The sequence below is a fragment of the Cannabis sativa genome, chromosome X, assembly GCF_029168945.1.
Source record: "Cannabis sativa cultivar Pink pepper isolate KNU-18-1 chromosome X, ASM2916894v1, whole genome shotgun sequence".
Lineage (NCBI taxonomy): Eukaryota > Viridiplantae > Streptophyta > Magnoliopsida > Rosales > Cannabaceae > Cannabis > Cannabis sativa.
In genome coordinates, this window is record NC_083610.1 from 60,622,734 (window position 1) to 60,694,822 (window position 72,089).

The following is a 72,089-nucleotide window of genomic DNA, read 5'->3' on the forward strand; positions in this document are numbered from 1 at the left end:
AAATACTTCTGTTTCTTTATTGATGTTGAATAAAATGGATTACATTGAAATGGAGTTTTATTTAGGGCATAAAACCCAACAAACTCCCACTTGCACTAATATAAAACTAATCAGTACATATCAATTAATCCTAAATTCTGACGGTGCTTTTCAAATGCAGTCACGGCCAAGACTTTGGTGAATGGATCAGCTAAGTTGTCTTCTGTGTCCACTTTCTCAACCAGTACATCCCCTCTTGCCACATATTCTCTGATGATGTGATACTTCCTTTCTATGTGTTTGCTTCTCTTGTGGCTTCGAGGTTCCTTACTATTGGCTATTGCTCCATTATTATCACAAAGTAGGACCAGAGGCTTTTCCATTCCAGGCACGACACCGATACTGGTGAAGAACTTTCTTAGCCAGACAAGCTCTTTAGCAGCTTCTGCTGCAGCTATGTATTCTGCTTCCATCGTCGAGTCCGATATCGCGGTTTGTTTTGCACTTCTCCAAACCACTGCTCCACCCCCAAGAGTAAACACCATCCCAGGTGTAGATTTCCTGTCTTCAAGACATGCCTGGAAATCTGAATCAGTATAGCCTATGGGATTTAAAGCACCACCCTTGTACACTAATACTAGATTTCTTGTACTCTTTAAGTATTTCAGAATATACTTAACTGCATTTCAATGTTCCTGTCCTGGATTAGACTGATACCTGCTCACGATTCCAACTGCATAGCAAATGTCAGGTCTAGTGCATAACATTGCATACATTAGACTTCCAACTGCAGAAGCATAAGGAATTTTTGCCATGTTCTCTATCTCTTGAGGATGAGTAGGAGACTGTTTCTTAGATAGACGAATACCATATCTAGAAGGCATATTCGCCCCATTGGTGTTGTTCATGGAGAATCTCTCTAAAACTTTGTCAATATAGGTTGTTTGAGAGAGAGCAAGAGATCTGTTCTTCCGGTTTCTGATAATCTGAATACCAAGAACATAGGCTGCTTCACCCAAATCTTTCATATCGAATTGAGTGTTAAGCCATTCCTTGATGTTAGTCATTTTCTTTATTGTTTCCAATAATCAAAATGTCGTCAACATAAAGGACCAGGAATACTACTACTTGGTCTTCCTTGAGTTGGTAAACACAAGGTTCATCTTCATTCTGAAGAAAGCCGTAGGTCTTGATGATTTCATCAAACCTTTTGTTCCATGAGCGAGAAGCTTGCTTTAGTCCATAGATAGACTTATTTAATTTGTAAACTTTCTTTTCCTGCCCTGGAAGAACATAGCCTTCTGGTTGCTCCATATTGATGGTTTCTTCAAGTACCTCATTAAGGAAGGCAGTCTTGACATCCATTTGTCAGATTTCATAATCGAAAGCAACAACTATGGAGAGAAGAATTCAGATGGATTTGAGCATGGCCACAGGACTAAAAGTTTCCTCATAGTCCACACCTTCTCTTTGGGTATAACCCTTGGCTACAAGTCTAGCTTTAAAAGTTTCGACTTCGCCTCCAACGCCTCTTTTCTTCTTGTAAACCCACTTACATCTGATTGGATGATAGTCATCAGGTGCGTCTACATATTTCCAGACTTTGTTCTTTTTCATGGAATCCATTTCTGAATCCATGCCGGCTGACCATCGTTTCCGTTGCGGACTAGCCATTGCCTGTTTATAGGTTAATGGGTTGTCTTCAATACCGTCACCAACGACCATATTGATTTCACCATCCAAGCCATAACGAGCTAGTTTTGTTGAAACCCTCCCACTACGACGAGGAGCGGTGATCTTCTAAACAGGAACTTTGGTAGTAGTTTTCTCAGTAGGTTCGACTGAGGGAGTGGGATTGTCCTCTTCTCGAGTGGAAGAGGACGGAACATTGGAAGGAGTTATATCTGAAAGCATCTCCTCTAAAACAACTTTACTTTTCGGTTTGTTGTCTTTAATATAGTTTTCTTTAAGAAAAGTAGCATTTGTAGAAACAAACACTTTGTTATCCTTGTGACTATAAAACAGTCCACCCCTAGTCTCTTTAGAATTTCCGACAAACATGCACACTTCAGTTCGTGATTCAAGTTTGCCTTCTTTCTTTCTGAAGACATGAGCAGGGCACCCCCAAATTCTATAGTGGCGTAAACTAGGTGTACGACCATTCCATAGTTCGACGGGTGTCTTAGGGACTGCTTTAGATGGAACAACATTTAAAATGTCATTTGCCATCTGTATAGCATATCCCCAGAAGGACGTAGACAAAGTTGAATAACTCAGCATAGACCTAACCATTTCCAAAAGAGTGCGATTTCTGCTTTCTGCAACTCCATTTTGTTGTGGAGTGCCTGGGGCAGTGTATTGGGATTCAATTCCAAGTTCAATTAAATGATCTTTGATTGCATATCCATATATTCTCCACCCCTATCAGTTCGCAAGATCTTTAATGTTTTACCAAATTGGTTTTGAGCCAAAGCATGAAATTCTTGAAACTTTTCAAACGTTTCAGATTTCTTTTGCATTTAGGTAAAGAAAACTATATCTAGAGTAATCATCAATGAAAGTGACAAAATACTCATAACCACCTCGGGCTTTTACATTCAGAGGTCCGCAAACATCGGAATGCACTAACCTTAGGGGTTGTTTGGCATGCTCTCCCTTTGCAGAGAAAGAACGTTTGGTCATTTTTCCTTCCAGACAGGACTCGCATACTGGCAATTCACCTAAGACGACATTTTTCAATGGACCGTCTTTGGTTAGCCTTTTGAGTCTATCAAAGCCTATATGACCTAAACGTAAATGCCATAGATAAGTTTGATCATCATTATCAATCTCTTTTTTTTTTAGGTTTCTAGGTTTAGCTACATTGAAAAGTTCACTATTTAGTGAGATTTGTGTATTTGGTCTTAAAACATAAAGCCCTTGTTCCATGGAAGCAACACATATTTGAAATCCATTACGAGAAATTGAACAATAAGAACTCGAAAAATTCAATATATAAGATTGTGTTTGCAAACATGAGACACTAATCAAGTTTCTACTAAAGTTTGGAATAAATAAAACATTTTCTAAAATTAAAAATCTTTGTTGAAACTTGATGCGGGCTTTTCCTCTAGCTTTGACCGACACTAACTCGCCATTACCAACTTTAAGCTTTAACTCTTCCAGAAGCAGATTTTCCCAAGTTTCAAGCAGCTGCAGTGAAGAACATACATGGTTAGCAGACCCAGAAGTAACAATCCAAGTGGATTTGTCGTTCTCTAAAACACATGATTCAAAGACAAAATCATTACCTTCGTTTGAATTGTTTAGAAGCCGGGGACATCGTTCTTCTTGATGTCCCTTTTCATTACAATTCGAACATAGAAGATTATGTCTGATAATTGTACTTGAAGAAGCAGCTTTGCTAGAGCCTTCATGCTTAATCCTTTTCCTCTGATTAAGATTTGCAAACCCAGGAGGTCCCATTGCAATCAGATTCCGTTCATGGGCTCGTAATTCTGCTTGAAGCTTGTCCATGTCGGAGGAGTTGAAATTGTTGATCATGTAAGAAGCAACAAATTCATTATACTCCAGAGGAAGACTATTAAGAATGAATTGTACCCATTGTTCTCTTGATAAATCAATTCCTAGTAGATTTGCCTTTTGGAACTTCAGATTCATCATCAACAGGTGTGAGTTTATGCAACTACCAAGATGCATTTTCACATTATAGAGTTCTTTTGCTAAGATATTAACTAGGAGTGGATCGGGATGAGGGTTATTCATATTGGCACTCCAACACATCAATAAAACATAATTAATGTTTTGGTTCATAAATTCATACACATGTTCAGAAAATAACAAATAATCACATATGTTATAAAAATACTAAATCTAACATAGTTTATTTTCCAAGGTTTTCAACAAACTGATACAGTGTCCCGTTTAGGCGAGAGTCAAAGCATCATCCATTGAATAGAGTTGTCAATTCATATAAAATGATAATCATTCTAGCAACCTTTTATTCGATCAAGATTGGAATTCAGCGTTGTCCAGTTTAGGCGAGAGTCAAGGCAATTCTATCTTATGAGCTTCCACCATTGTTTCATATTTTGTAAGTCAAATATAGTCGCCACCATTAGGGTGATCCATACTATATAAAACACTTACAAAGCTACTTATCTTTCGAGATTAAACGGTGCTAACTTGCTAATGAACGTTCCTCCATTAGGAAGGATTACTCACTAAAATAAAAGCTATGTAAAACCAACAATGGAGATCGAATGTCTCTTGATTAAAGCTCATTATTTTAAAATATGTATTTTATTTAATCATTTATTCCGTATGAAAAATAACAAATTAAAGTTGGTTTAAATAAAAAATCAACTTTAATTAAATTTTAATTATTATTTAAATTCGAAAAATAAATTCGAAATTTAAAATAGAATAAATTTGAAAAAATATCTTGTTTAAGTTGTTTAGAAGAATCTAAAAAATCAACTTAAATATCTTTCAAATTTGATTTAATTAAATATAAAATTAAGTTGTAACCACTTAATTTGAAAATATTCTATTTTAAGTTAATATTTGTAAAAAGAAAAACTTAAAAAAAATATCTAAAGAATCTTAATAACCAATTCCTAAAATTCCTCAACTTAATTTTGAAATTTGAAATTCAAAAGATATTTAGATTTAAGTTGATTAGTTAGAGATAACTAATTTTCAACTTAAATAGGAATATTTAATGAAAAATTTAAATTAAGCTTCAGAAAGAATCTAGTTGGTTATAATTCTAAATTTAATTAAATACAAGAAAATACATATAGTTTAGCTTAGAATATAATTCTTTAAACTATGGTTTTCTTAAATTAATTTAAAAAAAATGAAATTAATTATGTTGCTAATCAATTTTATTAGGTTAAACTAATTTAATTAACCTAGTACAGTTATCCAAATCAGGCAAATGGGCCTTCACAATTGGGGTAGTTCATGTGAGGGGGGCTGGGTTCAGTATGTCGTACCCACTACTATGGCTCCCAACTCTCACACAAGGCCCAAAAGAGAGGAATTTAACCTTAAAATGAATAACTGTTATTAATTGAATAGGCCCAAAAACTAAATGGGCCTAAATAAAATATATCAAAAACTATGATATTTTATTTAGGAACAACAATCTATATGCATCTATAACAAAATTAAACATATAGGCTCACACAGGCACACATTTGGATGGATCCTATCATGTTGCTAGGTCATACACAGATGAAAGAAGATTGTAAAATTTACCTGTTACAAATTATTTACTTGACCAATTGAACCATGAGTTAAAATCAGATCATTGTATCTGTCAACAAGTTAATCATGGCAATTTTGATCAAGCAATAATAGGTTTAATAAAACTTATATACAAGCTAAAACACATACTCCTACAACAAGATGAATTGGATAGTTGGATGTAGGAATTATTTAATTTTAAATAATTATTTTCGAAAAATATTTAAATATAAAAAAAATATTTCGGTTTTAAGAATAAAATAATAATAATAAAAAATTTTAAAGTAAACCTACAATTTTTGAAAAATTAGGTTTCAACTAACCTAAATATCATTTCAAAAAATAATTGCTAACCACCTTTTAAATTTTTAAAGTTATTTTATAAATTAAATATAAAATTAAAAAAATAAATATTTTTCAGATTTTATAATTTAATTTAAATAAAAATAACAAAATTTAAAAATTAGCAAACTATCTTATTTCTATTTAAAATTACATGATTATAGTAATCTTATTTTAAATTTAAATAAGGTCAAATATTTTTAACAAAAATTTAATTTAAAAAATATTTAATATCTGACCTTTAAATTTAAAAATAAGATAAAATAATAAAATTTAAAAATAAGATATTAAATCAAGCAAAAAGTTTGAATTATTTGGCATTAAAATAATAAAAATATCAGATGATAAAGCCTATAAAAGTGGCCGGCCATGGCTATGTGGATTTGGGCCTCACTTTTTCAATTTTGCAGTTTTATCATTTCTGCATCTCATTTTCTCAAAAACGCCAATTTTCAAATTCAACCATTTAAATGCCAATTCTAACTATTTAATAAATATAAATAATTATTAAATAATATTGTCATTTATCATATTTATTAATTGAACCATACAAAGTATCATAATTAACAAATATGCCCCTAAAACTCTTTCTTTACAATTTCGCCCTTACTTAGTGAAAAATTCACAAATAGACATAGTCTAATTTGAGAATTATAATTGATTAATCAAAACCAATTAAATGAGTCTTACAAGCAATATTGTCTCAACTAGTGGGGGGACCATGGGTCTATATAACCGAGCTTCCAATAAGCAGATCAAGAATTTATAACCTAAACTCACTGACTTATTAATTCTTCGTTGAATCCACGCATAGAACTTAGAATTGCACTCTCAGTATATAGAACGCTCTATATGTTCCACCATATAGACACGTCATTACTTATCCATTGTTATAATCCTAATTTGATCAATGATCCTCTATATGAATGATCTACACTGTAAAGGGATTAGATTACCGTAACACCCTACAATGTATTTGATCCTTAAAACACTTAACCCCGTATAAATGATATTTCAGCTATGTGAAATGAGTACTCCACAATTTATTTTCGTTTGGTCAAGCTCGAAGGAGATCATCCTTTACTTACTATTTGCCAGATAGAAGCTATAGATTCCATGTTTATGTTAGCGCTCCCACTCAATTGCACTACCGTGTTCCCAAAATGTACGTATCACCCTGACCCAAAAGTAGGCTTAACTAACAAATCAAAGAACACGAATAACACTCTTGAGATTGAGCCTAATCATAACAGGATTAAGATCATTTGATCTAGAATCAACTAGGCGATATTGACTTGAATAGATATTACAGTAAGTTTGATAAATCTATGTCAAAGTTCAATATCGGTCCCTTATGATGCATACTCCATGCACCCAACCTGAGCTTTATTTTAACCAATGCTCGAGAAAAAACATAGCATTTCTCCAAATGCAAGTAAACTCTGTTGTAGATTATCATATCAGTAAAAACCCTGTGTCTGATAAATCTAGGAATCTTTATTCACATAGTCATGTTTACTTTCCAATGTGTTGACAACACAATAAACAGGATCAAGTATGTGAAAAGGGTTTCAGATGAATTTATAAATCAAATAGACAAGCAATTGATAACATGAACCAAAACATACACAAATGAATGAAAAATACTTATGTTTCTTTATTGATGTTGAATAAAATGGATTACATTGAAATGGAGTTTTATTTAGGGCATAAAACCCAACATTGCCCCCAAGCGTGACAAGGGAAATTCTTGCACCAGATAGCTGATCTGTAGCTGACCCGTTTACATGTAGTTTCTAGGTTGGCTTATCTTCACTGTTACTTGGCTGAGGTGTGTGTACCGGCTTGGGGTTGCTTTCTGGTATGCTTTCTTCCTTGCCTGTGCATTCTACCACAAAGCCAGCTAAGGCTTGGCCTTTGATTGCTGTTCGGGGTTGGAAAGTAATTTTGTATTGGCCCAACTCCACCGCCAACTTGAGTAACCGTCTAGAGGCATCTGGCTTTTGTAATATTTGACGTAATGGTTGGTCAGTGTACACCCGAACAGGATGAGCTTGAAAATAATGCCTTAACTTTCTTGTTGCTAGAATAAGGCAGTAAGCGAGTTTCTCTATTAATGGGTATCGGCCCTCGACCTCAATGAGTCTTTTACTGATGTAATAGACTGGGTGTTGTATGCTGTTCTCTTCTCTGATTAGCATGGCACTTACATCATGTTCCGTGACAGCTAAGTATATTCCAAGTTCTTCTCCGTCCAAAGGTTTTGAGAGTACGGGAGGTTTTGAAAGTTGTGCTTTTAGCTCTTGGAAAGCTTTTTCACATTCCTCCGTCCACTCGAACTGCCTGTTTCCTTGCAAGATATTAAAGAATGGGACACACTTATCTGTTGATTTTGAAACAAATCTGCTGAGTGCAGCTATTCGACCAGTCAAACTTTGCACTTCCTTGGTTTTAGTTGGCGACTTCATATCCAGGAGGGCTCGAATCTTCTCTGGATTGGCTTCGATTCCTCGGGCATTGACGATGAAGCCCAGAAACTTTCCCTAGTTGACTCCAAAGGAACATTTTGAGGGATTTAGTTTCATATTGTACTTTCTGAGGACATTGAAGCATTCGTCCAGGTTGTCTATGTGCCCCCCAGCCTTCCTGGATTTGACGAGCATGTCATCCACATACACTTCCATATTTCACCCGATTTGGTCTTTAAACATTTTGTTTACCAATCTTTGGTATGTCGCTCCAGCGTTTTTTAGACCGAACGACATTACTTTGTAACAATATAGACCCATATCTGTCCGGAAACTTGTATGTTCTTGGTTTGGGGGATGTATTTTAATTTGATTGTAGCCCGAATAAGCGTCCATGAAGCTTAATATTTCATGCCCTGCTATTGCATCCACGAGCTGATCGATCATTGGAAGTGGAAAACAGTCTTTCGGGCATGCTTTGTTGAGGTTTGTGAAATCAATACAGACTCACCATTTCTTGTTCGACCTGGGCACCAATACAGGATTTGCGACCCAAGCTGGGTAGAAAGCTTCAATTATGAAATTATTTGTTGCGTAGCTTTTCTACTTCTTCCTTTAGGGTTAGTGCTTGCTCTTTGTCTAATAGCCTTCACTTTTGTTGAACTGGCCAGAAATTGGGATCAATATTCAGAACGTGTGAAATTATAGAAGGATCAATTCCGACCATATCAGCATGTCACCAGGCAAAAACGTCTAGGTTTGCTCTCAGAAATTTTATCAATTCTAATTTTACTTCGAGCAACAAACCCTTTCCGATCTTCAGCTTTCTGATCGAGATATCTGGATCAATCTCGATCTCTTGTAACTCTTCCACAAGTCCAACATTGCTGCTTGGGTCCCCAAGTCGAGGATCCACATCTTCATCCCCCGCCTTGCGAAGTTCCCTACTTGGAAATGTTTTTTCCCTTGTCTGTGCTCTGGCTGGAGGATACTTCCTTCTTAGCCTTGGCCACTGCAAGGTTATAACATTCCCGAGCAGTTTGCTAGTTTCCTCTCAGACATCCTAACCCATTCTTTGTTGGAAACTTCAGGCACAAGTGGAATATCGATGTGGTAGCCTTTAAGTCATACAAGGCCAGTCAGCCTAGCATTACGTTAAAAGCTAAAGGAACATCTAATACCAGGAACTGTGCCATGATAGTCATGCTTGTCGGAGCTTGTCCAATAGTGAGGGGTAGACGAATTTGTCCTAGAGGTGCGACTCCTTGACCGGAGAAACCATAGACAGGCAGGAGACATGGGGTTAGATCCTTGAGCTGTAGTCCCATCTTTTCATAAGCAGTTTTAAACAGGATGTTAGAAGAGGCTCCATTATCAATCATGGTTCTGGCCACCATTTTATTGGCTATCTGGACTTCCACGATGAGCGGGTCGTTGTGTAGAAATCTGATTTTGACAGCGTCTTCATCGTTGAAGGTTATGGTAGGCCCTCCTGCTCGTGGAATTTTGGGCTTCCTTTCTTATACGGCCAGGATAACTTCCTCTTGTTCGTGCTGCGCTGATCGGGCATACCTCTCCCAAGCTTTGCCCGAATCTCCAGCAATATGCGGGCCTCCAATGATGACTTGCAGATGTCCATCTACCGGTGGAGGTAGTAAATATTGGTTATTGTTGTTCCTTTGACCCTGATTGGTCTTGACATACTTCTGTAGGTGTGGGTTGTTTTTCTTCATCAGGAATTCCATTTCCCACTTCAGGTTGTTGCATTCATTAGTGTCGTGGCCGTAGTCTCCGTGGAATCGAAACTTTGTCATGTCTCTCTTGTTGACATCTTTCTTCATGGGCCCAGGCTTCTTATATGGGGCTAGCGACTGAGTAGCCATGTAAACACTTTCTATATCCTCAGTCAAGATGATAAATGCAGTGTACTTTGCTTGACTCTCCCGAGGAGTTTGCTCGGATTTGCCAGTGAACTTTTCCTTCTTCCCATTTCCTTTCCTGTTGTTGTTGGAACATTTACCATTCGAGCTTGAATTATTTGGGTAGTTGGGGAGTTGGGTAGATGTTCCAGTAGAAGGAGCTTTTGACTTGCCAAGCTTTTGCTCACCTTCAGCTCATTGAATGGCTTCTTCGTGCTTGATGAAGCCTTCAGCACGGTCAAGAAAATCACTCATTGAGTCTACTGGACCGTTCTTCCTTATGTCCTTCCAAAGTTCACCAAGGACTTTAATACCCCCCAGTATCGCAGACAACTTTCCATCTTCAGTTACCCGTGAAACTTTGGTCGCCTCCGTCATGAATCTGCTGATGTACGCTCGGAGAGGTTCGCCTGGTCTTTGCTTGACTTCGACCAGGTCTCCCAGATGCAACGAAAGTTGGCGAGAGGAGGAGAATTGTGCATGGAATTCCAAAGAGAAGGCTTTCCATGAGCTGAACTTTCCAGGGGCCAACTTGAAATACCATTGCTGGGCGGCTTCCGAAAGGGTAGTAGGAAAGATTCGGCAACACACATCCCCTCATATCCCCTGCAAATCCATTTGCATCTCGAAATACTTGAGGTGGGAAAGAGGATCTTCTCTTCCTGTGTACATTTTCCATGTTGTCATTTTAAACTTGTGGGGCAACGCCAGAAGATTGATCTCGGGAGAGAAAGGAGTTCCACGTGCTCGGTCCAGCTCGAGATCATTGTTTCTCTGTCCAGCCATGCCTTGGAACATATTTTTCAGTTTGGACTATCCTGCTCAGCATTCTAGTCGATTTGAATCACACCAGTATCTTTTTGAGCGGGGATTTGAGCACGGGCTCCGGGCTGTACGATCGTCGTGACAATCTGATCGTCTACTCCTCTCCTTCTATTCAAATCACTCCTTAGGTCATGAGTCGTCCCCAACCTATCGAATATAGAAGCGCCTGGCTGCCTTAGTGATTGATTTGTTTGGTTGACAGGTGGAATGACACCATTAACCTGGTTGAAACTATCGGGTATGACCTTTCTTGATGAATTACTAGACAAGGTCTTCCCGCCTACCGCTAGGCCCACAAGCGGAACTCGTGATCGCGGATTTGGCGGCTGACCATTTGTAGTCTCGAAAGTATTCATCGCTGGATCTTCGTCCGTCCCACCTAGGGGGATGACATTCGCAGGTTGTTGTACGAAAGTTTGGTAGGCTTTTTGTATCAGCATAGTAGCTTGCCGACTACGATTTTCAATCTATGTATGATGAGCCCTTAATGCTTCCATCTCTTTGTCTCTCCACTTGGCAAACATACGTCTTTGTTCCTCGAATGCGAGATTTACCGCAGCGCAGAGTTCTTCCTGATCATGATGTAGCGTATTGGTGCACAGCGGTATGGATTGCATACCCCTGCACCCGCGGAATGGCCCATCTGACCGAGCATCAAGGCTGCATGCAGCCTACTTGACCGAGGGACATGGGCGGGACAGGGGCAAGCTTCGGTTTTGTAACTAATTCATAAAAAATCCAAATTAGGTTTTGTAAAAGCCTAAATTTATTAATTTTTTGTCTACTTTCTAGTAAAAATAATTCTAGATCGAAATAAAAAATATTTTATTAACATACATTGTGATTTCTAAACTATCATCACATAGGCACATAAACCACATGAAGCCATCCAAATCAATACAAATCATCGTTTTAATTCATATTTAATGAAAGTAAATTATTACCATGGCTCTAAGGTCAGTTGTTGGAAATATTTTACCAGGATCTAGATTTACTAACAAGTATGTTTCATTAACATCCTAATATGAATTTCTAAAACAATGAAATAAACACATAAGGGTTTAAGACAACCTTACATTAGGTGCAGCGGAATATAATGACTCCTTCCGCTCAGATCTCTAGCCCTTGATTCCTTTCTGTAGTAGAGAATTATCAAGATCTACACCTGGATCTCTTTCTCTCCTTCTTGAGCCCGATTCTCTTTCTTGTTGATTGGATTCTTCACAGTCCTACATGTTGGAAATATTTTACCAGGATCAAGATTTACTAACAAGTATGTTTCATTAACATCCTAATATGAATTCTAAAACAATGAAATAAACACATATAAAGTTTAAGAAAACCTTACATTGATTGCAACGGAATATAATGACTCCTCCCGTTCAGATCTCTAGCCCTTGATTCCTTTTTGTAGCAGAGCATTATCAAGATCTGAACCTGGATCTATTTCTCTCCTTCTTGAGCCCGATTCTCCTTCTTGTTGATTGGATTCTTCACAGTCTTCCACACTACGATTGAGATACCACTTGATGTGTGTGGGCACTCACTCTATCACTAATGGCTGAAATTATTTAGTGTGAAGAAAGGCTTAGTGTTCTGAATTGAAGAAGAAAGAAGAAGGAAGAGGTCTCATCTAGGTTTTTAGCTTTGGAGGCATTAGTTGGATAATGAGACCATAGCCTTCCTTTTATACTATTCTTCAATAGGGTTAGGATTGAATTAAATGGATTAAAAAAAAAAATATTGGGAAAAAAATAACATATTGCCGTACACTTTAATGAGACCAATTACTAGTTACAATTTTGCCACTTTTTCCAATCACTTATTCTTCTTTTCAATAATACCATATTTTCCAATTCAAACTTATAAATGCCAAAACTATTTATTTAATAATTAAAATAATTATCAAATAAAATTGTCATTTATGATATTTATTAATTAGACTCCATAAAGTCTTTTAATTAACAAATAAATCCCAAAACACTATTTCTTCACAATCAAGCCATAACATAGTGAAAAATTCATAAACTAGACATAGTCTAATTTTAGAATTATAATTGATTAATCAAAATCAATTAATTGAGTATTACAAGCAGTATGGTCTCAACTAGTATGGGGACCATGGGCCTATATAACCGAGCTTCCAATAAGCAGATCAAGAATTTACCAAGTAAACTCACTGTCTTATTAATTCCTTGTTGCACCCACGCATAGAACTTTGAATTGCACTCTCAGTCATATAGAACGCTCTATATGTTCCACGATATAGATACGCTATAAATTATCCATTGTTATAATCCCAATAATCAATGATCCTCCATATATTATCTACATTGCATAGGGATAAAATTATCGTTACACCCTTTCAATGTATTTTATCCTTAAAACACATGCAACCTATAAATGATATTTTGGTGAATTAATATAATCACTAAAATGAGATCTCAATTATTTATCTCTATTTAGCAAGCTCGAAGGAAATCATCGTTTTACTTCTAAATCCCTATAGAAGCTATAGATTCCATATGTATGATTAGCGCTCTCACTCAATTGCACTACCATGTTCCCAAAATGTATGTATCACCCTGACCAAAAAGTAGGCTTGACTAACAAATCAAAGAACACGAATAACACTCTTGAGATCGAACCTAATCATGTCAGGATTAAGATCATTTGATCTAGGATCAACTAGGTAATATTGAATTGAATAGATAACACGGTAAATTTATCATATCTAACCAAAGTTCAATATCGGTCCCTTCCAATGTATACTCCATACATCCGATACTGGTAAACTTTGCCAATGCCCTGGAAAGGACATAATACTTATCCAAGATGTAAGTATACCTATCGCTGATTATCATGCCAGTCTAAATCCAGTGAACTGCCAAATCAGGGAATTAAACTTTCGAACATATAATCAAGATTATATTCCACTGTGCTGACAACACTATAATCATTAACAAATAAATATGTTTTGGACTTAATAGAATTTGTACATTAATTATAATCATGAAATAAATCATGTGAACCATGCAACATAAAATGTTATTTCTGATCTTTATTAACTAGTAAATCTCATTATATTGAAATGGGTTTTATTTAGGGCATAAAACCCAACAAACTCCCACTTGCACTAATATAAAACAAAAGTGCATTTCAAATAATCTCAACACCTTGATGTACAAATCAAGTGTAGTATGTAGTGTTCTCTCCGTAATAGGATCTGACAGGTTGTATTAAACACAACCTTTCCTCCACCATTACATTTCCTTAATCACAAAAAACTTTGATAAAGTGAAATTCCTCTCTGTATGTATAATCCTCTAGGGATACTGGATTCTTTACTTTTGGCAACTACTTTTGCGTTAGTCAGGAAGTAACACTAGTAGTTAATAAATGTTGGAACAATGCCAAAAATGTATAGAACTTTCCTTAGACTGAATAAGTATCTTTCCTGCAACTTTAACATTCAGTCTCTCTCTGGTAGACTTAGAGACTTCAGATAGGTTTTTACACTTCTCCAAAATCACCAGTCCACCCCCAGAGTAATCACCACCTCATCGGCAGACTTTCTAGCACTAAGGCATGTCTTGAAATTTGATGTGGTGTAGTCTAAGAGTATTAAATACACCCTTATCGACTAACATATAGTTCCTCTTCTAAATCTTAAGATTCACTTGATTGTCTTCCAATGTTCCTTTCCTGGATTAATCTGATACCTACTCATTACTCCCACTCAACAGCAGGTGTTTAGTCTAAGACATACTGAAGCATATCTGAGACCTCTCAGTGTTGATTCTAGGAATTCTTTCATGGCTTTATCTTTTCTGGAATAGTGGGACTTTTCCTTAGATAAATAAAATGTATATCTAGAAGTCGAGAAGCTTCTATAGATTGCCATTAGAAAAATGCTCCAGCATCTTACTAAAGTAAGTTGCTTGCACTAGAGTAAGTAATTAACCATGTATACCATAAGCCATAGGTTTAGATAATCTCAAACCTATAATACTAGGAACAGGAAGTTTTGTTAAGTCCATTGAATAGACTTACTAACAAAAATTCCATTTCTTGTCCTTGTAATAGAAAACTTTTGGTTGTTCCATATGAATGGTTTTAACCATAGTTCTCTTGGCTTTACTTCTTAGTTTCTTATTTTGACAATCCATTACTTGTTTAAACTAATAATGGATTTTAATCACCAGTGTCTTCCAAGTCATAACAGGGTGAGTTCCTTGAAACCCTCCCACTACGACAAGGTACCGTGAATTTTGTCTAAGAATCTAAATGGTATTGTCCTCTTCAGACAACAGAGGCAGTGGGATCATCTTATGTAGAATAAGATGATAAAACACTTTTAGAATCAAGAAAATTATCTCCTTTATTTGCTACTTTATTTTTCAGACTTAGTCATTTTCTTAGAAAAATAGTATTTGTTGAAACAAAAACTTTCTTATCTAATGACTATGGGATGGTCCACCCCTAATCACTTAGAATAGCTAACAAACATGCAAACCTTAGTTAGCAGTTCTAGCTTTTCTTAAGATTACGATTAGGTCATCCATGAATCTAGTAATAGTTTACACTAAGTACACAACCATTCCATCATTTTGAAATTTTCTATCACTAGGGTATATCCCTAGAAGGATTTAGGCAACGACTAGTAACTAATCATCAATATGCAAATCGAATTTCTGGGGAGGTAAGTTTGGATATAATTCAAAAAATCAACTTAATGATCTTTGAACTGCATATCTACCAAATATTTCTCCACCCCTATCGGTTCACAAGATCTTTAACCACTTACCTTAATGGTTTTCCATTATTGCTAGAAATTCATGAAATTGTTCAAACATTTGAAATTTCTTTGCTTAAAAATCTAGAGTGATCGTTTAAAGAATATAACAAAAACTCATATCCACCCCTGAATGTACATCCATCTGCGAATGAGATAAAATTACTTTCAGTGGATATAGGCATATTGACTCTTTGCAGAGATGGATCTTGTCAAAAACCACTATGAAGAAGATACAAATGCGATAGATACTAAAATGTGGTTGTGCCTTTTGATGACTTAGGTTTAGTTATAATAAAGAGTTCTTAGAATAGTCCAAGTGGATCCTTGTCACAGGATACTAAACTCATATTCCATACTTTAACATACAGTGTGAATCCATTGATAGAAAATGGTTATTAAAAACTTGTGAAAGTGTAACTGTATTGTATTCTGGAAATAGAAATATAAAATTTCTATTTGGAATCTAAAATTTAAAGTCAAAGACTTAAATTTATACCAAATATACATGAGTAATTCTTCTTTCTTGGACCACCACTACTAATCTAACTCTAAGTCTAATTTGCCTAAAGTAAACATATACAAGTAGGAGATTTCTAAGATTGAGGATTTATATTATTTCGGGATAGAATGTCGGGAATTTAATCATATGCGCCATTCAATTTTTCTTAAGAAAAATCAGAATGACATTATATGATTTATAAACCATTCATCCAATGATATATGATATAAGCAAATTCAAAATGAATAAGCTAAGAGGAATAAGTAAAAGATAATTTCGATTTAAAATAAGAATCCAATGATGTCCCGGTAGGCGAGAATCAAAGTTATTCTTATTTGTATAATCTTCTTGTTTCATATTGTAAATACTTGTCTAAGGTGTCATCAATTGATGAACAGTTAGACGTTGCATTTACAATATTTATCTATCGAGATCTAACACTATTATGTTTGTCTAATGGATGGCAATCCATTAATGATTTGTCCCATTAAAACAACAAGCTTAGTTAGACAAACAATGAAGATTCAAAATTAAACTACAACTAATAACAGAAAACAACGGTTCAATATAAATTCACACACAATTCAGAAATTATCAAGCATTTAGCAAATAACAAAGACATGTGAAAATACAAAACAAGCACATCTTAAATAATTTCTAAGGTTTCCAATAAACTGATACAGTGTCCCGGTAGGCGAGAGTCAAAGTATCATTCATTGAATAGAGTTGTCAGCTCATCTAAAATGGAAACCATTCTAGCAACCTTTTATTCAATCAAAATAAGAATCCAACGTTGTCCCAGTAGGCGAGAGTCAAGGTTATCTTATTTTATGAGCTTCCATTATTGTCTCATACTTCGTAAATTTATCTCTAAGTAGTCACCGTAGGGGAGAGTCTAATAGAGACGAAAACTTACAAAATTAATACTTATCATATGAGATCTTACGGTGTTAAATGCTTTCAACGAATAACCATCCATAAGGGGGACGAAGTCTAGCGTCTTGAGGTTATATGGAAAACATTTAACTATTGTAAGACCAACAATGGAGATCGAATATCCTTATAACTAAAAGCTCATTATTTTAAAGAGTTATATTTTCTTTGATACTTATTTTAATCTATTTATTTTAATATATATTTATTTAATTAAAATTACCAATTTAGAATAAAATTCTAACTATAAATTTTAATTTAAGATTTATAAAATTATACTTAGATGGATATGAAAAAAAATAAAATGAATTATTTTCCATCTTAGTAATAATTTCCAATAAATATTTAGAAAATTATTCAATTTAAGTTGTTTCAAAATTAATTTAAATTGAGACTAATTAAAAATCTCTCAAGGTCCAGTTCTCGTGGAAACCCTTCAGGAGTGAAGAAATATCACAGGAAGGTCCGGTTCTCGTCCTTCGCTCGTCCGCCGGCATCGCCGATCAACGACAACCTCCTTCTGCAAGTCTTGTCTTCTGTGACATGGTGTGATTGATTCCGGGTTGTGTTTTGATGTTTTTATCAGTTGAGTCTCTTCTTGTTTGAGTCTTGGTTCGGTTGAGTCTGGTTTCTCTGGGTTGTCTTCTTGTTTTCAGTTTGCTTGGTTTGTTTGGTTCGTTTGGGTTCGGTCGTTTTTCTGGGTTGAGTCTCTTCTTTTTGAGGCTTGGTTCGTCTAGGTTGTGGCTGGTGAGTGCTTGTCGTCCAGGAATACACTGGAACGGGTGGGTTGTGACTTGTGAGAGAGTTTATTACCATTGTTAATGCGCTGCTTGGCTTACAGAGGACTGATCTTACTTTTTGGTTGTTTTTGGTTTGCTTGGTTTGCTTGGTGGGACATAGCCATATATCTCTTTCATAGTGTTTGGAATAATAATAAGAATAATAAAGGAAAGTTTGGTGTTTGTTTGTTGGAGTCAAAGCCCACGAGTCAGAAAGAGGAAAGAGGAAAGAGGAAAGAGGAAAAAGGAAAAAGGAAAAAAAGAAAAAGGTAAAAGTTTCCTCATTTATTAGATATACTTATTAGGAAGTTTTTATTTGTTTGTTGGTAAGAAAGAGGGAAAAGTAATGAAAGAGAAAAAGGATAAGTTTTCTCATTTATTATATTTATTTATTAGGAGAAAGTTTATTAGGTGATTTTTTTTGTGTGTGTGATTTGTGTGTTCTGCGTTCCGGTTGGTTGTTGATTATGGCTTCGTCGAGTGTGGCTATGCGTGATCTTGAGGAAGGATGTGCAAATATCAGTATTGAGGGTGAATACGATGGTGCTTTGGGTGTCGACTTCCTTGTGCCGGATGATCAAGCTGACCATGATCATCTCTGTATTGTTGGTCGGTTTCTTACTGCTCGGCCGATTGTTTTTGAAGCCATGAGACATGTTATGGCGTCTTTGTGGCAGCCCGGAAAAGGAGTCTACGTCAAAGATATTGATTCTAATCGGTATCTATTTCAGTTTTATCACGAGATTGATTTGGAAAGGGTCGTTGAGGGTAGCCCGTGGACCTTCAATCGTCAACAATTCGTCTTTTGAAGGTTACAAAGGGGTGAAGATCCTAAGAAGGTGGTCATCAATTCCCTTGATATGTGGGTTCAGATACATGGCTTACAGACCGGTTTCAAATCGGCCTCTGTTGTGGAACGTTTGGGAGGTTTTGTCGGGACATTTATCAAGTCGGATCCAAAGAATTTTCAGCATGTTTGGCGTGAATACATGCGTGTGCGAGTTTCCATTGACATTACTGTACCATTAAAACGAATGATCCAGGTTTTTGGGCAGAATTTAAATATGAGTATGTTCCTACTTTTGTTTTATTTGTGGTGTTATTGGACATTCTGAAAGGTTCTGCTCCAAGCTGTTTGAAATGCCGATTGAAGAAATTGTAAAACCTTATGGAAGTTTCATGAGGGCTCAACCCCGGAGGAGGTACAATTTGGTTGGATCGCAGTGGTTGCGTGATGGTGAAGAATCGGATGTGGCGTTTGCTGGTCGCAGTAACAGTTCGACGGTGGCAGTGGGGGGGTGGTCTTCGGCTAGGCCGATTACTGTGGTTGTTGGTGAGGATCGAGGGATAAGGCGTATGGCTAGGAGGGAGTCCCCAGTTAAGGTCTCAGCTCCTATAAATAAGGAGCAAACTATGGGGGTCGGTAGGGTGGGTTGTGCTTTAAATAATGCTCAATTAAATATGTTGGATGAGGTGGAAGATGGGGTTGATAGTTTAATTGTGCTGGATACCAAACGACGCCGTATGCTGGAAGCAAATGTATGCCGCACCCAATTGGATGGGTCTAATGTGGGCTGAGCCCAAGTGGATAGGTCCAATGTGGTGGATGTTGATAGTGGGATGGAGATGTTGGAAATTTATTTTACCAGGATCTTAGATCTACTCACAAGTATGTTTATTAACACCCTAAATATGAACTTTCTAAAACGATGAAATAAACACATATAAAGTTAAGAAACCTTACATTGGGTGCAGCGGAATTAAATGACTCCTTCCGTTTAGATATCTAGCCCTTGATTCCTTTCTGTAGCAGAGCATTATCAATATCTGAACCTGGATCTCTTTCTCTGAATCTTTGATGCTGAAACTCCTTCTTTCTGAAAGTCTTTCTTCACGATCTTCCTCACTATGATTGAGGTATCACTTTCTGTGTGTGGGCACTACTCTCACACTAAGATTTTCGAAATTGAAGAGGGAAGGAGAAAGAGAAGGGTCAGCCAAAGATAGGGAGAGAGAAGGCTCAGTTTTTTCTGAATCAGAAGTGTAGAAATTTTAGTGTAAATTTCCTGAAGCCTCACTATCTATTTATAGCATTCCACTAGGGTTAGGTTTGAATTATTTGGCATTAAAATAATGAAAAAATCAGTTTAAATTTCCTACAAAAGTGGCTGGCCCTATACAAGTGGATTTGGGCCTCACTTTTTGCAATTTTGCAGTTTTATCTTTTCTGCATCTGATTTTCTCAAAAACGCCAATTTTCTAATTCAACCATTTAAATGCCAATTCTAACTATTTAATAACTATAAATAATTATTAAATAATATTGTCATTTAGCATATTTATTAATTGAACCATACAAAGTATCATAATTAACAAATATGCCCCTATAAAACTCTTTCTTTACAATTTCGCCCTTACTTAGTGAAAAATTCACAAATAGACATAGTCTAATTTGAGAATTATAATTGATTAATCAAAACCAATTACATGAGTCTTACAAGCAATATTATCTCAACTAGTGGGGGGACCATGGTTCTATATAACCGAGCTTCCAATAAGTAGATCAAGAATTTAGCACTAAAATTCACTAACTTATTAATTATTCGTTGAATCCACGCATAGAACTTAGAATTGCACTCTCAGTATATAGAATGCTCTATATGTTCCACCATATAGACACATCATTAGTTATCCATTGTTATAATCCTAATTTGATCACTGATCCTCTATATGAATGATCTACACTGTAAAGGGATTAAATTACCGTTACACCCTACAATGTATTTATTCCTTAAAACACTTGACCCCGTATAAATGATATTTCAGCTTATGTGAAATGAGTACTCCACCATTTATGTTCGTTTGGTCAAGCTCGAAGGAGATCATCCTTTGCTTACTATTCGCCAGATAGAAGCTTTAGATTCCATGTTTATGATAGCACTCCCACTCAATTGCATTACCGTGTTCCCAAAATGTACGTTTTACCCTGACCTAAAAGTAGGCTTAACTAACAAATCAAATAACACGAATAGCCTTTCAAGATTGAGCCTAATCATATCAGGATTAAGATCATTTGATCTAGGATCAACTAGGCGATATTGACTTGAATAGATATTACGGTAAGTTTAATAAATCTAAGTCAAAGTTCAATATCGGTCCCTTCCGATGCATACTCCATGCATCCAACCTGAGCTTTACTTTAACCAATGCTCTGGAAAGAACATAGCACTTCTCCAAATGCAAGTAAACTCTGTTGTAGATTATCATATCAGTAAAACCCTATGTCTGATAAATCTAGGAAACTTTATTCACATAGTCATGTTTACTTTCCAATGTGTTGACGGCACAATAAACAGGATCAAGTATGTGAAAAGGGTTTCAGATGAATTTATACATTATGTACATATAATCATGAAATAAATCATGTGAACCATGCAACATAAATGTTATTTCTGATCTATAATAATAAGTAAATCTGATTATATTGAAATGAATTTTATTTAGGGCATAAAACCCAACAAACTCCCACTTGCACTAATATAAAACAAAAAGTGAGTTTCAAATAATCTCAACACCTTGATATACAAATCAAGTGTAGTAGTAGTAAACTCCTCGTAATAGGATCTGAAAGGTTGAATTAAACACAACCTTTTCTCCACCATTACTCTTCCTTTAATCACAAAATCATTGATAATGTGAAATTCCTCTCTATATGTCTACTCTCTTGGGATACTGGATTCTATATCTTTGGCAACTACTTTTGGTTAATCAGGAAATTAACACTAGTAGTTTAAGGCAATTTGGAATGATGCCAAAAATTTATAAAACTTTCCTTAGACTGAATAAGTACCTTTCCTGCAGCTTTAACATTCAGTCTCTCTCTGGTAGACCTAGAGACTTCAGATAGGTTTTTACACTTCTCCAAAATCACTATTCCACCCCCAGAGTAACCACCTCTTATCAGAAAGATTTACTAGCACAAAGGCAAATTTCGAAATCTGATATGGTGTAGTCTAAGAGTTTTAAACACACCCTTATAGACTAACATATAGCTCCTCTTCTTTATCTTAAGATTTACTTGATTGTCTTCCAATGTTCTTCTCCTGGATTAATCTGATACCTACTCATTACTCCCAGTCAAAAGCAGGTGTCTGGTCTAAGGCATACAAAAGCATATCTAAGACCTCTCACTGTTGATTTAAGAAATTCTTTCATGGCTTTATCTTTTGTGGAATAGTTGAGACTTTTCCTTAGATAAATAAAATCTATGTTTAAGAAGTTGTGAAGCTTCTATAGATTGCCATTAGAAAGAAAATGCTTCAGCATCTTACTAAAGTAAGTTGCTTGCATTAGAGTAAGTAATTACCAGGTATACCACAAGCCATAGGTTTAGATAAACTCAAACCTATAATACTAGGAACAGGAAGTTCGTTAAGTCCATTGAATAGACTTATTAACTAAAATTTCCTTTTATGTCCTTGTAATAGAAAACTTTAGGTTATTCCATGTGAATGGATTAAACCATAGTTCTATTGGCTTTCTTCTTAGTTTCTTATCTTGACAATCCATTACTTGTTTAAACTCACAATGGATTTTAATCACTAGTGTCTCCCAAGTCATAAGAAGGTGAGTTCCTAGAAACTCTCCCACTACGACGAGGTACCGTGAATTATGTCTAAGAAAACTAAATGGTATTGATCTCTTCGGTTGTGACAAGACAACAGAGGTAGTGGGATCATCATATATCAAATAAGATGATAGAACACTTTTGGAATCAAGAATTAAATATCTCCTTTATTTGCTACTTGTTTTCAAACTTAGTCATTATCTTAGAAAAGTAATATTTGTTTGAACAAACACTTTCTTATCTATTGACAATGGGATGGTCCACCCCTAATCACTTAGAATAGCAACAAACCATGGTCAACAGTTCTAGCTTTTCTTAAGATTTTGATAGGTCATCCATGAATCTAGTAATAATTTACATTAAGTATACAACCATTACATCATTCTGAAATTGTACTACCATAGAAGGAATTAGGCAACGACTAGTAACTAATCATCAACATGCTACTCGAAATTTCTGGGGAGGTGAGTTTGGATATAATTCAAAAATCAATTTAATGATCTTTGAACTACATATCTACTAACTATTTCTCCACGCCTATCAGTTCGCAAGATCTTTAACCACTTACCTTAATGGTTTTAACCATTGCTAGAAATTAATGAAATTTTTCAAACATTTCAAATTTCTTGCTAAAAGGTATAATCTAGAGTTATCGTTTGAAGAATACAACGAAAAAATCATATCCACCCCTGAATGTACATCCATCTGCGAATGAGATGAACTACTTTAAGTGGATATAGGCATATTAACTCTTTGCAGAGATTGATCTTGTCAAATCCACTATGAGCAAGATACAAATGCCATAGATTAAAAAAAATGTGGTAGTGTCTTTTGATGACTTAGGTTTATAAAAGAATTCTTAGAATAGTGCAAGTGGATCCTGGTCACAGAATACTAAACTCATATTCCATACAGTTTGAATCCATTAATAGAAGATGGATATTAAACTCTTGAGAAAGTGTAACTGTATTGTATCTGGAATTAGAAATATAAGAAAATTTCTATTTGGAATCTAAAATTAAAGTTAAAGACTTAAAATTTATACCAAATATAATGAGTAATTCTATCTTGGACCACCACTACTATTTAATTCTAAGTCTGATTTGCCCATACAAGTAGGAGATTTCTAAGATTGAGGATTTATATCAATTGGGAATAGAATTTCGGGATTATAATCATATGCGTCATTTAATTTCTTAAGAGAAAATATAGAATGACATGAAATGATTTATAGACCATTCATCCAATGATATGTTTTGAAGCTAATTTGAAATGAATAAGCTAAGAGGAATTAGGATAATTTCGTTTATAAATAAGAATCCAACGATGCTTCGATTAGCGAAAGACAAAGTAATCTTATTTATGTAATCTTCTTGTTTCATATTGTAAAAATACTAGTCTATGGTGTCATCAATTGATGAACAGCTAGATGTTGCATATACAATATTTATCTTTCGAGATCTTACACTATTATGTATGTCTAATGGTGAAAATCCATTAGGGATTTATCTCATTAGAAAAACAAACATGTTAGACCAACAATGAAGATTCGAAATTAAACTACAACTTAATAACAGAAAATAACATGGTTCAATATAAATTCATACACAATTCAGAAATTATAAACATATAGCAAGTAGGAATGACTAGTGAAAATACTAAAACATACAATCCTAAATAATTTCCAAGGTTTTCAACAAACTAATACAGTGTCCCGGTAGGCGAGAGTCAAAGTATCATTTATTGAATAGAGTTGTCAGCTCATCTAAAATAGAAACCATTCTAGCAACCTTTTATTCGATCAAAATAAGAATCCAACGTTGTCCCGGTAGGCGAGAGTCAAGGTTATTCTCATTTTATGAGCTTCCACCATTGTTTCATGTTTTATGAGTTTATCTCTAAGTAGTCACCGTAGGGGAGAGTCTAAATAGAGACGAAAACTCACAAAACACTTATCAAATGAAATCTTACGGTGTTAAATGCGTTCAACGAATAACCATCCATAGGGGGACGAAGTCTAGCGTCTCGAGGTTATATTGAAAACATTTAACTTTTGTAAGACCAACAATGGAGATCGAATATCTTAATAATAATCAAGCTCATTATTTAAAGTGAGTGGTATTTTCTTTGATTCTCTTTATTTAATTTATTTATTTTAAATATATATATTTATTTAAAATTTCCAATTTAGAATGAAAAATTCTAAATATAAATTTTAATTTAATATTTATAAATTTTACTTAGATGGATATGAAAATAACATGTATTTCTTCCATCTTAGTAATAATTTCCAATAAATATTTAGGAAAATATTCAATTTAAGTTGTTACAAAATTAATATAAATTAATTTACAACTCAAATTTAATTTTCTATAAATATATATTGCATTTCGAAAAATTAAAGTATTTAAGAATACAATTTTCGAAAATGCATGTTAAAATAAAAAATTAATCCTGGAAAAATTATTCTAATTTAATGTTGGCCCAAAATTAATTAATAAAATTAATTTACAACAAAAAATATAATTTTCCTATTTAATTAAATATATAAGAAAAATTTTCAAATATTTAAGTATGATGATGAAAATCAACTTAAATAATAATTTTCTATTTAATTAAATACACTAGAAAAATACTTCAAGCAAAAATATCATCTATCTAGATTTTCCTTTGACTAATTAATTCAATTTCTAATAATATACTTTAATTCAATTTATTTTAATTAATCATTAAATGAAAAAATTATTGATTTAAGTTGGTCCAAAATTAAAATAAATAATTTACAACTTTAATCTATTTTTCAAATAAAATTCGAAATTCCAGCATTTAAGAAATGCAATTTCGATATTTGATTAATAAAATAAAGAAAAAATATATTTTGAAAATTATTTAAATTTAGTTGAAAAAATAAATTTCAACTAAAAATAATTTTCTATTTAATTAAGTGTCATGAAAAGGAAATATTTAAGTATCATGATGAAAATCAACTTAGATATTTAATTTTCAAATTAATTAAATGTATTAAATTCAAGAAATAAATAATTAAGTGTAGAGAAGGCTTAATTATTAATCTCTAGTTTAATACTAGGAAAAATAATATACTTACCAAAATTAATTATATAAATAATTAATTTCACAATGAATAATATTTTCCTATTTAATATTAGAAATAATAAGTAGTCTAGAAATAACTATCTAGAAAATATCTTATATGACTAAGTATCTTTTCCACAAAATTTGAAAAAAAATCTAGAACCTAAATATTTTTCAAATTTAAATTTAATTAAATATCAAAAATTAAGTTGTAACCACTTAATTTGAAAATATTCCATTTTAAGTTAATATTCGAAAAGATATTAACTCAAAAAAATATCTCAAATATTCCATTTTAAGTTAATATTCGAAAAGATATTAACTTAAAAAATATCTAAAGAATCTTAATAACCAATGCCTAAAATTCCTCAACTTAATTTTGAAATTTGAAATTCAAAAGATATTCAGATTTAAGTTGGTTAGTTGTAGATTACTAAATATCAACTTAAATATTTAATGAAAAATTTAAATTAAGCTCCAGAAAGAATCTAGATGGTTATAATTCTATATTTAATTAAATACAAGAAAATACATATAGTTTAGCTTAGAATAAAGAATTCTTTAAACTATAATTTTGTTAAATTAATTTCAAGATAAATGAAATTAATTATGTTGCTAATCAATTTTATTAGGTTAAACTAGTTTAATTAACCTAGTACAGTTATTCAAATCAGGCAAATGGGCCTTCACAATTGGGGTAGTTCATGTGAGGGGGTGCTGGGTTCAGTATGTTGTACCCACTACTATGGCTCCCAACTCTCACACAAGGCCCAAAAGAGAGGAATTTAACCTTAAAATGAACATTTGTTATTAATTGAATAGGCCCAAAAACTAAATGGGCCTAAATAAATTCTATCAAGAACTATGAGAATTTATTTTAGCAACAGCAACCTATATGCATCTATAATAAAATTAAACACATAGGCTCACACAGGCACACTTTGGATGGGTCCTATCATGTTGCTAGGTCATACACAGATGAAAGAAGATTGTAAATATACCTGTTACAAATTATTAACTTGACCAAAGGAGCCATCAGATCATTAGATCTGGCAAAAAGTAACCATGGCTATTTGCAATCAAGTAATAATAGGTTTTGAAAACTTACAAACAAGCTAAAACACATACTCCTGCAACAAGGTTAGCTAGATAGTTGGATGTAGGATTTATTTAATTTTAAATTAAATAATTAATTTTACAAAAAAAATTCGAAAATTTAAAAAATTTGAAATAAAAAAAAATCGAAATTAAATTAAAATTAAACCTACAATTTTGAAAAATTAGGTTTTAACCAACCTAAATATCATTTCAAAATTTACTAACTACTTTTAAAATTTAAATGTTATTTTATAAATAAAAATTAAATAAAAAAAATTAAAAAAGATAAATGAATATCTTTTTCAGATTTTAAATGTAATTTAAATAAATAAAATAACCAAATTTAAAAGTTAGCAAAATATCTTATATCTATTTAAAATTACATGATTATAGTTATCTTATTTTAAATTTAAATAAGGTCAAATTACTTAAAAAAAAAAGATTTAATTTAAAAAAAAAAATTAAAATCTGACCTTAAATTTAAAAATAAGATAAGATATAATCAAATTTAAAAATAAGATAGATAATTAAGTAAAAAGATAGATACTAACTATTTTCAAATTCAAATTACACTAATATCTTGAATTAAATTTAAAAAATATTAAATTAATTCAAAATGACAATTAGAATTGAATTAGGAATAGTAATAGTATAAATATAGAACTACACAAAAAATCGGAAGTTAATTCCATGAAAAAGCATGAAAAAACGAAGAAAAACGAAAAAATTGTGAGCTGTACGAACAGTTTTCGCGATCGCAGGAAAATTTCAGCACAGCTCCGATTTTTCGAATCTTCAAAAAATCATAACTAATTCAAGTTAAATCGAAATTGAGTTCTGTAAAAAAGTAACTTGCTTAATTTTTTCCATACTATCCAATAAAAATAATTCCAGAAACAGAATCGCAATTATGTTTCACGAAAATTCACAAACATCAATCAATCATCAAATAACACTCAATACAACATGATACCATCCAAAAACAAACAAACAGTCGTTTTAAAGTCCAAATTTCTTGCAAGTAAATCAATTACCATGGCTCTGATACCAGTTGTTGGAAATTTATTTTACCAGGATCTTAGATCTACTCACAAGTATGTTTATTAACACCCTAAATATGAACTTTCTAAAACGATGAAATAAACACATATAAAGTTAAGAAACCTTACATTGGATGCAGCGGAATTAAATGACTCCTTCCGTTCAGATATCTAGCCCTTCATTCCTTTCTCTAGCAGAGCATTATCAATATCTGAACCTGGATCTCTTTCTCTGAATCTTTGATGCTGAAACTCTTTCTTGCTGAAAGTCTTTCTTCATGATCTTCCTCACTATGATTGAGGTATCACTTGCTGTGTGTGGGCACCACTCTCACACTAAGATTTTCGAAATTGAAGAGGGAAGGAGAAAGAGAAGGGTCAGCCAAAGATAGGGAGAGAGAAGGCTCAGTTTTTTCTGAATCAGAAGTGTAGAAATTTTAGTGTAAATTTCTTGAAGCCTCACTATCTATTTATAGCATTCCACTAGGGTTAGGTTTGAATTATTTGGCATTAAAATAATGAAAAAATCAGTTTAAATTTCCTACAAAAGTGGCTGGCCCTATACAAGTGGATTTGGGCCTCACTTTTTGCAATTTTGCAGTTTTATCTTTTACGCATACGATTTTCTCAAAAACGCCAATTTTCTAATTCAACCATTTAAATGCCAATTCTAACTATTTAATAACTATAAATAATTATTAAATAATATTGTCATTTATCATATTTATTAATTGAACCATACAAAGTATCATAATTAACAAATATGCCCCTATAAAACTCTTTCTTTACAATTTCGCCCTTACTTAGTGAAAAATTCACAAATAGACATAGTCTAATTTGAGAATTATAATTGATTAATCAAAACCAATTACATGAGACTTACAAGCAATATTATCTCAACTAGTGGGGGGACCATGGGTCTATATAACCGAGCTTCCAATAAGTAGATCAAGAATTTAGCACTAAAATTCACTAACTTATTAATTCTTCGTTGAATCCACGCATAGAACTTAGAATTGCACTCTCAGTATATAGAATGCTCTATATGTTCCACCATATAGACACATCATTAGTTATCCATTGTTATAATCCTAATTTGATCACTGATCCTCTATATGAATGAGCTACACTGTAAAGGGATTAAATTACCGTTACACCCTACAATGTATTTATTCCTTTAAACACTTGACCCCGTATAAATGATATTTCAGCTTATGTGAAATGAGTACTCCACCATTTATGTTCGTTTGGTCAAGCTCGAAGGAGATCATCCTTTGCTTACTATTCGCCAGATAGAAGCTATAGATTCCATGTTTATGATAGCACTCCCACTCAATTACACTACCGTGTTCCCAAAATGTACGTTTCACCCTGACCTAAAAGTAGGCTTAACTAACAAATCAAAGAACACGAATAGCCTTTCAAGATTGAGCCTAATCATATCAGGATTAAGATCATTTGATCTAGGATCAACTAGGCGATATTGACTTGAATAGATATTACGGTAAGTTTAATAAATCTAAGTCAAAGTTCAATATCGGTCCCTTCCGATGCATACTCCATGCATCCAACCTGAGCTTTACTTTAACCAATGCTCTGGAAAGAACATAGCACTTCTCCAAATGCAAGTAAACTCTGTTGTAGATTATCATATCAGTAAAACCCTATGTCTGATAAATCTAGGAAACTTTATTCACATAGTCATGTTTACTTTCCAATGTGTTGACGGCACAATAAACAGGATCAAGTATGTGAAAAGGGTTTCAGATGAATTTATACATTATGTACATATAATCATGAAATAAATTCTGTGAACCATGCAACATTAAATGTTATTTCTGATCTATAATAATAAGTAAATCTGATTATATTGAAATGAGTTTTATTTAGGGCATAAAACCCAACAGGAGATTGGTGATGAGGTTGTTGTGAATGATTGTTCGGGCTCAAAGAGTGGCCTTTCGGTGGGTGCTGGTTCCCAGGCCCACCGATCATTATGAGTACTATAAGCTGGAATTGCCATGGGCTTGGGAACCCGTGGGTTTATCAATTCCTTGTGGATCTTGTGGTCCAAAAGAAACCCAATTTTCTTTTTCTTTGTGAAACTTTTTCTGGTAAAGAGAAGCTTGAACGACTTCGGGTGAAGTTGGGATTTGATGGTTTGTTTACGGTTGATGCTAGAGGACATAGTGGAGGTTTGGCTATGCTCTGGCGTAATGACATTGAAGCTCAGTTACTTGGCTATTCCTTCAACCATATTGAGATAGAGATTTCTAATGCTGATTCTTCTCCCTGGAGGTTGACAGGTCTTTATGGTGAGCCTAATAGGAGTATGCGATATAAGACCTGGCATTTGTTGCGAACTCTCAAGTCGGAATCTACTCTCCCATGGTGTGTTATTGGAGACATGAATAATGTTACTAGTCATCTAGATAAGAGGGGAGGCAACAATTATCCTCGGTGGTTACTAGATGGGTTTAATGATGTTCTAGCTGAGTGCGGCCTCATTGATCTTGACTTGTTGGGGTATCCATTTACTTGGGAGCGTGGGAGAGGTACTGATACTTGGATAGAGGTCCGTCTGGATCGTGCTTTGGTAAGTTCTCAGTGGTATCAACGGTTTAATCTTGCTAAGCTCACTAATCTTGAAATCACAGCTTCAGATCATTGTCTGTTATTACTTGAGCCAATCACGAATAATTTTATAGTTCCTTTTCGACAATTTCGTTTTGAGAATGCGTGGTTGCGTGAGCCCATGTGTCTACAAGTTGTGTCTGATTGTTGGGAGCATTGTAGTGGGCAGTCGATTTGTGCGAAGTTGAAGTATTGTGGTGAGAGGCTTGCGGTTTGGGGAAAAGAGTATACGGGTAATTTCAAGGAAAAAATCTCTCAGTGCAAAAGAGATATTCGGCAATGGAAGCAAGGGAGGGATTCTCTTTCTGTTCAGCGATTTCGTGAGGCTGAATTGAAGTTAAGTGAGACCCTAAACCAGCAGGAGATTTTCTGCCGCCAAAGATCTAAGCAATTATGGCTTCGTGAAGGTGATCGTAATACCAAGTTCTTCCATGCTAAAGCTACTGATAGAAAAAGCATAATACGATTTCTCGCCTTCAAGATGAGTCGGGTAGTTAGGTCTCGTGGGATGATAGACTTCCTGATGTTATGTTGGGTTATTTCAAGAATCTATTTACGACATCAGCTTTACAGTTCTCTCCGATCATTGATGCTACTCCCAGTACGGTTACTTGGGCTCATAATCAGCAACTCCATGATCCGGTCACTGAGGAGGAAGTGAGGCGCGCTCTGTTTCATATGCATCCGGACAAATCGCCGAGACCTGATGGTATGATGCCGGGGTTTTTTCAGAAATATTGGAATGTTGTGAAGGATGATGTGGTTATGCAGGTTAGAGGTTTCTTTGATACTGCTATTTTACCTGATGCTCTTAATGATACAAATATTGTCCTTATTCCAAAGAAAAAGCAACCTGTTTCTATGAGTGATCTGCGGCCTATAGCTTTGTGTAATGTCCTATACAAAATTATTTCTAAGGTGATTGCGAATCGCCTTAAAGTAGTTTTGCCAAATGTTATCTCTCTAACTCAATCTGCATTTATTCCTGGTCGTTTAATCTCCGATAATATTATGGTAGCTTTTGAGGTAATGCATTATCTGAAGAGGAAATGTAAGGGTAAGGAGGGATATATGGCCTTGAAATTGGATCTAAGCAAAGCCTATGACAGAGTTGAATGGGGTTTTATTCGAGCTATGATGGAGAGAATGGGGTTCGCCACTCATTTTGTGGACCTTGTTTTGGCTTTGGTGAACTCAGTAAAGTATAAAATTGTTCATGGCGGTCATGTCTCAGATTCTTTTGTGCCGGGAAGGGGTGTTCGTCAAGGGGATCCTTTATCTCCTTATCTTTTTCTCATTTGTGCTGAGGGTTTTACTTCTCTCATCAAAAAGTTTGAAGTTGATGGTCTTTTGAAGGGTTGTAAGGTTGCGAATGGGGCTCCGATAATATCACATATGCTATTTGTTGATGATAGCTATGTCTATTGTCGTGCTAATGAGAGGGAGGCTTCTAATGTACTGCGGCTTCTTCAGTTGTTTGAAGCAGCTACTGGACAGCAGGTGAATTTTACCAAGTCTTCAATTTTTTTAGTTCTAATACTCCTCTTGTTATTCGTGACAGAATGTGCTCCATGCTGAGAATGCCTATGGCTGATGAACAAAGTACTTATTTGGGACTTCCTTGTACTATGGGGAGGAATAAAGATGCAATATTGGGTTTTCTTAAAGATAAGATGCTCAAGCAAATATAGAGTTGGGAAGGTCGTATATTATCAAAGGCTGGTCGTGAGGTTTTGCTCAAAATGGTGGCTCAAGCGTTGCCAACCTATGCGATGTCTGTGTTTCTTCATCCGGTTAAGACTGTTTCACACCTTGAGAGCTTAATGTCAAAGTATTGGTGGGGGTCCTCTAATAATAGAACAAAAGGTGTCAGTTGGTTTAGTTGGCGACGACTTTGTAGAAGCAAGAATTCAGGTGGGATTGGCTTTCGTAATTTGCGGGATTACAATCTTTCCTTGTTAAGAAAGCAGGGATGGCGCCTTCTTCTGTATGAAGATTCTCTTCTGGGACGTATTTACAAGGCCCGATACTTTCCAAATGGTAATTTTCTTACAGCTGAGATAGGTCTGAACCCAAGTTTTATTTGGCGGAGTGTGTTTGAATCACAACGACTGGTTCGTGATGGTGCTAGAAGGAGAATCGGGTCTGGTGTGTCTACCCCTGTGCTTAATGCCCTTGGCTGGTTTCTGATATGAACCCTTGTGTCATTTCTAGACATCCTGTGTTGGCTCATGGCACGGTCTCGCAGTTGATGCACATCGATCGTAAGCAATGGGATCTTGAGGTCTTGCATGATTTGTTTGAGATAAGGGATATCGAGTTCATAATGCAAGTTCCTCTAAGTTATAATGTTCATGTTGATTCTTGGTTTTGGGGTAAGGAGTCGAATGGGTTTTATTCAGTTAAGAGCTCCTACCGCTATTTTCAAGAACTGAAAGGTGAATGGGGTGTTCAGTTGGAGTCTGACTTATGGAAGGTTCTCTGGAAAGTTAAAGTCCCCCCCAAGGTTCTTCACTTTGCTTGGAAAGCTATCTCGGGGTGTCTCCCAACTCGTACCCAATTGCGTACAAAACATGTTCCTGTTGATCCTCGCTGTGTGTTTTGTAATTCTGATGAAGAAACCATTTTTCATGTTTTGGTTGGCTGCCATTTTGCTTAATCATGTTGGCATAGGTCGGGTGTGGGATTTCAGTTTTCTACAGATTCCTTCGCCGATTGGTTTAAGGCATTTCTGTCAGGGGGTAGAGTGGCTTTGGTGGATGAGCTCTTGATGGTAGCATGGGGTATTTGGAAAGCTCGAAATGAGCTTCTTTGGCAGGGTCGTTCTTCTCAGGCTGCGGATGTGGTTCGAGTGGCAAGGTCGTGTCATTCTAGTTGGTTGTTGGCTCAAGAGAACAGGTTTGAACCGCTGTTGTTTGATGCTACTGTTGTTGGTAGCAGTGTTTTTTGGGTAAAGCCGCCTGCTGGGATGCTGAAGATCAACACGGATGGGGCAATTTTTGAGGCAACAACTCAATATGGTACGTGCATGGTCATTAGGGATTGTCATGGGAAGTTAATCGAAGCTAGTTCCTCTTTGCATTCTGGGGCTTGTTAGCCAGCTGTGGCTGAAGTATTGAGTGTCAAGGAGGCCCTGAGTTGGTTGAAGTCGAAGAATTTGTCCAATGTGCTAGTTGAGACAGATTGTATTGTAGTTGTTCAAGCTCTTAATAGTTCGGTTGCTCTTCCATCAGTTTTTGGTTTGTTTGTTTAGGAGTGTCAATTGATTCTTTCTTCTCTGCATAATGTTTCTATTTGTCATGTTAAACGATCTGCTAACAAAGCCGCACATTGTGTTGCTCGCGGTGCTTGTTTTTGGTCTGATCGTCTTTTTACTGAGAGCAATGTTCCACATGTTCTTCAGTCTATTGTGTTAGCGGATATTGCTGTTTAATGAACTAATTTTGTTCAAAAAAAAATAATTTAAATTAATTTACAACTCAAATTTAATTTTCTATAAATATATCATGCATTTCGAAAAATTAAAGTATATAAGAATACAATTTTCAAAAATCCTATAAACTAAAATAAAACAAATTCTGAAAAATTATTCTTATTTATGTTGGTCCAAAATTAATTAAAAATAAATTTTCAACAAAAATATAATTTTCCTATTTAATTAAATATTAAAAATAATTTAAATATTTAAGTATCATGATGAAAATCAACTTAAATATTAATTTTTATTTAATTAAATACACTAGAAAAATACTTCAAGCAAAACAGATAATATCTATCTAGATTTTCATTGACTAATTAATTCATTTTCTAATTATAAGATATTTTAGTTCATTTATTTTAATCAATAATTAAATGAAAAAAATCATTGATTTAAGTTGGTCCAAAATTAAAATAAATAATTTTCAACTTTAATCTATTTTTCAAGTAAAATTCGAAATTTTTGCATTTAAAAAAAAAAAAGGAAATTTCGAAAATAAAAAAAAATGATTAATAAAATAAAATAAAATATATTTGAAAAATTATTCAAATTTAAGTTATTCTGAAATAAGATTTCAAACTTAAAATAATTTATTTAATTAAATATCATGAAAATAATAATATTTAAGTATCAAGAATGAAATTAACTTAAATATTTAATTTTCAATTTAATTAAATGTATTTAATACAAGTATTAAATAATCAAGTATAAAAGAAACTTAATTATTAATTCTAATTTAATACTAGGAAAAATATTCTGTAATTAAGTTGGTCCAAAATTAATTAAAATAAATAATTAATTTTCAACTTAAAATATTTTCCTAATTAAATATTAGAAAATATAATTAGTACTAGAAATAACTATCTAGAATATATATCATTAACTAAGTGTTTTTCTAAAATTAACTTTAAAATATTAAATGAAAAATAAATTTCATATATTTTAAAGCTAATTATGTTGCTAATTCAATTTTAATTAGGTTAGACTAATATAATGAACCTAATACAATTATTTAAATAAGGCAAATGGGCCTTCACAATTGGGGTAGTTTATGTGAGGGAGAGCTGGGTTCAGTATGTCGTACCCACTGCTATTGGCCCCCTAACTCTCACACAAGGCCCAAAGGAGAATAATTTAACCTTTAAATAAACAATTGTTATTCATTGAATAAGCTCAATTTTAATTGGGCCTAAATTAATTTACTTATGTCAAAATTTATTTTAGCAACCTAGTCCATTTACTTAGTAAAACTTAAATGACTTCCTATATGCATCTAAGCCCAATAGCAAACATATAGGCTCACACAGGTCAAATGATTTGGATGGGCCCTATCATGTTACTAGGTTTACACAGATGAAAGAAGTATAAAATTTACCTGTTACAAATTATTTATAGGATCTATTGACAATTGGACTATGATTAAAATCAGATCACTGGATCTGTCAACAAGTTAATCATAACAATTTAGATCAAATAAATAATAGGTTCGTTAAAAAAAAAGTTTTGAATAAACAATATAAATAAACAAACATTGTCCATGTAACAGATGTGAAATAAGATATAGTATAATTAAATTATTATTCTTAAACTAACCAACTAAATTTTAAAAATTTAGAGTTGTTAAAACCAACCCTTAAATATGTCATCAAAATTTAAAATTCAAAAATAAAAACTAATTTAAAATATCTAGGTTTATTTGAATTATTTTTATCAAATTAAATTAAATATCAAATAAGATCAATGATTTGAAAAATAAATATCTTCAATATCATTTTCAAATCTTATAATTTAATAAAATTAAAATAATAAAATAAACTAATTTTAAAATAGATGTGGTTAGATAATTATTATTTTAAGAATAAAATAATAAATAAATAATAATTTTCCTAATTATATGTCAAAATATCTTAAATTAAGCATTGTTCAAATTTCTACAAAAATATCTAAGTTATTTAAATATTTTAAATAAAATTTATAAATTTCTAATAAGTAAAATGATATAGAATAGTAAAATATCATTTTTCAAACTTATAATTTATAAAAATTAAATATTTAACCAAATAACAAATTTTTTAATTTGAAAATATTATGGTTAAAATATCTATAAAAGTATCTATGTTAATTTCAAATTTATTAATTATTTAATTTGTCATATAAGATAATTTTAATATAATATTTCAAATAAAAAATATAAAGTTATCTTTTAATTTAAAATATGCTAAATATCAAAATATCTAATCTTATAATTAAATAATATATAAATATTACAGAAATTAACAAATTTTTAAATTGACCATAATTTAAAAAATGAAATAATCCATTTTTAAATTTAAACCTCAAAATATCAAAATTAATAATAATCTATTGAAAAAAAAATATTATTAATTTAAAAAATGATATTTAAGTTAAAAAATATTTAAAAAAAATATTTTATTTTAAATTTGGGGTTCGAAAATTGGAAAAATCGAATTTCGGGAAAAAATCCCATGAAATTCGGGTTTTTGGGTGAAATCACCCGTGCTGTCCCTAGGAGGCTCCACGCTGGAGGTCAGGAGGCTGCAAATGGCTGGGATGCGCGCGGAATAGGAGCCTTGCAGGGTCCCGTGTGCGGCACATCTCGGCGCCTGCAGCATTGACACGGGCGAGCGAGTTGTTTGAAGACAGCGTGCGTGTAAAGTATTAACAAAGTATGATTCATAGAAGTTCAACTTAGCAACACATCCTTAACTTTTACAATCTTCCAATCATCCTTCTCGAAATATAAGATTATGTTGTACCAATATCAATTAAAACTATTAACAAAGTATGATTCATAGAAGTTCAACTTATCACGGTGGAAAGACTAGCACCAGTCTCAGTCTAGGTCAAACAAACACCCACAAAAATCTAAAATGTTATCACCCTTTTTAATCCAGTCACGGCAACAATATGCAGCTTCTTCTAAATGGCCTACTACCCCATGCAAAAAATACGCTCTCATGTGGCGTTAACTTTGCTAGTGTCTCTTACATCTCGACCTTACACTCTTAGCAAAAGAGGTTGAATCAACCACCTGAGCATATAACTAGAAAACCCCTAGTTATTAAACAACTATACCCACATTCCGAGCGAAATACTTTTCCCACCTTCAACTAAATTAGACTCCCTATCAGCCTTAACAACCGCTTCCTCAAAACAGAACTTGGCCAATCGGTCCAGTTTAGTATCATTCTCCATCCCCACGCCGGGATCAACTATGCAAGTTCTACTACCTTGCCACTCGGATAATCTCTTACTTCATAGCATTCATTTGCTCTCAGCCTTGTGGTAGTGGAAGATTAATACCCACACCACCTACCCCGAGCCTAACAGGCTCTCAATTTTACTTACTAGATCACCTCAGGTACACCTCCTAGTGTGATCATTCCTTTCTCATAGTTAAAATCTTTCTAACTAGAATTAATGCTAATAAGCATTACTGCACATGCATAGACATACTTAGCAACTTTATATCAAAAAAACTTATCACGCTTCTCGAACAACTTTACACATATCAAATAACAAGACAATTCAAACAATTAGTAAATAATCCACTAATCAACTAACAATCAGCACTTACTAAGCCATGAGTCGAACGAGTCTTTACAGCTAATGTACATATCAAGCCAGTCTTCAGGATCTTTAAACCTTGGTCGCTCTGATACCATGTTGTAACGCCCTGACTCTCAGGGACGCCACGTGTGTGCTTTTATAAACTTATTATTATTACTAATCTATAAATTTTTAGAAAAAGTGTGGTTTAATTAAAACCTTTAATTAAATTCAACATAAAGACTTTTATTTTAAATACTGTTGTAATATGGGGATCCCCATTCTAAGAAAATTCTTTTACAACTAATTACAAATCCATTTGAACAAGAATAGGTTATACATCAAATCATAGAAAATGGTTGATCCTGCTTCACGAAAGCCAAGACAACACGGTTGATATGTACACTGCTGGAAGACCTCTGACCCATGGTCGAATAGAACTGCTAATCTTCTTACCTGCACCATGAAGTACCCGTGAGTCACAGTGACTTAGCAAGAAAAGCTACTAGATAAAGAAAATTATGGAAAATAATAGCAAATTATAGTACCACAGATTATACATACCAAGAGATCATTCTCTTTCAACGTACATATACAATTCAACGTCTATACAGGCAAACTTGTTACAAAATTAAGAGTATTTATAGTTATACATAATCAATAACCTTAGTGTTTCATAAAACACCCTAATCTTATAGTATTTTAAACACTTACATTCAATGCTTCATAAAGCACTCCAGTTCACACATTAACATATCCACCCAATCTCAGTACTTCATAAAGCATTCTAATCATGCATCATTACAAGAAAAGTGATTAACTTCACAAGCAACATAACATCCATTCAGTCCCACTATAACATAATATATTCAATTACAACTCATCATATAACAACACACTTAATCCATCTCACGACCTCGTAATCACACAATCCTGGTACCTCATAAAGTACCCTTACCACTCGTTACCCTCGAGCTATATATGTCACTATCGTTGCCCGATATAGCAAACGATAAGTAAGAAACCTATCCGGGGTTTCAGGAGTAATTACTCATAACGGTAATAACCGTTTCTTTAACTCAATCATAATCGAGCCACAACGATAATAATCGTTTCATAATACTTCCCTCGATCATAATCGAGTCAAACGATGATAATCGTTTCATAATATTTCCCTCGATCATAATCAAGTCAAACGATGATAATCGTTTCATATCATTACCCTCGATCATAATCGAGTCACAACAATGATAATTGTTTCCTATTATTTTCCCTCGATCATAATCGAGTCACATCCAATACATATCATTAACCTTGATTAAGATTAAGTCACAACAACGTATAACAAGATTTCGATCTTAATCGAAACTGTAACAATCATAACATTAACCTTATACAGTATTTAATACTTTTCTTACCTCAAGTCCAAAGTCAAGTATGTGGGCCGACCTGAGTGGAACGATGCCCGACACTTTCGAGTCCTATCTCACGGCAAAGGTAAATCAATAATGGTCTATTCCAAAACACTGTCTAAAACTCGCATAAAATAACCTAGGGTTTTCTACCAAATCTTATGGTAAAAACACCCTAAAATAAAATATATCTTTTGGCTCTAAACTATGTCTCATACTGTAGAGCTCTTCATAAGCTTCGAAACGGTATATAGAATGTCTAAAACGAACACCCGAGTGAAAAGTTATGGCTAAAATACGAAAATTGGCGATTCCTGAAAATTGACCATCCGGAATTCCAGTTCATCACACCAGAAATTCGAAAAATTTAGATCTTCAAAGTCCCAAAACTTGCTCCAAACCTAACCAATTGTTCCCAAACTTCACAGAACAGTTCTATAACATGTATGCAACATATCTCAACACTCAAAACCAACAATTAACTTAAAATCACAACTTCATCATTGTTGAGTGAGTTTTGAGCTCTTAAACTCTAACTCACTCAACTCAAACTACAACTACAAACTCAACCACACCTGCCCAACTGCTCCAAATCAAACCAAAATCATATACTCAACATAATCCAAGCATCAATTAACATCACCTCATCCATTTAACCAAAATTGCATAATTAAGTGAAATTAAACTTAATAAACTTCACCTAAATCAATTCAAATCAAACATCCACTAATTCTAACTGATTTAAACTTAAATAAACTCTAAATCAAGCCTACAAACACATTCTCAACTCTCCTTAGAATAACAACCTTGAAATTGAACTAAACCCTAAGCAAAAACTCAATTCAAATCATGAAATTTCAAGGAAAAGAACATGAGACTCACCTTTAATCTTGGGCAGCACCTTGGGTTAACTTAAACCAATCTAAACTTTGTTGATTGAAGAAGAAAAACTCAGCTTCAAATGGCTTCCTAGGATTTTCGAGAGAGAGAAAGATAGAGCAACATATATGTATTCTAATTTTTTTTTCCTTTTATCTAACATTTCCTATCTTTAATTTGAATAAAAAGAAAAAAACCTAAATTATAATTCTAATTCAGCCAACAAAAATTCAAAATCCATATAAGACAAAACTAAAATAATACTTGGTAAAATGACTATTTTACCCCTCCCTTAAAGCTTGAGTTATAACTTAACCTAAGGGTATTTTGGTCATTTTCTAACTTTCCCGATTTAACCTACTTCTCAACATTTTAACCTAGTCCGGTATAATTCCAATATAACACAATTTCAACCATCGTGACATTTCTGACCATCCTGTCGAGTTCCACAATTGCCAGGCCCAAAAATATTTTATTCGATCTATGGTATCTACGATACCCACATATTTCAATACAATCTCCGTAATTAATAAATTACGCTTTATTATTCATTTACTCATATTTTCCTAATCAACTCGTAATTAGTTTAAGTAGGATTATAATCACATATTTAATAAAATATGTCTGATTAAAATATCAATACATTTTTCGGGATATTACAAGTATGGTCTCAACTAGTATGGGGACCATGGGCCTATATAACCGAGCTTCCAATAACCAGATCAAGAATTTACCAAGTAAACTCACTGTCTTATTAATTCCTTGTTGCATCCACACATAGAACTTTGAATTGCACTCTCAGTCATATAGAACGCTCTATATGTTCTACGATATAGATACGCTATAAATTATCCATTGTTATAATCCCAATAATCAATGATCCTCTATAGATGATCTACATTACATAGGGATAAAATTACCGTTACACCATTTCAATGTATTTTATCCTTAAAACACTTGCCACCTATAAATGATATTTTAGTGAATTAATATAATCACTAAAATGAGATCTCAATCATTTATCTCTATTTTGCAAGCTCGAAGGAAATCATCGTTTCACTTCTAAATACCTATAGAAGCTATAGATTCCATATCTATGATTAGCGCTCCCACTCAATTGCACTACCATGTTCCCAAAATGTACGTATCACCCTGACCAAAAAGTAGGCTTAACTAACAAATCAAACAACACGAATAACACTCTTGAGATCGAACCTAATCATGTCAGGATTAAGATCATTTGATCTAGGATCAACTAGGTGATATTGAATTGAATAGATAATACGGTAAATTTATCATATCTAATCAAAGTTCAATATCAGTCCCTTCCAATGTATACTACATACATCCGATACTGGTAAACTTTGCCAATGCCCTGGAAAGGACATAACACTTATCTAAGGTGTAAGTATACCTATCGCTGATTATCATGCCAGTCTAAATCCAGTGAACTAACAAATCACGGAATTAAACTTTCGAACATATAATCAAGATTATATTCCACTGTGCTGACAACACTATAATCATTAACAAATACATATGTTCTGGACTTAATAGAATTTATACATTAAATATAATCATGAAATAAATCATGTGAACCATGCAACATAAAATGCTATTTCTGATCTTTATTGACTAGTAAATCTGATTATATTGCAATGGGTTTTATTTAGGGCACAAAATCCAACATTACACACTATGATTGCGATACCACTTGATGTGTGTGGGCACTCACTCTATCACTCAAGGGTATGAAATTATGAAGAGAATAGGAAGAGAAGGTGGTTTCGGCCTAAAGAGAAAGAAGGCTCAGGAAAATTTCTGAAAGTTAAATTTAATCAATCTTTAAGTGTGAGCCATCACTATCTATTTATACGTAACCACCTAGGTTTATGTTAGATTTAATTAGCATTAAAATAATAGAAAAATAAATGTTAAATTACACTAGTGTGGCCGGCCATGGATTGTTATTGGGCCCCACTTTGCAATTTTGTCTTTTTCCCATGTCATTTTCTCAAAAACGTCAATTTTCCAATTTAACCACTTAAATGCCAATTCCAATTATTTAATAACTAAAATTAATTATTAAATAATATTGTCATTTAATATATTCATTAATTAGACTTAATAAAGTCTCTTAATTAATAAATAAGACCTAAAATCTCTTTTCTTCACATTTAAGCCCTTGCTTAGTGAAAATTCATAAACTAGACATAGTCTAATTTTAGAATTATAATTGATTAATCAAAATTAATTAACAGAGTCCTACAAGCAGTATGGTCTCAACTAGTATGGGGACCATGGGCCTATATAACCGAGCTTCAAATAAGCAGATCAAGAATTTACCAAGTAAACTCACTGTCTTATTAATTCCTTGTTGCATCCACGCATAGAACTTTGAATAGCAATCTCAGTCATATAGACCGCTCTATATGTTCCACGATATAGATACGCTATAAATTATCCATTGTTATAATCCCAATAATCAATGATCCTCTATAGATGATCTACATTGCATACGGATAAAATTACCGTTACACCCTTTCAATGTATTTTATCCTTAAAACACTTGCCACCTATAAATGATATTTTAGTGAATTAATATAATCACCAAAGTGAGATCTCAATCATTTATGTCTATTTAGCAAGCTCGAAGGAAATCATCGTTTCACTTCTAAATACCTATAGAAGTTATAGATTCCATATCTATGATTAGCGCTCCCACTCAATTGCACTACCATGTTCCCAAAATGTACGTATCACCCTGACCAAAAAGTAGGCTAAACTAACAAATCAAACAACACGAATAACACTCTTGAGATCGAACCTAATCATGTCAGGATTAAGATCATTTGATCTAGGATCAACTAGGTGATATTGAATTGAATAGATAATACGGTAAATTTATCATATCTAATCAAAGTTCAATATCGGTCCCTTCCAATGTATACTCCATACATCCGATACTGGTAAACTTTTCCAATGTCCTGGAAAGGACACAACACTTATCCAAGGTGTAAGTATACCTATCGCTGATTATCATGCCAGTGTAAATCAAGTGAACTGACAAATCAGGGAATTAAACTTTCGAACATATAATCAAGATTATATTCCACTGTGCTGACAACACTATAATCATTAACAAATACATATGTTCTGGACTTAATAGAATTTATACATTGAATATACTCATGAAATAAATCATGTGAACCATGCAACATAAAATGTGATTTATGATCTTTATTAGTAAATCTGATTATATTGAAATGGGTTTTATTTAGGGCACAAAACCCAACACTATATTCCTTCACTTGAAGAAGTAGAAAGAAATTAGGTAGTTTAGTAGAGGTTCAGTAAGTATCAAATTGTTTACGCTTTGTACATCAAAAATGAGGGTATATATAGGCACACATGTTGATAAGGGCATACCCTTTATCCTACTAGGATTTTGTACTCAACACGCCACAAGGGCTGATGCTACAACATGACGCTCTATCATGTGGTGTATGGCTGTTGTATGGCATTTTGTGGGAACGAGGACACGTGTGGCTCAAAGGTTTCACCTTAAAAAGTCGTTGCTAGAAAAGTCGTTGGACAAAAAAGGAGCTTCAGAGCCATGTACGTGCACTACCATGGTCTGACGTAGGGGACAACTTCTGATTTGGTATCAGAAGATAGGTAACCGTCGCCTTGAGCTCCCGATGGAATACAACCAAATAGGTTCTAGACCATGAGGTCACATCCTTCCTGGATTACACTAATCTGCTACCCTCCTAGAATGCTCCTAGCTTCAAAGGACTGTGGTCCTTCTTAGTAGCGGATGAATAGTGGGAGTCCTGGAATCCTTCCTGTCCTTGCTGACATGGAGAACCTTCGACTAACTCCGGGAACATAACTTCTTTCGTGATGCTAATAAGTAGAAGATACATGCTAATTGTAAACTATCCGAGGTGACACCTTTCTGTGAGTGCCAAGTAGCAGACATCTGGGAGTAGGATTAACATTTAATATGAATTTATCAATCACTCATGTAATTTTTGACAAACTAAGGAGCAAGTAAAAATACTTTATTTATAGTATAAAAGTATACCATGCATGCATATAGCTTTTAATCAATGTGAGATTTTTACATAGACAAAAAAAAAAACTAACTAAAATATTATATTTCTCATAAAAATTTATAAAATGAACCAAATTCACCAAAATTCTAATAAAATAAATAAAAGGGATGAAAATAATTGTAGAATGCCACCTCATATTCTTTTATACTTTTCTTTATAGTATGTAATTAATAAATCACTAAATCATATAGATATATTATTAAACAATAATATTAATCCACTTTTAAAAATTATAAATGTAAATATATTAGACATTGATGTACTTTGATTTGATGATAAATTTTTAATTGGGCGAAATTAAGTTAACAACCAATAGTGGCGCACTCAGGATTTAAGTTGAGGGGGGCGACACTTTTTTTTATAAGTGAGGGGACGTCTTTTTTTTTCCTACAATATTTAACATGTTAAAAATTGATTTAAATTTATATTTTAGTATTAAATATAGTATAATTTTTTTTTTAAAAAAAGTAACTATAAAAATACTGTGTTCAATAATTAAGACATTAAATATAAGTATTATTGGTAGAGGTTCAAAAAGTAAAATATAAATATGCTTTTATTGAGATTAGAATAAAATGATTTTACCATTACACCAAAGCTTATTTTTATGTTCATATATATATATATATCACTATATATATCACTTTTATTTATAAATATATGTTGTAACTAACTAAAATGCATATTTATTTTTTTTCCGATTTTTTTTAGGGCCGACTGCCCCACCTCGCCTCTATGTGGGTCTGCCCCTCAACCGTTATATTTTTATATAAATTATAATATATATATAATAATAGTTGAATGATATACAATTTTACGGAACATATTTTCTGAAAATACAAAACACACCCTTACAGAAATTATAAATATAAATATAATATTAAACATTTATATAATTGATTTGAGGATAAATTCAAAAAAAAAAAAATATAACTAATTAGGTAACATTGATTTATCAATTACCCATACAATTTTTAAGAAATTATGGAGCAACTAAAAATAATTTATTTATAATATAGAAGTGTACTATGCATATAGCTTTTAATCTATGTGGCATTTTTACAATGACAAAAAAGAACTATGTAAAATGTCAATACTTCTCATATAAATCTATAAAATAATCAACTTTAGTAAAATTCTAATAAAATAAATAAAATCGATGAAAATAATTATAAGATACCATCTCATAATGTTTTGTGTTTTCTTCCATATAAATATATAATTACGAAGGATAAACAAAAATTAAACCATGAATTTATTGGGCTTTATTAAAATCCTAATTAATTCATATTATATTGCATATTAATTATGTACTGATGTTAACATCTTAGTCACACAGTAAAAAACTGATCAGTCAACGTCGTAATATTCAGTAAACATAAAATAAGTATTAATATAAGTATTGAAGATAGCAACTAGAAATAATAAGAATAATTTAATAATTGGAAGATGATAAATTAATAATTATGGAGAAAACAAAAGGAAACAATAAAGTAAAATGATGAAGAAAGAGAGCCGGAAGAGCCGGCAATTGAGGAGTTGAAGAGTACTTGAAGGTGACATATACGCGGGTGAAATGTAAGTGAGGATGAGACCAGTCAAAGGTTCCTACGTACCTATCCAATTAATTAATTTTGAACTCTTTTTATTGTAACTGAATCGTAACTGCCATTAACTAAGGTGAGTTGCTGTTCCTGTTAACAATAACAGCCTTGCGTTGTTGTTCCAAATTGACAATTCTTATTCTTACTATTAACATTAATTCATTATTATTATCATACTTCTCCGCCACGTACCACTACACATCAATACTCATCATCGAATGTCGCAAATTTTTGCTCTTATAGTTATTCTCTCCTATTTTTTCCATTCTCAGTTTTAACATTCAATCAAATACAATTGAATTAAAGTGATTTTATAATGAAAAATTAGACCCAATTATAATTGAATTAGATTGGATGCGAAAAGTTAGATTTCAATAAGATTGGATCAGTTATTGGATGTCAATCTCAAAATTCAATTAAAAACCGATCCAATCCAATCACATTTATACACATTAAAAAATTATTAGGGTTTTTACACCACATATTGATATTTTTATTTTTTTTTTCATTTTTACTGTGGGACCGAATTTTTTTAAAAAAATACTGTAAAAGTTTTATACTATGTACTATGTTTTTACCGTTGTTCTACGATTGTTTTTAGTTGTTCTACTAATGTTTTTTTTTTTTTTTTGAAACTACTAATGTTTTTAATTGTTCTGTTTTGTTGTTTTACGGTTGTTTTATAAAAAAAACAGTATTTTTGTAAAAAATTACGCATGACAATAAAATTATAAATTTTTACCCAAAATCTAATTTTGTAAAAACACCAAAATTATTTGTATTGATTTATATATAAAAAGTAATAAAATAAAAAAATATATAATAATAATATTTTTAGTAGCTTTTTTTCATTAAATTTGTAATACTTGGTTATATTTTCATGAAGTTTTTGTTATATTTTATTAGTTGACAATGTTGTTGTTTTCGTTATTTCAAACTTTTAGTTACATTACATGTAATGACCACATTAGTAATTTGGATTAGAAAAAACAATTAGCACTAATTTCTGATATTTGTATAATTATTTATGAATTTAATTATTTGTGGGTCCCATTAATAGAAATGGGCATTAGAGTTATAATTTCTCAATTCCGAAGATTTTATTAAACTCTCGGTGTATTATTTGAATTATATGTAAATTATGTAATTTTTACAATTTTTGCTCGGCAACAACCGAAAATGCGATGGATGGCTAGCTTGATCACATGGGTAGGTCTAGAACTTTATTTCTTAGTGGGATGCATATTGGAGGAAATAGAATACCGAGATTGAGCGGGGTTGTAGTTTTTGACCATTTTACCCCTAGGTTTGAAATAGCTTAAAATTAAGCACCCAAGGGCATTTTAGTCTTTTGCCAAGGGAGTCAATGGTGGCTGCCTTAGGCGTTGACACATGGCCTTTTATTTTTCAGCAAGGATTAGTTAGAAAATCCTTTTTCATTTTGAATAAATTAAAAGAAAAATAAGAAAAAAAAAGACCAAAAATTATACAACGTCTCTTCCTCTTCTCTCTCTCTCTTCGAACCAACCATAAACCAGGGAATTGATTGCTGATTTCTGGTGTTTTCAGCAAGGAATTCAAGGGGAAATCAAGTTGAGATAATTCCTAGGTCAATTGTTCTTAGTTTTTCAAGCTTTGGTGTTGGTTTAATATTGTGATTTTGAGTTATAGGGGCTGTTAGGGTTTGATTTGTGTTTGATTCAATTTGTGAGCTTTGTTTAGGTTGATTTTAAGCTCTGGATACTAGTTTTGGTGTATGGTAATAGAATTGTGCAAGGTTGAGCTTTGAAACTCAAGTTTAGGTCTTTAATGGCATGTTTAGTTTCTGTGTGTTTTTCTGGGATTTTTTGGTTGGAATATATTATGTATACCCTATTTAGGTACTCTGGAAAGTTTGGAGGCAATTGGACAAGTTTTGAGCAAATTGGAGGTTTTTTGGGGAGGACAGATAGAAATCGGTTAATCAGTTTACCAGTACCTGTAAATTTGGTTAACCGGTTTTGGCAAGTTCCCCGAAAAACTGGTTTTCTCAATTCTCGTCCATTTCAGTGCCTTAGTTGGGTGTTTATCTGTTTCCTAGGTTAATATAATCCCTAGAGAGTATAACAGAGCCTTGAGTTGTAGACTCGGGTATCTTGGATTAGGGTTTCGGACATGTGATTTACCCGGTTTTATTATGTGATTAGGGCATCCATCCAGCACGACACTTTCCGTTCAGGTCGGCCAACTCGCTTGAATCTGGAAAGGAGGTAAGAACTATATATAATGTGTGATATGAAAATGTGAATGTGTGTATGTGTTATTGTATATGCATGCTTGTTGTGATTCATACACTACCAACACTTGTATGGTAGCGGTACAGAGTGCATTGATAACGTGTATGATGTCTGAAGAGTACATCACGGTGTTACCAGCACTAGTACGGAAAGGTACAAGGTATGTGGTACAACACTTAATAGTACTCAAGGTGCGATTCATACCCTACCTACACTAGTACGATGGTAGTACTGAATGTATGTGGTACATTGGTACATGGTCGTATCTTAGGTAGAACGTTCTTACTCATCTGTTAAGCCTTGTAAATAGGTGTATGGGCGCCTAGATACAAGTTGATATTATATGATATGTTATATGCTTTTCTTACTGAGTCTGTCGACTCACAATTCTGCTTCCATGTGTAGGTAAAGGAAAGGCAAAAGCTGAACAGGAGTGAGCCTGAGCTGGGATGAGGTTGTACATGTCATGGCGGTGTGACCTAGAGTGTTCGGTCTCGGGACATCTGGGATTTATTATTTTGTAGTCGGTGTGCGACCTGGTTATGTATTTTGTATAAAAGTTTTAAAATGCAATCCCAGCACTTGTAAATGATTTTGTAAGTTATAAAGTTTTAACATTTAACATAAAATTTTTAATTTGACACAATTTTCGAGTAAGTTCTTTGATTAGCAAAGATAGCACTATAATTGAAAAATCACTGTAGCGTGCCTTAACATTAGGGCATTACAATTTTGGTATCATAGCCGCCGGGTTCGTCTACTGAAGCTCGGCAAGACATGTACAATCTTCATCAGAGAAAGCTCAGCTCACAGTTCAGTAAGCTCATACTTGTTTAGTATTGTATGTGATTAATAAAGCATGTTAGGAAGCATATTAGATTATAGTTGTTTATTTTAATGCATTGCCTTAAAATCCATAAGAGCGATATTAAGTTTTATGATCGCTGTCTAACCTCCCTGGCTTATGGGTTTGCAGGCTAAGTCCTATTAAATGGACGCCCAACGAAATAAAAGAAGTTAGGGTAATATGGTTGAGACCGGAGGCGGTCAGGGAAATCAAATTCCCCGGAATCCCCGTGGTCGCGGCCGAGGCCGTGGCAGAATTCAAGGTGGTCATCCTGTAAATCCACCATAAGGTCCTCCGGATTGGGAGCAGAGGTTTGCAGAGATGCAAGATCGAATCCACAAACAAGAAGAAGAAATTCTAAGATTAAGGCAGCAGGGTCCTACTGTAGTGCTTCCACAACAAGCTCAGGTCGTTGTAGCTCCAGTGGTGCCAACAAAACAACCTGTTGTTGGTAACCGTATGGAGCTGTTATGCGAGAGGTTCCGTAAGCAAGCACCTCCAGTGTTTTTGAGAGGTTCATATGTGATGAAGGCTGAGCAGTGGCTCACTGTGATAGAGCAAATTTTGAATTTACTGGGGGTGGTTGGAAATGATCGGGTGACCTGCACCACATTTCAGTTCCAGGAAGACGTTCTCGTGTGGTGGGAGTTGGTGCCCCTCACCCGGAATGTCACTGTAATGACCTGGGAAGAGTTTTGAGAGTTATGCAATGCCAAGTATTACAACGAAGCAGTCTGCAGTGCTAAGCAGAAATAATTCACTGAGTTGGTGCGAACTGAGGGGATGTAAGTTAGTGAATATACCACAAAATTTAACCGTCTGGCCCAGCTCGCCTCAGGTATCGTGCCTACAGACTTCAGTAAGAAAGAAAAATATCTGGCTGGTTTTAATGTGAAAATTAGACATGATCTGGTCATTACTACTAATGATGCAACATCATATGCGGAGATGGTTGAGAAAGCTTTGCGAGCTGAGGGTGCGGTAAAGTTTCTCCAGGAGCCCTGTGTGACTCCGAGTGTTGGTGGGACCCCCACTCTTCCTACTTCTGTCTAGGGTAGGAATGGTGGTGATTCCACCACTGATCAAAAGAGAAAAGTTACTCCGGCATCTAGTGGCTCGGGGCAGAGCAAGCGGTTCCATGGGAACCAAGGCAGAGGTGGACGCTAGGGTTACTCTTACCCTAAGTGCTCACGTTGTAAGAAACATCATCCCGGAGAGTGCAACCAGAAGACATGCTTTCACTGCGGCATGGTAGGGCATTTCAAGAAAGATTGCCCTCAAGCAAAGAAAATCTTTGAAGAGGAAAAGCTTAAGGTATGGTTTAATTTCGTTCAAAGCTAAAAACGATTAGTTTTTAATATTGGCTTTGTGATTTAGATTAGTTATTGAGATTCTGACTTTATAGAATTGTTCTTTGGTAGCTACAGGACTAGCTTCGATATTTACTTGTTAAATTTGAGGTGATTTTGAGTTAGAAATCAAGTTTGGAACTTTTTAAAGCTTAGTCTGAACGCTAATGGTAATTTTCATTTAAGAGCTCAATTTTAATTTCTGTCACGTAAGGATGGTAATATTTATGGTATATATGTGCATTGTGAAGTTTGGAGTGATTTGGATAAGTTTTGGTAGTGTTTTGATGAGTGTAAAATTTGGGATTTTCGAGTTTAACCGTTTGTAGAAATTCCTAGGAGATCAGAAATTGTATTTTTATTATAGCTTTTCACTCGGGTGTCTGTTTTGGACGTTCTATATACTGTTTCGAAGCTTGCAACGAGCTCTACAATATGGTGTATGTTTTAGAGATAAAATATAAGTTTTATTTTAGTGTATTTATAGCGCAAAATTTAGTAGAAAACCCTAGATTATCTTATGTGAATATTAAGCAATGTTTTGGGATAAACACTTATTGGTTTACTATTGTTGTGACCTAGGGCCAAGATCATTGGGGATAGTTCTCCACTTGGGTTGGTCGACATGTATGAACCTGGATTAAAGGTAAGAAAAGTATATTATATTGCATAGTACGCTGTATTGTAATATAATTGATATTGTTATAAATTGATTAATATTGAGATCAAAATATGATTACGATTGTTATATAATAAAAAGATTGATTGGTAAAGCAGTGATAATGTGATGATACTGTGGACATATTATATGGGCTCACCTAATTAGGTGATGCGATATACTTGGCGACGTACCAGGCATAGGTATAGGCGTCAGTGACATATGATGAGTACCGAGCGTAGGTATGAGCTCACCTAATTAGGTGATGCGATATTCCTAGCGACGTATCGGACGTTGGTACGAGCATTAGTGATAGAAAATTACCTATTTATAGCATAGATTGAAATCATTGTTGGGTTTCTTCCTGGCCAGGTATTGAGCGTAGGTACGGGCGTCCGTGATATATGATAAGTACCAGGCGTAGGTACGGGCTTGTCTGATTAGACAATGCAGTATATTGGAGCCAAGTTGTGGCACGGGCTCACCTGATTAGGTGGTGCAATAATATTGTATATGATATTACATTATGACACGGGCTTGCCTGATTAGGCAATGCAAATATATGAGCATATTTATTTCTATGCATATGGCTGGTTATATGATCTACTATCAAATGTTATGGTTATGATATTGTATTATGATACGGACTTGTCTGATTAGGCAATGCAAATATATGAGCATACCTATTTCTATGCATATGGTTGATTATATTACCTACTGTTGAATGTTATGGTTTTGTATTACCAGATATCTATATACTAATGCTTATTCATCGCAAATACCATAGTGATTTAGATTTTATCTTATGAACAATGCGTAATGATTATGTATAAATGATAATATTCAAATAATAAACTATATGATGACTCACGAGTGCTATGGGGTGCAGGTAAGGGCAAGGAAAAGTTAGAGTTGTCATGAGGTGACTACCTTCTCCAGCAATGTACATATTGACCTCACAGGCATGTGTGCTGAGTTGCCAGAAGTTGTTTTGGGCAGGCTATATCTGCTGTATATTTTGATTTTGTGTTTAAATAGTATATATTTTTTTAGTAAATCTTTTTATAATAGGGATCCCCGGAATACGCTTTTTATGTTGTTATAATGTCTATTTTTAGTGTTTTATTTTAGTCAAGTTTTTAATATTATCACAGTTTTTTAATAATTAATTATTCTATTAGTATTAAACTATTTTATAAAATTACACACGTGGTGTCCCTATAGATTAGGGCGTTATAGTTGTTGAGGGTCATTTCTCTATCAGTTGAGGCTTTGGATAGCCCTTGTCCAAGAAAACTTTGTCATGGGCTTGTCTAAAGCTCAGTCATGACCGAGTGACACCCTCTCCGCGCGCAAGTCCACCTACACCCTAGGCTAGATATTTTTTCAAACTTCAAAACAGTATAAGTAATTCAATTTACATCCAAATTGAGTTTGTAAAAGCAAAAGTTCATTAATTTTCCATCTACTTTCTAGAAAAAATACTTCCAGTATGAAAATAAAATATTTTTCGTCAAAAATTCGTAATTTACAAACATTCTTCAATTAAGCACATAAACCAACATGAACACAACCAAATCATAAAAACGTCATTTTAAATCCATATTTCATGAAAGTAAATTATCACCATGATTCTAAGGCCAGTTGTTGGAAGTTATTTTACCAGAATCTAGATTTACTAACATGTATATTGATTATAATTGTATAATCTAACACCCTAAATATGTATTTTCTAATACAATGAAATAAACACATAAGAGATTATAAAATTCTTACATTGATGGTAGCTGAATAATAATGACTCCTTCTGTTCAGATCTCTAACCCTTATTCCTTTATATCGTAGAGTAATAATAAGATCTGAACCTGGATCTCCTTCAGGTGTTTGATTCTTCACAATCTTCTACACTATGATTGAGTACTTGACTTGATATGAGTAGGCATGTACTCTTCACTATGGTTCAAATTGAATGAAGAAGAAGAAGGAATGAATTTCGAAATAGCAATAGAAGGAGGCTCTCAATTTCGAGTTGTCTAATAAAGAATGAAAACTAGGTTATAATAGATTAGAATGAGATTCATCTCATTCTTTTTATAGTATTTCAATTAGTGTTTATGATTTAAATTATATAGAATAAAAAAGATAAAATAATAGCAAAAAATAGCTTAAGTGGCTGGCCTACATAGTGGATTCCACTAGTTACAATTTTACCATTTTATTCAATAATTTATCTTTTCTTTCACTAATGTCATATTTTCCAATTTCAATCCTATAAATATTAAAACTATTTATTTAATAATTATAATTAATTACGAAATAAAATTTCCATTTAACTTATTTATTAATTAGACTTACAAAGTCTCTCAATTAACAAATAAATCCTAAAACCTCTTTTCTTCACAACTAAGCACTTGCTTAGTGAAAATTCATAAATAAGACATAATCTAATTTAGAATGATAATTGATTAATTAAAACCAATTAACTAAGTCTACAAGCAGTATCATCTCAACTAGTGTGGGGACCATGGGCCTATATAATCAAGCTTCCAATAAGCAGTTCTAGAATTTACCAAGTAAATTCTCTAACTTATTAATTCCTCTTGACTCCACTATACAGGGCCGGCCCTGAAACAAAGTGGGCCACAGGAAAAAAAAATTTTGGGCCCTTATGTTAGAAAAAATGTGGTATTTTTCAAAATCAGTAAAAAAATTGTATAATTTTAAAAGAGGAAAAAATAAATTGGGCCCCTGGGCTGGGTGGGCCCTAGGCACAGGCCTAGCCCGCCTATGGCCAGGGCCGGGCCTGCCACTATAGATGCAGAATTACACTCTTAATTATAGAACGCTGTAAATATTCCAAGATATAGATACACTATTTATTATCCATTGTTATAATCCAAATAATTAATGATCCTCTATTGATGATCTACATCGAGTAAGGACAAATTTACTGTTCTACCCTTCAATGTATTTTATCCTTATAACACTTAGCTAGTTGTAAATGATATTTCATTAAACTAATATCATTACTGAAATGAGGCCTCAATCATTTACTACATTAAGCCAAACTCGAAAGAAATCTTTGTTTCATTTCTAAAAGTTATAGAAGCTATAGATGCCATATCTATGATTAACACTCCCAGTCAATTGTACTATCATGTTCCTAACATATAAGTATTGGAAAGATCCAATTTGTCATCTTTAACGAACAAGTTAAAGAACATAAATAGTACATTTAAGCCAGAACCTAACCATCTCAAAAATTAAGATCGATTGACCTAAGAACAACTAAGTGATATTGACTTAGAAAGATATAATGATAAGTTTATGATATCTTATCTAACGTCAATCTCGGTCTAGTCCAATGTATACTCCATACATCTGATCCTAGCAAACTTTGCCACAACCCTGAAAAGGACATAACACTTATGCAAGGTGTAAGTAAACTTTATTGCTGATTATCATGTCAGAGTACATCCAGAGTATTGAAAAATCATGGGACTTAAACTTTGAAACATATAATCATGATTATATTCCACTGTGTTGACAGCACTATAATCATGAATAACTAAATGTTCTGGATTTAATAGAATTTATACATTAAACATATAATCATGAAATAAATTATGTGAACTATGCAACATAAAATTATTTCTAATATTTTATTAATTAGTAAATTTGATTATATTGAAATGGATTTTATTTAGGGCATAAAATCCCAACAATTAGACCTTCCCTGGTCTCTTAATTAATAAATAAACCTTGAATTCTCTTTTCTTCTCAGTTATGCCATTCCTTGGTAAAATTCACAAATAAGACTTACTCTTTTTTTAGAATCCGAATTGATTAAATAAATCAATTAATTGAGACTACAAAACAATATTATCCCAGTTAATGTGGGGACCATGGGCCTATGTAACCAGGCTCCCAATAAGTAGTTTTAGAATTTATCAAGTAAATTCTCTATCTTATCAATTCTTCTTGACTCCACTATAGATTCAGAATTAAAGTCCTAATTACATAGAACGCTCTATTCACCAAGAATAGATATGCTAAAATCATCCATTGTTTCAATCTAAATAATTAAAAATCCTCTGTAGATGATTTACATTGAGTAGGGAAAATATACTGTTTTACCCTTCAATGTATTTTATCTTTAAAACACTTAGCTTCTTATAAATGATATTTCAGTAAACTAATATAATTACTAAAATAAGAGCTCTTCTAGTTATGTCTGTTAAGCCAAGCTCTAAGGAAATCATCATTTCACTTCTAAATAGTTATAGAAGCTATAGATTCCAAATCTGTGATTAGCGCTCCCACTCAATTACAATACCATGTTTCTGAGATGTAAGTATTGGCTCGATCCATTTGGTCAGCTTTAATGAACAAGTCAAAGAACATATGTAATACATTTAAGCCAGAACCTAACCATCTCAAGATTATGATCTATTGATCTAAGATCAAGTAAGTAAGATTGACTTAGAAAAGATATAACGGTAAGTTTATGATATCTTTTCCACTGTCAATATCGGTCTAGTCTGATATGTAGCTAATACATCTGATACTAGTATACTTTGCTAATTCCCTGGAAAAGGACATTCTACTTATACAAGTGTAAGTAAACTTTATCGTTGATTATCATGTCAGTATAAATCCAGTGCAGTGATAAAACGTGAGACTAAATAGTTTGAAGCATCTAATCATGATTATATTCTACTGTGCGGAAAAAATTATAATAACGAATAATTATATGTTCGAAATTTAATAGAATTTATATATTAAACATGTAATCATAAAATTAATCATGTGAACCATGCAATATAAAATATTCTCTGGTCTTTTATTAATTAGTAAATCTAATTATATTAAAATGGGTTTTATTTAGGGCATAAAATTACAACATTGCACACATTTCCCGTTCCCCATCTAACTCCTTCAAGTATCTCTTTTAGGAGTTCCTGGTACTTATTGCTATGTGTGGTCTTGCAAAGATTGTGGCTACATGTCTTTCCATAGGTGGCAGAGCTAGAGTTGGAGGATATGGGTTTCCCGGTCCCAAAGCCAATGTGGCTACTGCAGCCAGTGCTAGTGGAGCAAGGAGTGCTGGAAGTTATGATCCAGGAGCTTGAGGATGACCTAATCCTAATAGAAGATTTATGGTACCCTACTGTCTCCGAACAATCAACTGTCCATGAGCGACTCCCTGTCTGGGATAGATAATGGGAATCCGAACCCATTGTCCCAAGTGTCCGGCTCTTGCTAGTATTTTGATCTCATCTGTAATATCCCGAGATTAGTAAATGGATTAGCAATCCTAATTAAGAGGATTAGTTATAATTTAGTAATTATATCATTATATAATTAAGTATATGAAATTATTTGAGAATTATTGTATTTAAGATCCCATTTATGAGTTAGGGGATTTTTGTAATTTTGACCCAAGAAGGGTAAAATTGTAATTTTGATATTTATTGTGCTAATGGACTATATTATTAAATAGTATATCTATATTGTCTTATTGCAGGTGAAATCTGACAGGTTGGCACAGTATAATCACAATCGGGTATTTTGGCTCGAACTAGGTTCGAGGTCCAAAACTATTTCATGGTCTGATTATGTTATAACATATATATGGAATATGTAAATATATAGGTGGATACAAATTACTGAGTTGCCCTTCATTGTGTTATATGTGGGATTATAGCCCTAGGGGCAGAAAGGTCATTTGACCACTTTTTACCAAAATGAATTAAGTCAATTCTTTTGGCGGTAATAGAAATGAAAAATATTTTCTTTCTAGCCTGGAAGGAAGCCCCATTGACCCCTCCCTCTCTCTTTAACCTCTTTGGCTTTTCTTTGGTGATTTTGGGATTTTGGGTGAGAAATCTAGTGATTGGAATTTTTGTTGGTCCTAATTATTGGAGCAAGCTAAGAGAAATACTTGAGGAATACCAGAACTTGGTCAGGATCACCTGTGGATTGGGATTTCTCCTCATAATTTGGAAATCAGGTAAGACAGTGAATTATGCACATAGAGTATAGCACGGTGGCACAATTATACATTGTATAATTGTTATAGGGAAACTGAAAGCTAGGGTTATCACCCTAAGTATGAATTGGCATGAATATGTAATAATATATAAATACTTAAGGTAATGACCCTAATTTCCAACACATATTAACTTAGGGTAATGACCCTAATTCATGCTTTCATCTAGTTAATCACATTGTCATATATTAGGGTTAATACCCTAAGTAATTATATATGGTGAATTAGGGTTACCACCCTAAATATGTATTATCTTGAGCATGTTATAGTGTATTATGTGAGTGAATGATTAGAGCTAACCAAGTTAGGGTTATTACTTTAAAAATTCATATGGATGAGTATATACTAAATATATTGTATGCATATTTATATATCAAGAGCTATGTGTATAAGACATAACTGGGTTAGCCCTGATAAATATCATCAGGATGAACCACTATCAGAGCATAATGTATGGGTTATGTATATATGAGTAGAGTTATGCGGGTAAGGCATAACCAGGTTAGACTCGATAATTATAATCGAGACAAACCCTAGTAAGGCCTTAAATGTAAAATATAGATGTGTGAGCGTAACACGTGGGTCTGTGCTATATAGACATTAAAAGACATGTGAAGGTAACACGTGGGTGTATGCTATATAGACATTAATAGACGTGTGGGCGTAACACGTGGGTCTATGCTATATACACATTAATGGACGTGTGAGTGTAACACATGAGTCTATGCTATATAGACGTGTGAACGTAACACGTGGCTCTATACTATATAAACATTAGCTGTAGTGACATTATTATATATGGAATAATATAATATAAAGTGCGATGGCACGATATATACGCAGTGACTTACTATATGAAGTGTAATTATTATAATTATTCATGTTGTATTATTATGTCTATCTTGTTGGGCCTTGGCTCACGGGTGCTCTAATGTGCAGAAAATAGTAAAGTGGTGTCAGTTTAACCATGAGTTTGAGGGTTTTGAAGATGAATTGTACATGTTCCGGCCAAGCTAGACCACAAGGGTTGCGTCCAATAGGAATTGTTTAGAAATTCCATTTTTTTGCCACTTAGGTCGGCCTGTACGAAATAACTTGTAATATTTTTAAAAATAAATTTAACAGGATCCCGAATATGTAACTTTAAATTATTTTGATTTATAGTAAAATGTTGATGTTTATTGCAAGTTATTTATTTACCAATTTAATATTTGTTTTAAATCACTTGGTTTATGGATCTCGATTAGTAGGATTAGTAGTTTGTAATCACATCACGTGGCATTCCTCTGAGTAGGATGTTACATCATCTTTTAAGTAGCCACATTCATTGGTGGAGTGTCCTACTTCTCTGTGATACTCACACCTTTTACTTGAATCTCTTTTGAACTTTCCCCCTTGAGGCATCCTTAGGGGCTGTAGTGGACTATATTACAGGTTGCCTTGTACACGTTCTCCCGAGTATCCACCAGACTGGGTACTCTGTGTACTTTGGTTCATACTCTTTTCTTACTTTCTTCAAAGTCTCACTTCAGTTTTAACCTTTTCCCCCTCTCTTGTTCTAGGAATTACTCATGTTCTGTTCCAAAACATCTGCTTTTGACAATCTAGGAGCGACACTCCATCCGATTTGTGCCGCTCCATACCCAAAAAATGGGTTTGCGTGGGTGCTTACATAGATGCAGATGGTCTATAGACTGTCAGAGTGTACTTCGTCCCGGGCACAAGAACATGTGAGGTAATTTTGGAAGCAGAAGTAGTAAAGGTTGCTGTCGGAGGGACTCCGTCACTTCTAAGTTGATAAAACCTTGGGCCCTTGCCATGAACTCAGACAGTGTCTCAACCCTTCTTCTTTGCATCTCTCCCCACAACAAGGAGGCAACCGTAAGTCCAGATTGCAGGGTCACATGTTTCAAGTCATCAATCACCTTTCTCTTAGCTATCGCCTCTAACATTCTTTGGATGAAGTTTTTCAAGCTCTATCTATTGGAAGTTATTCACCGCGATTTACTAAAATGTATGTTTGATTATATTCTATAATCTAACATCCTAAACATGAATTTCCTAAAATAATGAAATAAACACATATAAAGTTCTAGAAAACCTTAAATTCGTGGCACTGGAATATTATGGCTCCTTTCGTTCACATCTCTAACTCTTGTTCCTTTTTATCACAGAGTATTGCCAAGATCTGGGACTGGATCTTCTTACGGTGATGGAATTATTCACAATCATCCACACTATGATTCAGACGAACTTGATATGAGTGGGCAAGGTACTCTTCATTGTATGGAGCTCAAAATTTAGAGAGAGAAGAGAGAGAGAGTTCGAAAATATGAGAGGCTCTTTATTTTCAGTTGTATGACACAATAGTCTGAGGAGCTTATGAAAATATGAGCCTATCATTATCTATTTATAGGATTCCTTCTAGGTTCAGGGTTTAAATTATATGGAATTAAAATTAGAAAAAATAAAATAATGGCTAAAAATCCCTTGAGTGGTCGGCCATGTAGCAAGCCCTACTAGTTTCAATTTTACCATTTAATTTAACAACTTATGTTTTCTTTCACAAATGAAATATTTTAATTTTAAACCTTTAAATGTCTAATTCATTTATTTAATAATTATAATTAATTATCAAATAAAATTACCATTTAACTTATTTATTAATTAGACCTTACAAAGTCTCTTAATTTGCAAATAAACCCTAAAACCTTCTTTCTTCTCAATTAAGCCCTTAGTGAAAATTCATAAATAAGACATAGTCTAATTTAGAATTATAATTAGTTAATCAAACCAATTAACTGAGTCTACAAGCCAATATTTTCTCAACTAGTTCGCGGACCATGGGCCTATATAATCAAGCTTACAATAAGCAGTTCTAGAATTTACCAAGTAAATTTCCTATCTTATTAATTCCTCCTGACTCCACTATAGATTTGGAATTGCACTCCTAATTATATAGAATGCTCTATATGTTCCCAACATAGATACACTATTAATTATCCATTGTTATTATCGAAATAATCAAAGATCATCTACAGATGATTTACATCTAGTAGGGACAAATTTACCGCTCTACCCTTTAATGTATTTTATCCTTAAAACACTTAGCTTCCTATAAATGATATTTCAATAAACTAATATAATTACTAAAATTAGAGCTCTTCCATTTATCTCTGTTAAGGGAAGCTCGAAAGAAATCATCATGTCACTTCTATGTCATTATAGAAGCTATAGATTCCGTATCTATGATTAGCGCTCCCACTAAATTGTACTACCATGTTCCTAAGATGTAAGTATTGGGCCAATCCATTTGGTCAGCTTTAACAAAAATTCAAAGAACATAAATAATACAGTTGAGCTCGAACGTAACAGTTTCAGGATTAAGATCTATTGATCTAAGATCAACTAAGTGACATTGACTTAAAAAGATGTAACAGTAAGTTTATAATATCTTATCCAATTTTAATACCAATCCAGTCCGATGCATACTCCATACATCCAATATTATCATACTTTACCAATACCCTATAAAGGACATACCACTTATACAAGGTGTAAGTAAACTTTATTGTTTATTATCACGTCAGTGTAAATCCAATGCATTGACAAATCATGGAATAAAACTTTGAATCATATAATTATAATTACTTTACACTTTGATGACATCACTGTAATTGTGAATATCTATATGTTCTAGATTTATCAAAAATTGAATATTAAACTATAATCATAAAAATAACATGTAAACTTAAATGACTTTTAATCTTCTATTAATAGTAAATAAGATTATTTTGAAATGGATTTTATTGAGGGCGTAAAATCCCAACACTCTCTGGCTTGCTATTTGACATTGGTGATGGATCTCATCTCCATGTCGTAGTCACGGGCAGCTATGAAGTATTTCCAGAAAGTGGACTATAATTCCTTCCAGGAATGAATTGATCCGGGAGCCAGTCTTAGCCAGTCTTTTCCACCAATCCTCAACAGACTTGATGAGGGTTAGGGAGAAGCACAAGCACTTGGCATCTTCACTCACCCTTGCCACGTGCATCATTTTGTTGTATTTGGCTAGATGGATTTTGGGATCTGTGCGCCCATCATACAACTCGATTTGGGGCATCTTAAAGTTCTCCAAGAGCAAAGCTTCCGCAATCCTCCTAAGACATGGCTTTAGGTCCTCATCCTTAGAGTCGGTGACGACCCCACTTTGCTTCTGAACAACCTTTGTTAAGGCAATAATTTGCTCTTCTCTAGTCTCTTGTACTATTTGGGAGATCTCGTCCGTGGAACTTGTAATTTAAATGATTCCCGAGGTCGTTACCACGTGGCCTCGCCTTCTCACTTTTTTCTTTTTCATACTTGCTTTCAAGATGCCTTCAGAGATTTATTGTGGACCAACTGTCATCAGAATATTGTTGGGTTTTTGTTAGGCTATTTTTAGCCTATATTTTGGATCGATTTTATGTGCGCTTTTCACTGTGTTAGGATGGAATTATGCTTGTTTTCTATGTTTTCAGGTTCTTTGGAATAATAGAGGTCTCGGGATGCAAAAGTCCAGTAAAAGACGAGCTGAGCCAAGAAAGACACCTTTTTGAGGAAAGATGCATATCTGGCCGCGACTAGATACAGCTTGGTCGCGACTAGATCATGAAGCAGAGGCATTGATTTTTGAGGCTACAGTCACCGCGCCGAGATACACCCTCGCCGCGACCATATAAAAGTTACAGAACCGTGATTTTAAGCATCTATCTGGCCGCGGTGAGATCCTGTACGGCCCAGGGGTAAAATTGTCCAACGAACCCTAAAAATCACTTATAAATAGAAAACTGCGATTAGAAGTCAAAGGAAGCGATTTGGAGACCTAAAACACAGCAGAAAGCAGCAGGAAGAGCATAGTGATTCAAAGTGAAGATCCAGAATTCATCCACCAACAGTTTCTTTCTTTATTCCTCTTTAATTTATTTATGTTGAATATTGTCATAGGAATGGTTATTGATTTATTTCTGAACTAAATTTCCCATTTAGGGAGGATGATGAATGTTGTTTAATGTTTTGTCCTAGTTAATGCATGATTGCCATTCCTCTATTCTTGATTGTGAAATTATCTTTATTTGTGTTTAATTCTATGTGTAAGATTGATCACCTTGTGCATGTTCTATGATCTCAATTCGAAATCTGAAAAGTGAGAATTGAGAATGCTAAAATTGGATAATCGATGTTCTATGTGAAACGAGAGTATTTACATGACTTATGTGACAAGTAGATTATTGTTTAATGTTGATTTCATGTTAGTTTAATTAAGAGATTAATTAGGGAACATGTGATTTAGAACCTAGAAGATCTGAAAAGAGCTAGGTTAATTTATAATTTGTCATTCACTTCAAGAAAAGGATAGTAATTAGACATTAACAATTAGGTAAACATACAACAGGATTCTCCTCCCTATTATCTCATCTTGTATAACTTTGACTTGTGTTGTTTAACTTTTCTGAATTACTTTCATTCTTTTGAAACATAAAAACTATTTGATTTGCCAAATAGAATTATAAGTATAGTTTAGTAGTAATTAATCCAATTCCCTGTGGTTCGACCTCACTTGCGTGAGTATACTACTTGATTGCGTGCACTTGCGTAGTAATTAATAATTTTCAGCAACAAGTTTTTGGTGTCGTTGCTGGGGAATTGTGTAAAGATTGATATTACATAAAATTATACTAACTTCTACTTTGGTTAATTCTTTTTGATTATTTCTAATCTGTTTCTTTTAGATTAAATTTTGGAATATTATTAAAAATTAAATTCTGTTCTAATTTGGTTTTTCTTTTAGTTTTAGTATTAATTTTGTTGTTTCAAATTTTTATCATTTTAGTACTAATTTAGTTTTATTTTTTTTTAATTTTACTAATGTTTTACTTATGAGTTTGACCTGCAAGATAAATCCAGATGCTATATCTTGAGGATTTTGTCCAACAACACAATGAACCATTCTATTCTGCTTGGAGGAGATTTAAAGAGCTTGGAGAGAGATGTTATCCCACTTTCTCAAGTGGATGTTTTACATGACTCTTTTATAATGGACTTAACGATGAAACAAGAAGCTGGGTTGATTATGGAGCAGAGGCAACTGGAGCGCCTCTATTAATGAGAAGCTATGAAGCAATAAATCTGTTGAATGATATGGTAGATTTTGATTACGATTGGCATTGGGATCCATCACTTCAAGGTTGGAGTCACCAATACCCACCTTATTGCCCAAATTACTCCCAACAAACTGAAAAAGATGAGCAACTACTATCACTTCTACAATCACTTCAGGGAGAGATTAACCGGTTAACTGACATGGTGAGATCCTTATGTGATAATTCAATGACTCATGATTCAGAATGTAATAACTCCAATGATGAAAGTTATGAGAGTTGTTGGTACAATGAAGAAGGGTCATTATTTGAATACAAGGAAGATAATGAGCCTACAATTGAAGATCAAGATCCTTGTGAAGAGGAAATCATTGAATATGAAATCACAAGTGAGGGTATGGATAGCCAAGTGGAGAGTAAGCAACAAGAAGAAGGGTTGAGATGAAAGTGTAGAAACTGTGACATTGGAGGATGAAGAAGAAAATGGCATCATTGATTCGACTTCATCAATGATATTGACTGATAAACAACCAATGAATCCATATATTTCATCAACACCATATTATATCCTCTACAAGCTACGAAAATCTTCTCCCCAAGCACATCATCCAAAGTCTTATGTTGTTGGTGCTGATTTTGGTTCAAACTCATCACTTGCCAAGCTTGAAGGTAAGTACAACAAAAATTTTCAAGTTGTCTTGCATGACGCTTATTACGGGCGTCAACCGCTTGTTGATGTGGCGCTCAGTTAAGTTTCCTTTCCTTTTTCTTTAATGTCACATTGGGGACAATGTATATCTTTAGTTTGAGGGGAGAGATTTAATTTTTTTTTTTTTTTTCAGTTTTTCAGTTTATGTTTTCGTTTTTTTTAGTTTAGTTTTTGTTTTTGTTAGTGTCATATGTTGATAACTGAGTTGGAAGATTGATTGAACCACTGTTATTCACTTGTGCAATCGATTGTAATCTTAACCGTGTGCTTGAGTCATAACTTTTTGAATTAAATTGGATGTGTATTAGAAGGTTGTTCATTTAGATGTAAAACATTTATTTTTGACGCGTATGACTTTTGTTCTATTTGGATTGTGGAATGATTGGCGTGACATGGAATAGAATTTGTTTGACATACTCTCTTAAAGCGAAATTCTTGTTGATTTTTGTTTGGAAAATGATTTAGGCAAGTTTTCTGTGGATCGATTGAGCCTTTCAAGCCTACCTAAAAAATTTTTTTACCCTAGTATACCCAAAGTTGAGCCTTAGCTTATTCTAAAAAATTTCACCACTTAACTAAGCTTAATTCGCTATCCTTAACTACTTTCATCCTCAACATACCTTATTATGCCATAAGCTTTTAATCAAGTTTGGGGGGAATGGAGTGTTGTAAGTGGGGAATAATTTTGAAAGTAAGAGATTGAAAATAGTTGTTATGTGATGTGCCTCTATTTTAAAAAGAAAGAAGAAAAGAAAAAAATATATGTGATAATGTCTTCTTGAGAATCAAGTGTGAACAATGGGGTAGGCACATAGGAAAAAGAAAATTGGCAATCTCTTACTATCTTCTTTGGGGAATATGAAAATGGAAAAAAAAATAGATAAGTCTGGGTGCTTGTTTGGTATAATTGTGCTTATGGTATAATGTAGCTTAAATGACTTGTCACCTACCCATATACCTAAGCCACGTTGTTAAAACCGAAAAAGACCTATTGATTCTGAAGAAAAAGTTGTCAACATTAGTGGAGAGAAGTATGTCATCCAAACTTATTGATCATGGGTTAGCGGAATGTCAGAAAGTGTAGAATGGTTGTGATATGAACGTCAAATGCGATGTTTTGTGTTTATATGAATTGCTTACTTCTAAATTGTACATCCAAGTTAGTTCTTAGAGTTAGCGAGTTGAAATTCTGGTTATTGATTGCTTGAAGTTGTGCAGGTGGTGGTAGCAGTTCAATCGTTGAAAAGTTTAGTTATCTGCTGTATTGTTTTTCTTTAGTTTGAGTCTTAGTTTTACTCGGGGGCAAGTAAAGATTAAGTTTGGGGGAGTTTGTTAGGCTATTTTTAGCCTATATTTTGGATCGATTTTATGTGCGCTTTTCACTGTGTTAGGACAGAATTACGCTTGTTTTCTATGTTTTCAGGTTCTTTGGAATAATAGAGGTCTCGAGATGCAAAAGTCCAATAAAAGACGAGATGAGCCAAGAAAGACACCTTTTTGAGGAAAGATGCATATCTGGCCGCGGCTAGATATAGTTTGGCCGCGGCTAGATCATGAAGCAGAGGCACTGATTTTTGAGGCTACAGTCGCCGCGGCGAGATACACCCTCACCGCGGCCATATAAAAGTTACAGAATCGTGATTTTAAGCATCTATCTGGCCGCGGCGAGACACAGCTTGGCCGCGGTGAGATCCTGTACGGCCCAGGGGTAAAATTGTCCAACGAACCCTAAAAATCACTTATAAATAGAAAACTGCGATTAGAAGTCAAAGGAAGCGATTTGGAGACCTAAAACACAGCAGAAAGCAGCAGGAAGAGCAGAGTGATTCAAAGTGAAGATCCAGAATTCATCCACCAACAGTTTCTTTCTTTATTCCTCTTTAATTTATTTATGTTGAATATTGTCATAGGAATGGTTATGGATTTATTTCTGAACTAAATTTCCCATTTAGGGAGGATGATGAATGTTGTTTAATGTTTTTGCCTAGTTAATGCATGAGTGCCATTCCTCTATTCTTGATTGTGAAATTATCTTTATTTGTGTTTAATTCCATGTGTAAGATTGATCACCTTGTGCATGTTCTATGATCTCAATTCGAAATCTGAAAAGTGAGAATTGAGAATGCTAAAATTGGATAATCGATGTTCTATGTGAAACGAGAGTATTTACATGACTTATGTGACAAGTAGATTATTAGGGAACATGTGATTTAGAACCTAGAAGATCTAAAACGAGCTAGGTTAATTTCTATTCTGTCATTCACTTCAAGAAAATGATAGCAATTAGGCATTAACAATTAGGTAAACATACAACAGGATTCTCCTCCCTATTATCTCATCTTGTTCAACTTTCACTTGTGTTATTTAAGTTTTCTGAATTACTTTCATTCTTTTGAAACATAAAAACTGTTTGATTTGCCAAATAGAATTATAAGTATAGTTTAGTAGTAATTAATCCAATTCCCTGTGGTTCGACCTCACTTGCGTGAGTATACTACTTGATTGCGTGCACTTGCGTAGTAATTAATAATTTTCAGCAACAGTTTTGCGCCCTATGTTGGAATATCTTTCACCAGGATCTAGATTTACTAACAAGTACGTTTTTAACATCCTAAACATGAATTTCTAAAACAATGAAAATAAACACATAAAAGTTATGAGAAACCTTACATTGGTTGCAGTGGAAATAAATGACTCCTTCTGCTCAGATCTCTAACCCTTGTATCCTTTATGTCGCAGAGTATCACCAAGATCTGAGCCCGAAACTTCTTCAGTTGTTTGGATTCTTCACAGTCTTACATACTATGATTAAGGACTAACTTGTTATGTGTGGGCATGCACTCAATCACTAATGGCTGAATTTTGTTTTGTGAAGAACACTAAGGATTCGAAAATAAGAGAAGAAAAGAAGAAGAAGTCTCAAAAACTTAGAGAAAAAGAAAGCTAGGTTTATTGCCTTTTAAGCTTTAGCTGGATAATGAGACTTTCTTTTCCTTTATACTACTTCTCTTAGGGTTAGGGTTGAATTATTTGGAATAAAAAAATGATAAAAAAAGGACCAAAAATACCTTAAGTGGCCGGCCATGATGGGGGCCTAACACGCCCAACACTAGTCAGATTTTTGCCATTTTTCTCAACCATTTGTCTATTTTTCACAAATACTACTTTTTGCGATTTCAGCTCTATAAATGGAAAAACTATTTATTTATTAATTAAATTAATTATCAAATAAAATTGTTATTTATAATATTTATTAATTAGACTCCACAAAGTCTCTTAATTAATTCCTATTTCTTCACAATCAAGCCATAACATAGTGAAAATTCATAAACTAGACATAGTCTAATTTTAGAATTATATTTGATTAACTAAAATCAAATAACTGAGTCTTACAAGCAGTTTGTCTCAACTAGTATGGGGACCATGGGCCTATATAACTGAGCTCCCAATAAGCATATCTAGAATTTACCAAGTAAATTCTCTAACTTATTAATTACTCATTGAACCACTATAGAACTTTGAATTACACTCTCAGTTACATAGAATGCTCTATATGTTCCACGATATAGATACGCTATTAATTATCTATTGTTATATTCCCAATAATCAATGATCCTCTATCAATGATTTACATTGCATAGGGATTAATTTACTGTTACACCCTTTAACGTATTTTATCCTTAAAACACTTAGCCACCTATAAATGATATTTTAGTGAACTAATATAATCACTAAAATAAGCGCTCTATCATTTATTTCTATTTAGCCAAGCTCAAAAGAAATCATCGTTTCACTTCTATGTCCGGATAGAAGCTATAGATTTTGTATCTATGATTAGCGCTCCCACTCAATTGTACTATCATGTTCCAAAAATATATGTATTACCCGGACCAAAAGGTAGGCTTAACTAACAAATCAAAGAACACAAATAACACTCTTGAGATCGATTCTAACCATGTAAGGATTAAGATCATTTGATCTAGGATAACCTAGGTGATATTAAATTGAATAGATATTACAGTAAATTTATCATATCTAATACAAGTTCAATATCGGTCCCTTCCACTGCATACTCTATACATCCAACCTAAGCTTACTTAAACCAATTCCCTAGAAAGGACATAGCACTTATCCAAGGTGCAAGTAAACTACGTTGTAGATTATCATATTAGTTAAACCCTGTCTACTGATAAATCTAGGAGCACATTTAATCACACAATCTTGATTACTTTCCACTGTGTTGACAACACAATAAACAAGAATATCAGTGTGATAAGAATTTGGATGAATTTATTAATCAAATAAGTAAATAAATGATCACATGAACCAAGTTACACATTAAACAGGTAATGAAATTAAATCTATTTCTTTATTGATAATTGAATAGAAAAGATTACATTGAGATAGAGTATTATTTACGGCATAAAGCCCAACAAACTCCCACTTGCACTAACATAAAACAATCAGTACATTTCAATTAATCTTAAATTCAATCTGTACTTTTTAAATGTAGTTGCAGTCAATACATTGGTGAATGGATAAGCTAAGTTGTCTTCAGTGTCCACTATCTCCACTAGTAAATCCTCTCTTGCCACATATTCTCTGATGATGTGGTATTTCCTCTCTATGTGCTTGCTTCTCTTGTGGCTTCAAGGCTCTTTACTATTGAGTATAGCACCAGTGTTGTCAGAAAGTAAAACTAGTGGTTTTTCCATTCCAGGAACAACACCAAAACCTGAGAAAAACTTTCTTATCCAAACAAGTTCCTTAGCAACCTCGGTGACAGCTATGTACTCGACCTCCATGGTAGAGTCTGATATTGCGATTTGCTTAGCACTTCTCCAAACAACTGCTCCACTCCCAATAGTAAAAATCATCCTAGATGTAGACTTTCTATCATCAAGACAAGCTTGGAAATCTGAGTCGGTATAGCCTACGGGATTTAAAGCACCACCCTTGTAGACCAACACATAAGTCCTGGTATTTTTCAAATATTTTAGAATAAGCTTAATTTCAGTCCAATATTCCTGTCGTGGGTTTGCCTGATACCTGCTCACAATTCCTACTGCATAGCATATGTCAAGTCTAGTGCATAACATTGCATACATTAGACTCCCAACTGCTGAAGCGTAAGGAACCCTTCTCATGTCCTCTATCTCTTGAGGATCAGTAAGAGATTGTTCCTTAGATAGGCGGATACCAAATCTAGAAGGCATCTGTGCCCCTTTGGCATTTGTCATTGAGAATCTCTCTAAAACCTTATCAATGTAAGGTGTTTGAGAGAGAGCAAGGGATCTATTCTTCTGGTTTCTAATAATCTGAATACCAAGAACATAAGCAGCTTCACCCAAATCTTTCATTTCCCATTGAGTGTCAAGCCATTCCTTGATGTCAGCCATTTTCTTGATATTGTTGCCAATAATCAAAAATTCATCAACATAAAGGACCAAGAATGCTACCACTTGAATATCCTTAAGTTGGTAAACACAAGGTTCATCTTCATTTTGGTGAAAGTCGTAGGTCTTGATTATTTCATCAAACCTTTTATTCCAAGAGCGAGAAGCGTGCTTAAGTCCATAAATGGACCTATTGAGTTTGCAAACTTTCTTTTCATGTCCTGGAAGAACATAGCCTTCTGGTTGCTCCATATAGATGGTTTCTTCAAGAATTCCGTTAAGGAAAGCTGTCTTGGCATCCATTTGCCAAATTTTATAATTGAAAGCGGCTGCTGTTGAGAGAAGAATATTGATGGATTTGAGCATGGCGATCGTACTAAAAGTTTCCTCATAGTCCACACCTTCTCTTTCGGTATAACCCTTAGCGACCAATCTAGCTTTAAAAGTTTCGACTTCGCCTCCAGCACCTCTTTTCTTCTTGTAGACCCACTTACATCCAATTGGACGATAATCATCAGGTGCGTCTACATATTCCCAGACTTTGTTCTTTTCATGGAATCCATTTCTGAATCCATGTCGGCTGACCATTGTTTCTGTTCCGGACTAGCCATGGCCTGTTTATAGGTTAATGGATCGTCATTTATACCATCACCAAAGACCATATTGATTTCACCATCAAAACCATAACGAGATGGTTTTGTGGAAACCCTCCCACTACGACGAGGAGCCGTGATCTTCTATACAGGAACATTAGTGGTAGATTTCTCGGTTGTATTAACTTTCAAAGGTTCAACCGAGGAAGTGGGATTTTCCTCTACTTGAGTAGAAGAGGATGGAACATTAGAAGGAGTTATATCTGAAAGCATTTCCTTTAATACTACTTTCCTTTGCAGCTTCAAATTCTAAATATAGTCATCTTCAAGGAAAGTGGTGTTTGTGGAAACGAATACTTTACCATACTTGTGACTATAAAATAGTCCTCCCCTAGTCTCCTTAGAATTTCCAACACACATGCAAACCTCAGTTCGCTTTTCTAGTTTGCCATCTTTCTTTCTTAAGACATGAGCAGGGCACCCCCAGATTCTGTAATGGCGTAAACTAGTTATACGACCATTCCACAACTCTAAAGGTGTCTTAAGGATTGATTTAGACTGAACAAAATTTAAAATGCCAGTGGCCATCTGAATAACATATCCCCAGAAGGACGTAGGTAGAGTTGAGTAGCTAAGCATGGACCTAACCATTTCTAAAAGCGTGCGATTTCTTCTTTCTACAACTCCATTTTATTGTGGATTCCTGGGAGCAGTCAATTGGGATTCAATGCCAAGTTCAATTAAATGATCTTTGAACTGCATATCCATATATTCTCCACCCCTATCAGTTCGCAAGATCTTTAAGGTTTTACCCAATTGATTTTGAGCCAATACTAGAAATTTTTTGAAACTTTTCAAACGTTTCAGATTTCTTATGCATAAGGCAAATATGACCATATCTAGAGTAATCGTCGATGAAAGTGACAAAATACTCATAACCACCTCTAGCTTTGACATTCAGTGGTCCAGAAAGATCTGAATGCACTATGCCTAGTGCTTCCTTGGGACGCTCTCCCTTTGCAGAGAAAGAACCTTTTGTCATTTTGCCTTATAGGCAAGATTCACAAACATGTAATTCACCTAAGGTGACATTTTTCAATGGACTACCTTTGGTTAACCTATGAAGTCTATCATAGCATATATGACCAAGACGTAAGTGCCATAGATATGTTTCGTCTTTATTATCGATCTTTTGCTTTTTGTGGTTTCTAGGTTTACCTACCTTAAACATTTCGTTATTAAGCGCAAATGGTTCATCTGGTCTAAGAACATAAAGCCCATGTTCCATAGGCGCAACACAAATTTGAATGTCAATTCGAGAAATGATAGAACCAGAACTCGAAAAATCTAATTTGTATTGTTGCAAATGTAAGCATGAAACAGAAATCAAGTTTCTACTGAAATTTAGAATAAATAAGACATTGTCTAAATCCAAAATTCTATTCTGAAACTTGAGTTTGGATTTTCCTCTAGCTCTAAGCCATACCATTTCGCCATTACAAATTATAAGTTTAAACTCTCCGAATTTTAAATAATTCAAGTTTTCAAGCAATTGCAATCAATAACAGACATTGTTAGTAGATCCAGAATCAAGAATCTAGATGGATTTGTCATTCTCTAAAACGCATGATTCAAAAACTAAAGCATTGCCATTAATATGACTACTTAACGGTTTTTGGATTGTTCTTATTGTTGGTTCAATCTATTCTGAAGGATAATCTGAGGAAGTTGAATCACTTTCTCTATCCTTTTCAACTGAGCCTGAAGTAGTAGGATTGTCGGAGGAATTATTCTCAATATCTTCAGCTTCCCTTTTTCCCTTATCTGCATTACTGGAGAAGGATCTCCATGCAAGTGACAATGTCCATTCATAAGCACGCAATTCAGCGTCCAGCTTGTCTATGTCAGACGAGTTCCAATTGTTAATAACGAATTCGTTAAACTCACGTGATAAGCTATTGAGAACAAAATGAACTCTTTGCTGTCCAGATAAAATAATTACTAGCATAGCTGCTTTCTAGAATTTCATGTTCATCATAAGCAAGTGTGAAGTGATACTCTTACCAGGAGTCATCTACACACTTCGAAGTTCATTCCTAAAGGCATATTCTAGATGAGGATTCGGGTGTGGGTTGTATATTATTGACACTACAAATATCAATAAACAGAAATAAATTATTGGTTCAATAAATTCATACACAAGTTTAGAAAATAACAAGCAAAGTAAATATGTTTGCAAAAATACCAAAAACTAAACATATTTATTATTTTCCAAGGTTTCCATCATAATAAAATACAGTGTCCCGGTAGGCGAGAGTCAAAGATAACATTAGTTAAATAGAGTAATCAGCTCATCTAAAATGGACACAATTTTAGCAACATTTTATTCGATCAAAATGAGAATCCAACGTTGTCCCGGTAGGCGAGAGTCAAGGTTATTCTCATTTTATGAGCTTCCACCATTGTTTCATATTCTGTAAGTTTATTTCTAAGTAGTCACCGTAGGAGAGAGTTTAATAGAAACGAAAACTTACAAAATACTTATCATATGAGATCTTACGATGTTAAGTGCTTTCAACGAATAATTACTCATAACGGTAATGACCGTTACCAATCCTCACCACTCGTTATCCACGAGTTGCATATGTGTTGTGAAAATTTATTTTGATTTATAATTGTACAAGTGTACACAATCACAAACAAGTAATACAATGATAA

The 72,089-nt window shown here is 33.8% G+C and overlaps 2 protein-coding genes across 2 annotated transcripts; both read left to right on the forward strand.

Annotated features, from left to right (window-relative positions):
* Positions 1-32,029: 32,029 nt before the first annotated feature.
* LOC115725488 (uncharacterized mitochondrial protein AtMg00310-like) lies at positions 32,030-32,482 on the forward strand. The gene has a single exon (XM_030655031.1). The coding sequence runs from the start codon at positions 32,030-32,032 to the stop codon at positions 32,480-32,482; it is 453 nt and encodes a 150-aa protein (XP_030510891.1).
* On the forward strand, positions 32,479-33,720 carry LOC115725496 (uncharacterized). Its single transcript, XM_061106195.1, has 4 exons — positions 32,479-32,925; positions 33,013-33,307; positions 33,389-33,526; positions 33,611-33,720. Exons 1-4 carry the CDS (start codon positions 32,479-32,481, stop codon positions 33,718-33,720), a joined length of 990 nt encoding a protein of 329 aa, XP_060962178.1.
* The last annotated feature ends 38,369 nt before the right edge of the window (positions 33,721-72,089 follow it).

Coding starts and splice junctions, on each gene's coding strand:
- LOC115725488 (XM_030655031.1), top strand. CDS start 32,030: ATGGTGGCTCAAGCGTTGCCAACCTATGCGATGTCTGTGTTTCTTCAT.
- LOC115725496 (XM_061106195.1), top strand. CDS start 32,479: ATGAACCCTTGTGTCATTTCTAGACATCCTGTGTTGGCTCATGGCACG. Junction 32,926..33,012: donor AAACCATTTTTCATGTTTTG/GTTGGCTGCCAT, acceptor GATTGGTTTAAG/GCATTTCTGTCAGGGGGTAG. Junction 33,308..33,388: donor TGAGGCAACAACTCAATATG/GTACGTGCATGG, acceptor CTTGTTAGCCAG/CTGTGGCTGAAGTATTGAGT.